The sequence below is a fragment of the Bos grunniens genome, chromosome 9 (assembly GCF_055505025.1).
Source record: "Bos grunniens cultivar Pamir isolate PY7600 chromosome 9, Bosgru_T2T1.0, whole genome shotgun sequence".
Taxonomy (NCBI): domain Eukaryota; kingdom Metazoa; phylum Chordata; class Mammalia; order Artiodactyla; family Bovidae; genus Bos; species Bos grunniens.
In genome coordinates, this window is record NC_141173.1 from 69,125,228 (window position 1) to 69,197,316 (window position 72,089).

A 72,089-nucleotide genomic window follows, 5' to 3' on the forward strand; every position below is an offset into this window, starting at 1 on the left:
AACACTTTCTGTAGTGTGCCTTTCTGTAGTTGAATTTCCTCATTTCTTCTTTTCAGAAGCATTTGCTGCCCTGAATTTAGTACTTTTTATGCCTTATAACTCACATATGTGCTCCCTAACTACATGTATGTGTATGTAATTAGTTTGCATGTTTTTAAATTTCATATGGTATTATCTGCATGTTTTCTTCAGTGATGGTTTTTAATCCTCAACGTTATTTTATAAGAATGCATTCATGATATCTATATAGCTCAAATTCATTCGTCTTAGTGCTCAGTATTCCATTGAATAAACACATCACAATGTATTTATTTTACTGTTGATGTTCATTTAGTTTTTTCTCCAGTTGTTGCTCTTTAAGACAGTGCTGCTATGACCATTCTTGTAAATGTCTCTGCATCTTATAAATGTCTCTGTAATGGAATACTCAGGCCTGGGAGTGGATCTGCCATGGGATTTGGCATCTTCAACTTTACTGCATGTTGCCAAATTGCTTTGGAAGTAATTGCCCCAATTTATACTCCCATCAGCAGGGTAGAAGAGTTCCCATTGTTTTTCATCCTTGCCAGAATGTGGCATTAGGATGTATTAATTTTTTGCCAATATGATGAATTCAAAATGGAATTTCATTGTGGTTTTCATTTGCATTTCCCTGATTACAAATGGGAATAAGCATATTTATGTAAAAGCATTTGTATTTTTCATTTATGTAAATAGCCTTCTTGTGGTCTTAGCTATTAGGTTATTAACTTTACTATTAGGCCATTGTTGTTTTATTTTTCATTGCTTTCTAGGAGGTTTTTTTATGTTATTTTTGGGATATTAACTATTTAGCTATCATTTTTATCACAAATAGTTTTTCTAGATTTTCATTTTTCTTTTGTCCTTATTTAAAGTAACCTTTATTCTAAAGCAAAATACTTGAATGTATACATTTATACATATTTTCACATAAATAAAACTTTATATAAATGCATAAATGTGACCACATGTAGGAATTTTGTGCATAATTTTTTTCCTGTTTTTGTCTTTCTCTCCATTTTCTTCTACTTTCTCCTCACATGAATCTCCTTTCCCTGGAAAAATAGTTCATATTAAAGACTTTCTGTAACATCCATGTTTTTCATTATATTCAGACAATTCTATGTGACATAATTTACAGACATGTACATTTATATACATACCACATGAGGTATTTTAATTTTATCATTATTTGGTTTATAAAAGTAGGATTCAATCCCTGGGTCGGGAAGATCCCTGGAGAAAGGAATAGCAACACGCTCCAGTATTCTTGCCTGGGAAATTCCATGAACAGAGGAGCCTGGGCAAATTACAGTCCATGGAGTCACACAAGAGTCAGACAGAACTGAGCAACTAACACTAAGCTAATATGATTTTTAAATATTTCTATATTTTCACCTGATAATATTTTTTTGAAAATCACTCCAAGTCAGTTTGTATAGTTTTAATTCATTCTTTTAGTGGCTCCTAAATTGCCTTGCATTAGCAAAATCTTTGCTAAGAAAAAGCCAGAGTGTAGAAAACTCCAGAAAGCTAAAGAAGGATAATGATACTTAGTCAAGATTTTAGTAAATATATTTTGGACATGTGTCTATATGCATGAACTTTATAGTGACACTAAGAAGTACATTTTGCCCACAAAATTTTGTCATTGTAGAAATTAATCTACAGGTGAATGCATGTATACGTGGCACAGAACCAAATAATGCAAAGTACATCCTTCTATTCTGTTCCCAACTCTAGTAGATGGCTGTGTGAACTTGGGGGAATAATTTCCCTTTCTGGACTCCAGTTATCTCATTTATAAAATGAAGGACAGAATTAGATTGTAGGCCGTGTTCCTGAGGTAGTCATATTGTGAGAAAGCCGATTCAAGGCGGATTCAGGGTTTGCTGTCTTCACACCAGCGGATGTGGCGCCACCACGTGGTAGCAGTGTGAACACAGTTTAAAATGCATTTGATTCATCAACTTGCAAATTATGATTCCTCATCAGTTTCTAATTTGAGGAATTGGCTTCATTTCAAGTTTTGCACACGAATTGGGACCTCCTTAACATGCTTACTTTTCACTATTTCAAGTTTTTATAAAATGTGGCCACACTTTTTGAAAATTAATTTTTATTGGAGTATAGTTTTTTACAATGTTGTATTGGTTTCTGCTCTACAGCAAAATGAACCAGCCATACGTATACAAATGCCCCCTTCCTTCCAGATTTCCTTCCACACTTGATAGAGCAGTTTTGACCTCCAACGTTCTTTCAACACCACAGTGTAGCAGTTAATCACGTGAGAAAAAGGGAAAAAATATAATAATCAGAGAAAATTATTCATACTATGAGAGTGAATTTTAGATAAAAGTATTCAATAGCTTTAGCAGTTATATGACTAAAAAACATCAAAATGACTGAAGTCCCTTAAATCGGGAAGTAAGGGGAACCAGAAAAATTGGGGGCAGGCTTAGATATAAAGATATAAGTCACTGTATTAGAATTCTGTATTATCACTTAGTTTTCAAAGTATTTGAGACATATGCTAAATTGAAGCACATTACACAATCCAGGAATGACATGGTAAATAAAGGACAATGTCAGTTTTTATTATTTTTCTAACACTTGTGGATCTATTACTGTTTATTGAAAATCATTGTATCAACTCTTTACTGACATTATGTATTTGATTTTTGTTTATTTTAAGGTAAATATTGAATTTTAGAATAGTTTCAGATTCATATAAAAGCTTCAAAGATAAGACAGAGAGTTCCCATGTACCCTGTACTCAGCTTCCTCCTTTAATATCTTGCTTCACTGTGGTACATTTGTCAGAACTTGAAAGTAAATGTTTGTTGTTGTTGTTCAGTCACTCAGTCATGTCTGACTTTTTGTGACCCCATGGACTGTAGCACCCCAGGCTTGTCCATCACCATCTGTCCATCACATCACCCCTGCCCATCACCATCTCCCGGAGCTTGCTCAAACTCATGTCCATTGAGTCTTTGAGGCCATCCAACAATCTCATCCTCTGTTGTCCCTTTCTCCTCCTGCCTTAAATCTTTCCCAGCATCAGGGTCCTTTCTAATGAGTCAGCATCAGGTGGCCAAAGTATTGGAGCTTCAGCTTCAGCATCAGTCCTTCTAATGAATATTCATTTAGTAACTCATTAGAATATTCATTTACTAACTATAGAGCCACCAAGCAGATGACCCACAAACTGCAGAACAATTAAACTGAAGAAAGCAAACCTTGGAACCTTATTATTACCTAAAGTCCCTACTCTGTTCAGATTTCCTTAGTTTTCACCTAATGTCCTTTTGCTGTTGCAGGATCCCACACAGCTTTCCATGTTACACTGAGGCAGAGTGTCCTTTTGTGCTCCTCTTGGCTGTGGCAGTTTCTCAGATTTCCTTTGTTTTTGAAGACGTTGATGGTTTTGAAGAATACTGGTCAGGTGTTTTGTTAACTGTTCCTCAATTGGGGTTTGTCTGATGTTTTTCTCATGATTAAAATGAGGTTATGGTTTTCTTGTGAGGAAGACCACAAAGGGAAAGTACCACCCTCATAACTTCAGAACAAGGGTACATACTGTTCACATGGTTTATCACTGTTGACGTGGATCTGCATCACAAGGCTAGTATTTGCCAGATTCCTGACCAAAGTGGTGTTGGCCAGATTTCTCCACTGTGAAGTTATATTTTCCCCTCTTTCCATACGGTATCCTTTAGAAGGAAGTCACCATGCAAAGCCCACACTTGACAAGGTAAGGAGTTACCCTTAGGCCATTTAAGTAGGAAGTATGCACACAAATTATTTGAAATTCTTCTACATGAGATGTTTGTCTCTTTTCCTCCATTTATTTACTTATTTCATAGGGACTTGTGGCTATTTATTTTGCACTTTGGGTTATAGCCCAGGACTTTGTTATCTATTCTGATGTTCAAGTTGTTCCAGTTTTGGCCATTGCCAGTGCCTTCGCGTTAGCCTCTGTGTCCCTTTGACATGCCCCATCATTTTGTTTTGGGAACACTTCCTTACTTTCTGTCACTGCAGTCTGCTCCAAGCTCATCTTGTGTGTTTCCAGCCCCAATGTTAGAATCAGCCATCTCTCCAAAGAGCTCTGGTTCTTTTTATTGGAGAATGTTATTAGAAACTAAGATCTGGGCACAAGATGTGATTTTTGTTAACTTTGAATCTTTCTTCTGTATGTTTTTGCATATATAGTTCCCTCTCCATGTCTTAATCGTCTTAAAACTGAGATGAATTTCTAAAAGCTTTGAACACTTACGGATGACTTTGGTTAGTAAGATTTGCTTCGCTCTGGCTAACTGTTGTTTTGGATGGTTTCTACTCTTACCACTACTCCATCACTATTTGTAGAGTTTGTCACTCACAGATATGAATTCAGGATAGAAGCTTTCTGGAGAGAAATTATAAATTATGTATGCAGTTTTTCTCGCTACATTACTTTTGACTAAATCAACAGCCGACAAATACGTTTCCGTAGTGAATAAAAAGCACTACGTGTATATACGCATACAGGTGTTTCCCTTTAGGCTTCTTATTGGATCACATTTCGGGAAGAAAAGTGCCGAAATTATTAGCCTGTGATTCGCTTGAAAGTAGCACCTGTGTGTTCTCTCCCTCATCCTTATGTTTCCAGGGCTTAGCTTGTACTCGACACAATCCAGGGGTTTCCTAAACATTGGCTGAATAAATTACAGAGACTCCTAGAACATGGTGAGGCCTCCCATCAATAATTTAGGTGTGTCTAAGGGTTTTTTGTTTTCATTTTTGTTGTTTTTTGAATGGCCTGCTTTGTTTTGTGGGTTTCAGTACCACTAATTAAAAGAATGGTGGTCACTATCTTTTTCAGGGAAACTGTTTTCATCCCTCAGATTATGTTTCATCATGAGCCATGGTAAATTAATCAGTTTTAGGCTTCTTTTCCAGTGATGAAATAAGGCTCAAACTGTTCATTTAAGAGAAAGTGCTTGCCCATAGAAAGCCTATAAACAAGAGTGTGTTTTCCCTTGATTCACAGTAAAACATGAACCCTTTATCTGAGCTCTCTATTACATGGAAAAGCATTTCGATGTATCGTGTTGAATAAGCTCATCTTCTACTGGATGGTACTGAATTTAATTAGAAGAAAATATCTTCATGAAAATAAGGCTTAAATGATATACTGTTTCATTTTAAGACCATAAGTCATCATATCCTCTAAATGGTGGGATAATGACGCTGAAACAAAACCCTATAGCAGAAAAAGTATTCATTTGGTGCTCAGTCTTTCTGGGGAAAACATGTGCATTTTTATTCTTTATCTCCCTTATATTTTTACTTCCAGTTTCCCATTTGAAAGAAAGTTCTCGTGTATGTTTCATTTTAATTCTATTCTAGATTCAGTATAATCTTCATAAAATGAGATTCATTTAAATATACTTGAGGAACTGAGCAGTCTTGGATGAAAGTATTTGAGGCAGCATTTATGTCTTCAATATAAACACTAGCACCACCATCCGTCCGTCTATTCATTCATCCACTTATCAACACTGCTGTGTGTCCATTGCTGCTGTGGTGCTGGGGAAACATGGATGGGAAAGATAGATCGTGCTTTCAGCAGGGGAGGTGTTAAAAGAAACTGAATAACGTAGCAGGATGGTTCTGGTTGAGCAGAGGAAAACACAAAATCTGGGTCTGGCCTATTGTCTTGTGACATAAGGTGGCCTTTAAGGGCCATGTGTTGTGTGTAGCCGCACAATGACTGGGACAGAGAGAACTGGGGTGGCCTGGAGTCTTGTCCCTGGCCATTAGCTTTTTTTTTTTTTTTTCCTTTTTAAATAATAAGTCACATTTACTAAGTCTTAGCCCATGTCTGGACACTGTTCTAGGGACTCTGTGTGGTCTTAATTGGTTCATTTTTCACAAGAGCCCATCCCAACAACTAGCTTACTGAGATGACTCTGTGGTCTGGAATAGGCATTGTAGCTCCTATTTCCATTTTGCAGATGAGGAAACAGAAGCACTGAGAGTTTAATGAAGTTAACTAAGACCATGCAGCTCGCAGTGGCATAGTCAGGAGGTGAGCCCAGGCAGTGTGCTCCAGAGCCAATCTCTCACTGTAATGATTATCTGCACTCTTTCGAAGTCTTAAGGAAAAAGCAACAACAGTCAGAAGCTAAAGAAGTTGTTTTTCTAAAGGGCTCTATGAGTCAAGTAAAAGTAGTGAAGGAAGAAGGAGTGGGGGGCACACAAAGTGCTTCATTTTTTTTTAATTTAAATTCATTTGTTTTAATTGGAGGCTAATTACTTTACAATATTGTATTGGTTTTGCCATGCTGCTGCTAAGTTGCTTCAGTCAGGTCCGACTCTGTGCGACCCCATAGACGGCAGCCCACCAGGCTCCTCCGTCCCTGGGATTCTCCAGGCAAGAACACTGGAGTGGGTTGCCGTTTCCTCCTCCAATGCATGAAAGTGAAAAGTGAAAGTGAAGTCGTTCAGTCATGTCCGACTCTTAGTGACCCCATGGACCGCGGCCCACCAGGCTCCTCCATCGCCATACATCGACATGAATCCACCACGGGTGTACATGTGTTCCCCATCCTGAACCCCTTTTCCACTTCCCTCCCCGTACCATCCCTCTGGGTCATCCCAGTGCACCAGCCCCAAGCATCCTGTATCCTGTATTGAACCTAGACACGGAGGAAACCAGAATTGAAAGAGACACGTGTACCCCAATGTTCATCGCAGCACAGTGCTTCCTTTGAGTGGCCAACAGTGACCTAGAGTCTGGGAGAGGGAACTCAGCACTGCCCCTTGAGACTGATGGAGTCGGGAGACCTGAAAGCTAGCATCCCAACATGGACATCATTGTTCTCACCTGGGACACCAGCCATCCTGAGGTGAAACATCCTCTGTTAACTTCAGAAGCCAAGGACAATGACAGAGGGCAGAGGAGTAGGGCAGCGGGCACAGTGAAGCAAGAGAAGAGCCCAGAATCTTCAAGGGGACTGTTCGTGAAGCTGGATATATTGATACAGCTTAAGTTGCTTTGATGTGGTGCACATTCTGGCTGACCCCATGAGAGCTATGAAATCATGGTTTTGCTGTTTGTTGTTTTTTTTCCCAGGCAGTGTGTATAATATCCCTAAACCTTACTCTGCTTTGAGGCTCACTGAGATTATAAGAGATTTACATTTTCCACTTCATTAAATATAATTTGAATGTTTATGGATTTATATTATTTGTATAAATGAAAAAAAATTTCCCTATAATTTGATAGAGTTGGGTTAACTTCTAAAGAAATTATAGTACAAATTTATTATTCGTAATAAATTTTTATAATAGCAATCATGCTTTATTAGTATTACTGACAGAAATGTCAGAAATTTAATTGAGCATTATTGTGCTATCCAGTGCTAAGAATGAGGATCAACTATGTGGACCAAATAGTCTCCTCCCTGCTGTCTTTAACTTTAAGGGAGAGATGTGAACATTTTATGTAGCTCATTCAAGATGCAAGGGAATTCTCAGAGATGAGCAGATGCAATGCTTAGAATGATTGATGGTCTTTTCCGAGATGAGCGAGTACAGGAAACAAGACTGTGTGACCGTGTTTCTGCCGGGGTTCCAGGTCCATTCTCCTTTCATCTCTGGCCTCCCTCCATCATAGACTACCCCCTGTCGTAGAGGAGAACAATTGGATGAGTTTTCCCAAGGATAGGGTGAAGTGGTTTATTTTTATCATCACCTAGTAATACAAACTGTTAAACAGAAAAAACTGAGATAAGGTTTCATCCAAACATCTCATCAAAATGTCCCTGCTTCGGAACGTGTTGCACCCGAGGGACTCTTTCAAAGACTGAAGTCAAAACAGCTGCATCTGAGTGACTGCCTCCAAATGAAGAACAGCCCCATGGAAAGGTCAGGTACCTAGAGCCCATGGGAGATCCTCTCTTGACACTTCCAGGCATAACGGGACCAAGATTTTATAGTGTGTTCCCCCATGCCCACAGTCCCCTGGGGCTTTGAAATCTCTGTATTAAAAGTATCACATGAAAATAAATAAATAAATAAAAGTATCACATGACCTAAATGTCAGGGAAAAATTAAGCTCAGTGTTTTAGAGGAGGGAACCTTGAAAAGGAGATTTCCTGGAGGATAAAGAAGTGACCTAGGGGACTGGAGAAATGAGGGTAACTGGGAGGAGGGACAAGGGGGAAGGAGAAGGTATTCCAGGCTGAACAAAGACCCAGGCGTAAGAAACCGAGTGGATGATCACCACAACCTATAGGCATTTGAGGTTGCTCACCGTCCATCCTTTACTGAGCACCTACTGTGTGCTTCACTACACTGTCCCCATCATTTTAGAGACGACATGACACGTGGTTGACCTAGCACATGGTTCAGTCTTTTTTCCCTCCTCTCAAAGACAACAACAAAATATACTTGATCCCTAAACCGATTTCAAAAAAACAATTTGATTTTAACCATGTGTGGTTTCCCCTCAGATATGTTCTACTTAATTTTTAAACTACTTTAATATGAATTAAACAATCCAGAAAACTATTTTTTTTCTATTTAGTTTTTAAATCACCTTAATCTGAATTAAATACAGATAAACAATTTGATTTATTTTGAAAAATACAATTACATTAGAAATAAAAATACAAATTGCTGACCAATTAAGTTATTAAGCATCCACTTAGTAAGCCATAACTTATAAAAATATCTTAATTACTCAATCTTAATAATGATAGTTTATATTCTATAGAATAGCAAACTATGCTGAAATATTTTAAATACTATATGTCAATCTTCTTAAAAAATAAATCAACATGTGGATTAAGTTTTCTGTAACATTGCTATTAACCTGAATATTCCCATGGTAACAAGACATATCTAACAGAATACAAAGCAGATAACTTTCAATATTTAATTCAAATTCATAAATAAAACCATATTTGTAGTTGTATGAAAGTTGCACATTAATCCAATCTATCAGGTATACAGAAATTTTTAGAATCATATTTTAGAAAATTTTGTGTTAAGACTTTATAATTAATTTCTGATTACAAAAGTAAGACATACTTTCTGTAGAAAAATGAAAAAATCAAAAGGAGAATTAATCTCAGATTAATATTTGTTTGCAGACTATTTGCAGTCTTTCTTATATGTTGTTTCATTTATAAATGTTTTACAATTCTGTATCAAATTATAAATTTAGTTTTGTATCTTTTATTTTTGACTTCTTCCTATGTTGTGAATTAGCTTTTACATTTTTTTTGATAAGTAACAAATTTGTGACATCCTCCACAATGTAATCATGTACTTCCTGTTTAAGGAAATTTTTTTGAAGTCTTAACCACAATTAATCTAATACTAGCAATTATGAAGCCATACTCTGCCCCTTAAAAAATAATGACTAAATAGTTAATTTCTTTATGTCCTTTTTTACTGATTTTGTCAGGTGATTTCTATAAGCATCCAAAATTGATTAACAGTGTTTCAGACTTACTCATCCTTACCAAACATGTTTTGTGTGTGTCTAAAATAGAGTAATTGAGAGAACTTCTAGGAACTCAATCATAAAACAACTAACTTCTGAAGGAGAACTTAGGGGAGGCATTGCCTTATATTTCAGCATTTCTAGTAATCTCCCAGAAAGGCCATAGTATAAAATTTTAAGTATGGTTTACTACTTTGGTACACAAAGAAAAAATGATAGTCAGAAAATGCCCTCCACTTGGACATTTTCACTTTAAATATATCTGTTTCCATTATTTTAACTTTGAAATAATATCAAACAGCAGATTATATCTATATAGGATAGATACAACATAAGGACCATAAAATCTAACAGATCCAATTTACTGGAATATAAATGATCAGACAGGGAAATGATGACATTGCCTTCCTCTGGTTGCAAAGAGCAGCAAAAGGAGAAATTTACAAGTTAGAGAAGACCTCAACCCAAGAGGAGAAATGCAGTGGAAGACCAGGAACTTTGGAAACCAAGATTGCCAAGATTTGGGAAAACCTAGGAAGTCCTCTTCTTTCCCAGAAGTCTCATTTCAGCATATCTATGCCACTTGATTCGTGCTTCTTTCTCTGCCGAGCAGCCTCCTCTGCTCCTCAGTCACAGATTGAGAAATGATGGATGATACCTGCAGCTCCAAGACTTGCAGGAAGTTACATACAGGTACAGCTACATGGAGAAATGGATTTTCTCTCAGTTCTATCCATTAGGTGCTAGAAACTGGATGTTTGTGTCCCTGAAAAATTTCTAAGTCCAAACTCTAATCCCCAGTGTGATAGTATTTAGAAATGCAGCCTTTGAGAAGTAATTAGGTCATGAGGGTGGAGCCCTCAAATGAGATTAGTGCCCTTATAAGAAGCAGCACCAGGCAGCTCTCCTCTGTCTGCTCTCAGCCTTTAGAGGATACAATGAGGAGATGGCTATCTGCAAACCAAGAAGTGGACTCACACCAGACACAGGATCTGCTGGCATCTGGATCTTGGACTTCTCAGCCTCCAAAATTGAGGGAAAGAAATTATTGTTTAAACTGCCCAGACTATATTGTTTTGTTATAACAGGCAAAGCTGACTAAATCAGCCAGTAGTTGTCTCAGCTTGACTCACATGCCTAATCCTGTGCCCATCAGCTGTGACCAGGGTCCAGAGTCAACTTGGAATAACCTCTGAATCCCCTCTGATTACTGCAGCAGGGGCCAAATGATGCTTATAATTTTGCCCACTGCAGCCAGGTATCTAAGAAATAGTTTCTGAATTTGTACAAAGTATGAGTTTCTTTTTACTATTTTTTCCTTTTTTGAGAATTATGTTAATAGTACACAAATACATTTTCCGTGTATCTGGTCCATAGACTTCCAGACCTTTTCCTTCGGAGAAATCGTACTGTAAATTTTGTTCTACAATTTGTTTTTGTTTTGTCACTTAACAATATGTCTTGGGTGTTAAAGTTATATATTTTAATGAATTAATTTTTGAAGGTATACAAGTAATACTTGAATTCATCTTTATTGTAAAAAAATTCTAGTAATACATATCATATGGATGAAGAAGTCAAAGTTCTGTTTCACACAACTCCTGAATTATTTTTTTTTAATTTTACTACTATCATGGTTATGTACATTGCTTTGCAACTTGAATTAATGCATAAATGTATATTCATTATTTTAAAAATACATTACTTAATGAAACATTATTTTTAAATATAAGTGCACAGTGAAAAAAATAGAATACCTTTTCAACACCTTCCTGCTTCCGCAGTCTACCTTGCTTTCTCAAAATTACCATTAACAATGTCTTTCTTGTTTTTATAAAACATTCATACAAAAGTGGATAGGTTGGGATTTTTTCTTTTAATGTAATTGGGATCAATTATATTGTAAAGTAAAAGTAAAGTAAAAATAACTACTCTTTTCAGTGTACAGATGTATTTTACAGATAGTTCCACATCAGTACATTGTTGTTGTTCGGTCACCCAGTCACGTCTGACTCTTTGTGACCTCATGGACTGCAGCACGCTGGGCCTCCCTGTCCCTCACCGTCAGTATATACAGACTTACTAAGTTCTCTCTAGCATTCCATTTTATGAATGTGCTGAACTATTCCTCTACTGATAAATTTTGTTTTCAATTTTTCTCTGTTAAATATTATGATGAATATATTTGTACATATTTCTCCATACTCGTGTGAGAATATTTTTCTATATTAAATAAACATAAATATTACAAAAGAGTCCTTCAGGAAAAGCTGCAATAATATAACTCCATTCCACATGCAGTGTTCATTTCCATACAACCTTGCCAACCCTGGATATCAACAATCCTTTTTAATTTTTGCCAATGTGAATAGTAAAAAAATTTTCTTTTCTTGTTATAATTTGTGTTTCCTCATTAGTGAGCCTGGGCATCTGTATTTGTTCACTGGTCATTCATATTTCTTTTTTTTTCTCTTGGAGTTTTTACCCTATTTTAAAAATCAATTTGTTGGAACAGTTTATTCGTCTGTCATTTTGTGTTCTGTAAATAACTTCCAGATTTAACTTTATTCCTGGTATCTTTATCATGTGAAGTTTTATTTTTTTTAAGTAGTCAACACCATTAGTCTTTTCCTTTATGGATTCCAGATATTGTGCATTGACTTGGAAGTTCTTTACCACACCAAGACTATAAAAACATTCTCTGGTTTATAAACACATTGATATATTTTTAAAGATTTAACTTTTAAAACAATCTAGAATTATTTGAGTATGTCTGTGTTGTACATTGAGAGCTAACTCTGTTATGAATAAGTGATTGTCTTATTGGTTACGTAATTGACTAATAACCACTCAACTGATTTGAAAATCTACTTTTCCTATAAATTGAATTCTTATACATAATTGTTCTATTTGCAGACCTTGTTTTCTACTCACTCCTTTCTATTATTTTTATAGTGCTATACTGTTTCACTGAACATAATTTTATATTATGCTTTGATATATGATTTTTCTTTTCTCGACTTTTCCTTTTTCAAATTTTCTCTTACAGATAAATACCTTCCAATTAAGTTACATAAAGAGTCTTATTGGATGTTTTCCTAATTTTCTTCCAACCTTCTGTAGGACTTTTTATTGGAATTATGTTAAATGTAGAGACAAATGTGAAGAAAAAAAAAATGCCCACAGGATTGGAAAAACTCACCTGTAAACCCGTCTCAGACTGGTGCCTTTCTAAGACTCGTCTTTGACTCGTTCCAATCTCTTCTATGGTTATTGGTCTTTCCTGGTCTTCTACTTCCTTTCCAGTCAAACATAGTCATTTGTATTTTCTAGAAAACCTTCCCTTTCTCCAAGATTTTCAAATTTACTTATATACAAATCTTCCTCACTCATTCCTTATATTGGTGATTTTGTCTTCTCACTTTTGTCTTCATCAGACATGACAAAGATCTGTTGACTAGTAACTAGGCAGCTGGCTAAGGTCTCTTCTGAACTGTGTTACTTTGTTTCCCCAACTAGCTTCTTCTCCAAGAGTGACACCTGTGTTCTGTGTGAAGTTGGCAGGGCGTTCCAATGGCCATGTTTCATTCTAAGCAGGAAGAAGCTAGGGAGGTTGATGAGCTCCTTTTTCCTATTACCAAAATTAAGAGAGCTTTGATTTGGGGTGGGTCCCATCCTATTACCAAAATTAAGAGAGCTTTGATTTGGGGTGGGTCCCATGAGCGTCATTAGACACGTTTCCTTTTTCTTTCTTACCTTAGTGTGTGTGGTAGAGTTCCCGAGGAGCCCCCGACTCTCTACTCGGCTTCTCCAAGGCAGGCCGTTCTCTGAGGAACGCACGTCCTCCTGTGGCAGATTATCCACCCTCCAGAGAGGGTTTTTCTGATTTTATCCAGGGACAAACACTGCTAATCCCTGCCACTCAGAATAAGTGGGAAGGGAGAGAAAAAGAAGGTGCCCAACTGGCCTAGCTATTTCAAGAATGTGTTGACTCTGAGTATGGAAAAATCACTGAAATTCTTTCAACACTGTAAAATGTTCTCTTCCCCGTGTTTTAGCCTGAGGTTTTCTCTAACCTTGTTTCTTCATCAACCTGATTCCATTTTGTTTCTATTTATCTTCCTAGAAACTTTAATTTTCTGGACATCCTCTCTCAGTTTCCAGTGCTGAAACAGATTTATTCTTGAGAAGCAAGCAAATGAAATCCTTTCTGTCGTTTCCTTCAGGGGCTGGGAGTGGGGAAGAATGTGCGCTCTTCCACCATCTTTCGCCCGGCTCTGTTTTTAAGTTTGTTTACACTGAACTAAAGGGGATAGTCTCATAAGTAAATCACTTAAACAAAATAAGGAATGATCAGGCTCTCGTGTCACTCTGCATTTCCTCTATTGTTTCAGTAGTGAAACCTGTGCTACAGTTTGTCACTGTGAGGAAAATGATGGTGTCCCTCTCTGTGCTGCTCGTTCCTTAGCTCACAGCATTGCCTCCATCACAGTAAATGCTCTGGAATCCAGCTAAATAGAGACCTGAACACATTATTCTACATACAAACCAAAAATACAGAAATTCAAGAACAAGACCTCTGGAGGATTCGATGCAGGTGGATACGGACAAGGCTGAGACTAGGAACCAGGATGGTTTCTCTTGGAATGCGCTCATTTTAGTTGGCAGCGGCAGCAGCTGTCACCCTGCCTCTCATGAGCGTCACTTCTTACGTTACCACTTCAGGGCACCAGCTTGAATAGCTTCATCCTCCTTCCTTTGCTCTCATGTCCCATATTAGAGTAATCAACTGAACCTCAGGTACAATTATCTTGTAAACTGTATTAGCATTTCTGGCCTTTAGTGCTTTTCCAAAGGAAAAAGATGTTGATTAGACTCTGTGTGTGGGTGTGTGGATCGGTGAGTGGGTAGGTGTGGAAGGCTTGTGTGTTTGTTGTTTTAAAGCTTAAGCTCAGAGTTAAGGAGAACTGTGAATTGGTGAGCCACTGGTTTCCTAGAATAAGATTGTTTCTTTCCAGAGAAAGGTAAAATGGCCTTTTTCTGTTTTGTTCCAGCAACATAATAACCATAGGTCTTTGAACCTAATAGCTGAATCCATTTATTCACTGACATCTTTCCATAGGTAAATAGATGTTATTTGTCTTGTCAGGGATAATGCCATTTATATGCCTAATGTGGATGATAATCTGGATTTAGCAAAAATATTTTTGTTCACTTTTGTTGTAATTTATGTTTTATTACTTTTTAATAAAATAAACAGTACATATAAATTTTGTGAGGTAGGGGTATGTGCCTAACTCTTTCTTTTTTGCAGATCCATAATATGTATTGTGTATAATGGAAAGTGATTATTACTGCAGAATGGTAATTAATAGATTACCATATCACATGATATAGACCAGACCTGCTGAGATTGTTCATGAAAAGGTTAATTACCTTACAAATAAAATTTTAGTTGATATATATAGTAATTTCCTTTTAGTATTATGAGAAATCTGGCATGTTTTCAGGTTGCAGGTTCTAACAGAATTGAATATATCTACTTCATATTAAGTAAAAAAGCTGCCAATAACATTTTAAATTATTTTCAGAATTGGCTTTCAGCAGTCTGTGCATAGAATAGTTGTACCTAAAAAAAATGAACAACTATTTTCTTAAAAATAGGATATGTAATTCCAACTTAACTGGAAAATACTACTATAGAAAACAGAACAATCTAACACAATATCTCAGACTTGTCATAGCAATATAACATCATGAAATCATGGGCTGTTTATAGATGAAAGTTACCTTGAAGATATATACATGTATAATATGTATTATGGATTTGCTCTATGACCCTTGAATATATGAAAAAAATAAAATGTCTTAATTTTTACAAGTCCTGTCAAAACTTTCTAGGCCTTCAATCTATAGGATTGTTGAAAATCTATTCTTTATTATTTGGAGTGCTGGCCTCTTCCTTGATTTAGGGCTGACACAGACCAGGAAACACTGGGGGAGGACTTCCAGCTTTCCATCAGTTTCATCCACACATGATGGTTAATTTGTCAGTTTCACTAAGCTATGATGCCCACTTGTTTTATCATGCACCAGTATAAAATGCTGGGCTTCCCTGATGGCTCAGATGGTAAAGAATCTGCCTGCAATACAGGGGACTGGGTTTGAACCCTGGGTTGGGAAGATCCCCCGGAGAAGGGAATGGCAACCCACTCCAGTATTCTTGGCTGGAGAATCCCAGGGACAGGGCATCCTGGTGAGCTACAGTGTGTGGGGTCGCAAAAGAGTTTGACACAACTGAGCTACTCACACACACACAGTATAGATGTTGCTGCAAAGGGTTTTTCTTTTAGATGTGATTAATATACAAAACAGTAGACTTTGAGTAAAGCAAATTACTTTCCAAAATGTTTGTGGCTTCATTCAATCAGGTGAACAAAAACTGAGGTTTCCCAAAGAAGCAGAAATTATGCCTATAAAGACTACAGCGTAGGAATCCTGTCTGTTTCCAATCTGAAGATTCCTGACTCGAGACTGTAGCACCAACTCTTTCCTGAATTTCCAGGTTGTTGGTTTGCTCTACAAATTTCAAACTTTCTAGCCATTATATTCACATGAGTATGTTGTGTGGTGTGTGTTGCTCCTCTGCTCATGGAATTCTCCAGGCAGGAATACTGGAGTGGGTAGCTATTCCCTTCTCTGAGGGATCTTCCCAACCTAGGGATCAAACTCAGGTCTCCTGCTTTGCAGGCAGATTCTTTACCATCTAAGCCATCAGGGAAGCCCTCCGCTCTGGAGAAGTCTGATTAAGAACTGATTAATAATTCTTTAGGTCTTCCCAGGTGGTGCTAGTGGTAAAGAATCAGCCTGCCAATGCAGGACATGCAAGGGACATGGGTTAGATCCCTGGGTCAAAAAGATCCTCTGAAGAAGGGAATTACAACCCACTCCAGTATTCCTGCCTGGAAAATCCCACGTACAGAGGATCTTGGCAGGCTACAGTCTGTAGCATCGTAAAGAGTTGGACACAACTGAGCGACTGAGCACACAATGCAGTAACTCCGTAAGATATTCACTGACAAAGTGCTGTTTCAAAGTCAAACCATTTTACTGCTCTCCACATCCTCCCTTATGATTATACAGTAAAAGTGAGAAATAGATTCAAGGGATTAGATCTGAGAGTGCCTGAAGAACTATGGACAGAGGTTCATGACACTGTACAAGAGGCAGGGATCAAGACCATCCCCAAGAAAAAGAAATGCAAAAAGGCAAAATGGTTGTCTGAGGAGGCTTTACAAATAGCTGTGAAAAGAAGAGAAGTGAAAGGCAAAGGAGAAAAGGAAAGATATACCCACTTGAATGCAGAGTTCCAAAGAATAGCAAGGAGAGATAAGAAAGCCTTCCTCAGTGATCAATCCAAAGACACAGAGGAAAACAATAGAATGGGAAAGACTAGAGATCTCTTCAAGAAAATAGAGATATCAAGGGAACATTTCATGCAAAGATGGGCACAATAAAGGACAGAAATGGTATGGACCTAACAGAAGCAGAAGATATTAAGAAGAGTTGGCAAGAATACACAGAAGAACTATACAAAAAAGATCTTCACGACCCAGATAACCACAATGGTGAGACCACTCATCTAGAGCCAGGCATCCTGGAATGCAAAGTCAAGTGGGCCTTAGAAAGCATCACTATTAACAAAGCTAGTGGAGGTAATGGAATTCCTATTGAGCTTTTTCAAATCCTAAAAGATGATGCTGTGCAAGTGCTGCACTCAATATGCCAGCAAATTTGGAAAACTCAGCAGTGGCCACAGGACTGGAAAAGGTCAGTTTCCATTCCAATCCCAAAGAAAGGCAATGCCAAAGAATGCTCAAACTACCACACAACTGTACTCATCTCACACGCTAGTAAAGTAATGCTCAAAATTCTTCAAACCAGGCTTCAATAGTTCATGAACCAAGAACTTCCAGATATTCAAGCTGGTTTTAGAAAAGGCAGAGGAACCAGAGATCAAATTGCCAACATCCACTGGATCATCGAAAAAGCAAGAGAATTCCAGAAAAACATCTACTTCTGCTTTATTGACTATGCCAAAGCCTTTGACTGTGTGGATCATAACAAACTGTGGAAAATTCCTAAAGAGATGGGAATACCAGACCACCTTAGCTGCCTCTTGAGAAATTGGTATGCAGGTCAGGAAGCAATAGTTAGAACTGGACATAGACTGGCTCCAAATAAGGAAAGAAGTACGTCAAGGCTGTATATTGTCACCCTGGTTATTTAACTTATATGCAGAGTACATCATGAGAAACGCTGGGCTGGAAGAAGCACAAGCTGGAATCAAGATTTCCGGGAGAAATATCAGTACCTCAGATATGCAGATGACACCACCCTTATGGCAGAAAGCGAAGAAGAACTAAAGAGCCTCTTGATCAAAGTGAAAGAGGAGAGTGAAAAAGTTGGCTTAAAACTCAACATTCAGAAAATGAAGATCATCGCATCTGGTTCCATCAGTTCATGGGAAATAGATGGGGAAGCAATGAAAACAGTGACAAATTTTATTTTCTTGGGCTCCAAAATCACTGCAGATGGTGACTGCAGCCATGAAATTAAAAGACGCTTGCTCCTTGGAAGAAAAGCTATGACCAAACTAGACAGTATAGTAAAAAAACAGAGACATTGCTTTGCCAACAAAGGTCTGTCTAGTCAAAGCTGTGGTTTTTCCAGTAGTCATGTATGGATGTGAGAGTTGGACTATAAAGAAAGCTGAGCACTGAAGAATTGATGCTTTTAAACTGTGGTGTTGGAAAAGACTCTTGAGAGTCCCTTGGACTGCAAGGAGATCCAATCAGTCCATCCTAAAGGAAATCAGTCCTGAATATTCACTGGAAGGACTGATGCTGAAGCTGAAACTCCAGTACTTTGGCCACCTGATGCGAAGAACTGACTTATTTGAAAAGACCCTGATTCTGAGAAAGATTGAAGGTGGGAGAAGGGGACGACAAAGGACGATATGATTGGATGGCATCACCAACTCAACGGACATGAGTTTGAGTAAGCTCCAGGAGTTGGTGATGGACATAGAGGCCTGGCGTGCTGCAGTCCATGGGATAGCAAAGAGTCGGACACGACTGAGGAACTGAACTCAACTCAGCACAGCTCAACATCCTCTCTTTCCACACTGCCCCTAACCACTATGATGCTTGCTTTGGTCCTGAAGGCATAGCCCTGAGTGTTCAGTCCTAAGAATCCACATACTGGCCTTGCTACATCCTGGGCTGGGTAGTGACAGGATTCTCATCTTCACCACGTTGAAGTCTCACTACTCCTCTATCTTCTCAACCACTGGGAATTCAACTCTTCCCCAGGGCTGAGTCTTTCCCTCAACCATCCATCACCCTCTTGTCCAAGTGTAGAACCCATCCTTTCCCACCCATCCCAACTCTCATACCTTGGGCAGAACCAACTCCCATACCTTGGGCAGAACCAACTCCCTCTTACCAAAGATCCAAGTGCAGATACATTTAAGAATTCTCAGACACAGAAAAGCTATTTATTTCTCCTTGGGCAACAAACTCAGAATACAAAATGTTGGCATTAAGTGCTCAGAAATTACCCATTTATTCCTTTGAAGTGAGAATAGACATGATTTAATGTCTCATTAAACTATCCTGCTTTGTGGGTAAGGAGTCAAGACCCAGAGAAATTAAGTGGTTTCCTCAAGTTTCCCAGAACATTCTTATACAAAGGAGAAGCTGCTGCTGCTGCTGCTGCTGCTGCGTCACTTCAGTCGTGTCCAACTCTGTGCGGCCCCATAGATGGCAGCCCACCAGGCTTCCCTGTCCCTGGGATTCTCCAGGCAAGAACACTGGAGTGGGTTTCCATTTCCTTCTCAAATGCATGAAAGTGAAAAGTGAAAGTGAAGTTTCTCATTCATGTCCGACTCGTAGCAACCCTGTGGACTGTAGCCTACCAGGCTCCTCCATCCATGGGATTTTCCAGGCAAGAGTACTGGAGTGGGTTGCCATTGCCTTCTCCGGAGCAGCTGCTATCGGATGCCATATCCCTCCCCACTACCTTCATCATATATCTGGCTATAAGCTGCTCCAGACTTGTGCACAAATTTGTGGAAGTCCCAGTGTTGACACTACTTTGCTACTTGATATGAAATGGCAGGTTGGAATTTGATGCTTAAATGTATCACAGTCTTTGTGGGTTTTGGCAACTGTAGCTTCCTCCAGATAATTCAGCCACAGGCTTTGGAGGGAAGAGGGTCTTTACTGAAATATGTGATTTAGTCAAGCTTGAAATTCAGTGGGCACTACCTGGCATCCGTGGTTAGAACGTTCTCTCTGCTTTTTTTTTTTTAAGTTTAGCAGGTCCTGAAAAGACAGTGCAAAATGTGGCTTTGGGCTGCAGTGTTATAATGGGCTCTTCCTATCCATCTCAAAGGCTCATTATATAAGCTTATTTCTTCTACTGATATCGGAGCAAAAATGGCTGAGTTGTGACTTTTTTCCTATTGCATTCAGTTGTCCAAACATACTCAGACATTCAACAGTACATGAGCAGCCAGCCGTTTGGTCTTTCAACCAAAAAGGCTGTGGCTGGAGTTTCTTGAGAAAATAGCTGCTTTTGATCAAAATAAAATTCAAACTTCAAACGAATACAGTTCATTGCCTATAATAAGCCTTTGTACCTTAGGGGTCACAATAAAACTGTTAGCCTTATGTGTCACTCTCTTCTCTCTCTCACTCACTCTTAGTCTCATTATTTAACTACTTCTGTAGCTAAAGGTCTCTGTGTTTCTGATTGTTTTTCTTTAGAGACCTGCTTTCTGTAGAGATGATCAAAGGTGTCCTTGAATTTATGATACATATACGTATGTGTGTATGTATATGGGATTCCCAGGTGACTCAGTGGTAAAGAATCCACTGCCAGCGCAGAAGATGTAAGAGACTTGGGTTCCATTCCTGCGTTGGGAAGATCCCCTGGAGGAGGAAATGGCAACCCACCTGAGCATCCTTGCCTGGAAAATTCCATGGACAGAGGAGCCTGGCAGGCTACTGTCCCTGTGGTCACAAGGAGTTGGACACTGATGCTGGGAAAGATTGAGGGCAGGAGGAGAAGGGGGCGACAGAGGATGAGATGGTTGGGTGGTATCATTGACTCAATGGTCATGAGTTTGAGCAAACTCTGGGAGACAGTGAAGGACAGGGAAGCCTGGCATTCTTCAGTTCATGGGGTCACAAACAGTCAGACATGACTGAGCAACTGAAACAATTCTAAAAGAAAAGAGTGTGGGTGTAGACTGTTAGGCAGTTGGAAGACATAGCATTGTTTGGAATCAGGATATCAGAATATGTCTTCCTGGTGTGATACCACTAAATACATCTGCCAGGTATGGAGAGCTCAAGATTGCTCCAAAGCCTATTTATGCCAGATTAGCACCTGTGGCCACTGCCTTGGGACCACACATTACAATTACTGTAAGAAGCAGGTTGTGCAGATTCTAAAACCAGGCTGCCAAAGTTCAAATCCTAGCTTTACTGCCTGTTATCTCTTTATAAAGCTTGTATAAGTTACTTATTTTCCCTATGCTTCAATTCCCCACCTGTAAATTCGGGATTTCGAAGAAAGGACACACATCACAGAGATACTGTGAGGCTTTGGTGAATCAGTGCATGTAAAGCCCTCAGAATAGTAGTTGGCACATTGTAAGCAGTGATTTAGGGTTAGTGTTATTAACTAGATTTTTGAGACGCTTTTGTACAGTTTTACCAAACACTGGAATAGAAGGTATGTTTTTTATATTTGACTCTATTGCAAACCCTGATCTAGAACACTGTAATATTCCTTCAGTTTTCTGGTTGGAGAACTATATTCCTGTTCTGGAAAATAATTATTTCTTCTGGGTTGGTTTGTTAGTTGGTTCATCTCAAGCAAGTTGCTCTTGAAATCGCTATAGCCGAGAAATTCTTCAGATCATTCAGACCCCCACCCATTTCTTTATGGTTTGGAAAGAAAAATAAGAAGAGATAAGAGCAATGGACTTAGCTTAAGATGGGGGAGGTTTAAATTCTAGGCTTTATTTGGTTGTGTAAAAAAATATCTGTGAGAGTCAATTTCCTCATCTGAAAACTGAGGATGTCCCTACAAAGAAGCTACTTTGGAAATAGTCCTGTTGCAACACTAATTCATAATATAATAAATATTATTTTAAGTTGTACATATAGAAAAGAGTTAAATATAAAAACAAAAGTATTAAAATTGATCAGCACAAAATATAGATGAAAATCTGATCCTGGGGTGAAAAGGATCTTCCTAAGAAACATCTCAAAAAGGAAGAAGTTGAGTTGATCATCAAAATTTTTTAAATAACTTCTACAAATCAAAAACTTAAGGAACTATAAAAGCAAACATCACAGTAGTATTAACCATGTAACAGGGGAATATGTATACTGGATGAGTAATTCTTAAAAATCAGTGAAAAAGATGAAAACATCAATATAAAAATGAATAAAAAATGTGAAACCAATCACAATGTGTGGATTTGATTTTGATTCTGATAAAGAAACTTAACAAAAAAGTATAAGGCAATTGGAAATTGGAATACTTTATATTTTCTGATAAAAATATTATTGTTCATATTTTCAAGTATGACAATAATATGTGTGTGTGCTTTGGAAAGAGTCTTTACCTTTTAAAGATACATTCTGAGACATTTGCAGATGTCTGAAGTTTGCTTCAAAATAATACAGGGGTGAGGTGTGTGACTTGAGGGTATAAATGAAGTAAGATTGGTCATTACTTGATCATTTTTAAAGATGCGTAATGGGTTCCTTATTCTAACAACCTTTATATGATATTTGATTTTTCAATAACAAGAGTATAAAAATTATAATACTGTTTATGAAAATGATAATATTTAAAATATGTTCATGTAGATACATAAATGTATGGTTTGGGGGCATGCATGCACATGTGTGTGTATGTGTTTATGTGTAAACCTTACTTCTGGGTTGGGGGGAGGGGTTGAGAAGGAGAGGAGTGTGATCAAGAGGGGTCCATGGGGACATAATTGTACTGTTAATTTTTCATTTCTTAAACCAGATGAAGCATAAAGTGGTGATTAAGATATTTTAAAAAAATTATGTGCATCTTTATTTTCCCTTATATTTAAATAATTTTTTTAACTGTCGTGGAGAACATTGGAGATGTTGGATACAAGGTTTTTTAAAAATATGAAAAGATGTTTTTTAACAAAAGAAAAAATAAAACAGCAATAACTACAGGGGAAAAGTGTTGAAACTTGTTTTTACTAAAATAAATATAAATTTAGATAAGATAGTTTTTTCCTAGCCCATTGAAAAAAATTAAAAATTATAGCAATCAGTACTGGCTAAAGGATAGTGAATTAGTCTCTCATACACTGCTGGAAATAAAGATTATTTCAAACTTTCTGGAAGAAAACTTTGGTACAGATCAAGACAAAATATTTCCACTTGTTGCTATTTATTGTTTGAAAGTAACCATGGGGAAACACAGAGTTTTTATTGAAGAATGTTCACTGCAATTGTATTTTACAGGAAAATTAGAAACATCTATGTCTTGCAATTGGAATTTAGTTAAATGTATGATGGCGTGTTCATAAAATAGAATTCTGTGTAGGACTGAAACATCATGTTTTTTAATGACATAGAAAACATGGGTGACATAGGATTATGTTTTAAAAAACATGGTAAAGAGTGTGCATATAAACACGATCCCACTTCCATAAGCGACAAGTGAAATCTGAGTGTGGATGTGGTGGGAGAGCCGTCTCTGGGATTGTGTGTCACCTCCTGAGATGTAAGCAAGTCTGGGCAGGCTTAAGGGACTGGTGGGTGGCCTTCTGGGCTTCTTTCAGTTTGCTTAGGGGAATGAAGGAACCTCCTAGAAAATAATTCTAAGGGAAAATTATTCTAAGGGAAAAGGGAGTTGTGAGAAACAAATTTGGCTGTGAGACAAAACCTTAGGGTGAGAGGCTGCAGTAGTTCTGAGCCCAAAGGTGTCGTCTGGCATCTGTCCTGGCTCCATCTCCATGGACTTGGGGCTTGTCTTGGGAAACAGAGGACAGTATGCAAAGTGGGAGGATCTGCTCAAGTAAAGATTTTGCACAGCCTGGGGAGCACCCATGACACTTTCAGTGTGCCCACAACAAATGTAAGATAAATAGGAAGAGAGCTTTCTTTGCTGCTTTTCTGTGGCCTGCACCCAACTTGGAGCTTTGAAGGCTTCATTCAGTGTGTCTTGATAGTCAAAAGCAGTCAAAGCTCTGCGGAAACAGCACTGGGGCCTGGGGCCTGCCATGTGGGTGTTGCCTGGGCTGGCACCTGGGCACCTGTATGCACTCTCTGGAAATCACAGAAACATGCTGGGAGCAGGGCAAGATTTTCCAAGGCACTGAGGTTTGCAGTTCGCAGCAAAACAGTACTGCTGAAGTGACACTACATTTAACTCCCTACTGGGGTGGTTGCATGTGTGTGTGTGCGCATATCCCAAGAACATAAACCCAGATATTATTGGTGCTTATTATTGTAGCTGATCTCAATTTTTTTTCTTTTGTGTGTAGATTGTGATAGTGTCAGTGTCAGATTAAATGTTTCTATCACTGAGGTTTAGATATGACTGAGCATGCCCAAAGAACATTATTTTGAATGCAGTGAAACTTTCGTTTCTAGCTTAGGGAAGGCCTGAGGATCCCTCTAAAGATTTTGACTCTTAAGAAAAAGAGAGGAAAAAAAAAAAAAAGAGAGTATATTTTCTGTGCATTTCTGTTATCAGAAAAATATTGGATATATCTCCATTCTCCTCAAGGTCAAATACTCTACGATTTTACAATTCTGTGAAAACATGTGTAGGCCCATGATTAAATATTTTTACTAAACTAGGAAAATGAAAGTATAATAAATAACTTCTGTTGCACATGTTATGTTTTACTTCTAAAATTCCATTTGTCTCCTGTGGAATTCACAAAAATAGTTATGGAGACCATTAGTTTAATTCTTATGAGAGATCCAACAACTAAAATGTCTAGAGCAATGAAAAATAATGAGAAGTTGCTTAAATTGTGTTTTTATTTACACTTCAGTTCACTAGTCTTCTGAATCCTTTGCATATGTAATAGAGGCTGTGTACTTTAGCTATTAATATACTAAGCTGCTTTGTATTTCTCAATTAAGCTGGGATATGAAAATAATGTTTTTGCATGTGTTAAGGGATAAAGTCTGACTCATATGTGATAACATATGATAAATGCCTAAAGTTCCCAAGGGGCAGAGAAGGTGGACCTTATAAAAAGGAAATTTGAAAAAGGCAATTTAAAGAGGATACAAATTATATATGTTCAAAAGGTATCAAGGTAATACATTTAGAATATATAAACTACACACAGTCTTTGTCTTAGGGAGTACCACATTAAGAATCTTTACTAGTTGAGATTTTTAACTTTTAGAATATCTATTGTTTATGGAGGAACTGAGCCTTCACCCTACCTCAAGGCCAATGTAGGAGACACGGGTTCGATCCCTGGGTCAGGAAGATCCCCTGGAGAAGGAAATGGCAACCCACTCCAGTATTCTTGCCCAAGAAATTCCATGGATAGAGGAGCCTGTTGGGCTACAGTCCATGGGACCGCAAAGAGTTGGACATGACTGAGCAACTAAACAACCACAAATATTAAATATTATTAATACCAAAATGAGTATATTAGTATTAAGATTAAAAAATATTTGTTTTTCAAATGTGAGTTGAAAATCAAAATAGATCCAATGCTTTTTCAAATGGTCATCTTTCCAAATGCTTACAAGGGTTTTTTTTCTGTTCAAGTTTCTATTCTTCTTGGTCAAATGTGGTAAATGTATTAGTCAGAACAGGTTATGCTACACTGCAGTAACCAAACACTAAATTTTTGAAGCTTAACATGGTAAGAATTTATTCTGGCTCAAATCATAATTTGAGATGGGTCAGAGAGCCATCTCTGGCTCTCTGCATAGCTAGTAGCTATGCTATATGGAGTATGTGTCTTCTAAAATCATCAGATGAAAGGACTAGTGGAACGAGCAGGATATTTTTAGGTGCCAGACCCTGAAAATGGCTTATATCACTTGTATTCTCACTCATTTGACGGGATCTCGGTCTCATGGTCTCAACCTAATAGCAGAAAGTCTCAGTGTCCAGGAAGAAAATATAGGAAGCAAAATAGCATCTTTCTACCCTAGTAGTTTTATTTTTCCAGGAAATCATCTAGGTTCTCTTGACTTTCAAGTTCATTACCACAGAATTGCACATAATGTTCTTTTATAATCATTTAAATCATATCCCTATCTCTAATTATATCTGTTTTGTCATTCTTAATTTTGTGCGTTTTATTTTATCCCTTTCATCCTAATTTGTGCTTGTCTGCTATTTGATTGGTCTTTACAAAACACAAGCTTTTACTCTTATTTATCTTTCCATTGATATCACAAATAATTATTGAGTGCTATTCTAAGTAAGTGAACATTTTGTGACAATAGGTAAAAGAAAGTTCCTGCTCAGGAGAACTTGGACTCCTCCTGCTGCTTTCAGGCTATTTTGTTGTCCTCATAGCATAAGTTGCATGCTTTTCTCATTTATCTTTAATCTTTCTTTTTATTTTTAATAAAAGGCAGGAGGAAAAGGGGACGACAGAGGATGAGATGGCTGGATGGCATCACCGACTCGATAGACATGAGTCTGAGTGAACTCCGGGAGTTGGTGATGGACAGGGAGGCCTGGCGTCGCAAAGAGTCGGACATGACTGAGCGACTGAACTGAACTAAGGCTATAAAATTTCTTTTTAGGTTTGGGTATCATGACTTCTCATTTTCCTTTTTAGCTCATTTTCTTTCCTTTGGTTAAGATTTCTATTTTGATTTAGGATTTTTTTTAATAGCACATTTTAATTTCCAAGTAGTTAAGTTTTTTGTTGATGATTTATTTTTTCTCTCTGTGTTGAATTATTATCAGAGAATGTAAGTCTATAAAATCTCTGCTTTATAGAATTATTGTTTTCTTTGTGGCCAAGAACATGATTAATTTTTAGACATGTTCTATGGATTTAAGCAGAGAATATATGTTCTCTGATATAAGACATAGTTTTTTATAGCTTGTTGATTGTATTATTAAAATAATCTATGTCTTTCCTTATTTTTTGTTTACTTGAGCTATCAAATTCCAGAAAAGTGACATTAAATTCTTCCACTATATTTCTTTAAAGACCTAACTATACTTATAAACCTTTTTATGTATTGATGGATATGCTATTTTGTGCATAAATTATGGGACAAAACTTTTCTGAATCTAGGCAAATTGTATCTCTTGCCATTAAATAATGTCTAATGTTTAATGTTTTTGGTCTTGTTGTTTATTGATATTTTCACATTTGCATTCTATTTGTATTTACCTGCTGTATCTTTGTCCATGTCTTCATTTTCAGTGTTTCTTTGCAACTTTGTTTCAGATGAATTTCACATTTAAATTATTTTTAATAATGGCCATGATAAAAAATTTAGTTAGCATTGATATTCTTAATTTTATTCTTTCCATTATGTTGTATGTTTTCTGGATATTTTGCCTCATTGTCATTATTTCCTCTCTTCATTACATAGTCTGTCAATGTCAAATTTTTCTTTATTGCTTTTTAAAATTTGATAATTTAGAATTTCTTCTCATATTTAAATTGTTTGTGATTAAGCCTATCAGTTCAGTTCAGTTCAGTCTCTCAGTCGTGTTGACTCTTTATGACCCCATGAACCACAGCACGCCAGGCCTCCCTGTCCATCACCAACTGCCAGAGTTTACCCAAACTTATGTCCATTGAGTCAGTGATGCCATACAACCATCTCATCCTCTGTCGTCCTCTTCTCCTCCTGCCTTCAATCTTTCCCAGCATCAGGGTCTTTTCAAATGAGTCAGCTCTTCGCATCATGTGGCCAAAATATTGGATTATCAGCTTCACCACTATATAGCTATATTTACCTATTATGAGAATACAAAAGCTCTATTTAATCCTATATATTTTGTTTTTTATTTCTCTTTCTCCCATAGCTGAGTATTAGAATATTTTTGTTTACTCAGTCTCCCACATGTTCTATTCTTATAATTGTTTATTCTCAAATTTCAGGAATTTCAACGTGATAATCGAACTGTATAAATGAGGACATTTGTAGAGTTCATGTCATTTGTTTCCTTTTTTCTCATTGATCATGGTTATTGCATATAATTGTCTGGTTTTCTCATTATTTAATGTGAGAGGGTAAACCTAGTTCCTCTAAATCCAACATGGTTAGAAGTGAAAGTGTGTCTCTCTCTATTATTACAGTAATCTTTCCTAAAATTTGGTAAACCTCGTTAATTCATACTTTCAGTCTCTTGCTACTCAGGGAAATTTCATCTTATAATTTAATTTCCAGTTTGCCTCCTTCTGAGTTCCAGAAGTCCCAGATGTTGAATTAATCCCTTGTTGTGTTTCCTAAATCTGTCTTCATATTTTCCTTTCCCTCATTGATTCCACCTCTTTGTATTTTGTTCTGTGTTCTGATATGTTTTTCCCAGTAGATTCTCTGCACTACCAATTTGCTTCTCAGCAGTAAACATACCCTACAGTAAGTTGTTTCCTGACTGTGGTTTTGGGTTTCCTAAGCACTTCACCTGGGTCAAGCTGTGGGGTCTAAGGAGCAGAAGAAACAACCGAAGGGTATAAGACAGAGCAGAACCTTTCTGTCATTAGAAAGTAGCAAACAACTCCTTTCCACACAATGAGGAAAACAAGGAAATTTGGATGGCTATCATTATGGATGCATTGACTTTTTTCTGAAATCCCATGGTGGACAGTCTTGGGAGAGAAGTAAAGCTTTGGATTTCTTACTCTGGGTAGGCTAAGAAAATATCAAAAGGTTCTGAATAAAGAACGAGTAAGTGTCACGTGGTGATAAGTATTCCAAGTAAGCCCAGAGCTAGCCCAGTCATAGGCAGAGTATTCTTGCATGGAGAATCCCATGGACAGAGGAGCCTGGAGGGTTAACTCCAGTTCAGTTCAGTTGCTTAATTGTTTCCGACTCTCTGGGACCCCATGCATTGCAGCATGCCAGGCCTCCCTGAACATCACCAACTCCAGGAGTTTACTCAAACTCATGTCCTTTGAGTTAGTGATGCCATCCAACCATATCATCCTTTGTCATCCCCTTCTCCTCCCACCTTCAATCTTTCTGAGCATCAGGGTCTTTTCCAATGAGTCAGTTCTTCGCATCAGGTGGCCAAAGTATTCGAGTTTCAGCTTCAGCATTAATCCTTCCAATGAATATTCAGGACTGATTTCCTTTAGGATGGACTGGTTGGATCTCCTTGAAGTACAAGGGACTCTCAAGAGTCTTCTCCAACACCACAGTTCAAAAGCATCAATTCTTTAGTGCTCAGCTGTCTTTATAGTCCAACTCACACATCCATGCATGACTACTAGAAAAACCATAGCTTTGACTATATGGACCTTTGTCAGCAAGGTAATGGCACTGCTTTTTAATATACCATCTAGATTGGTCATTGGAGAAGGCAATGGCACCCCACTCTAGTACTCTTGCCTGGAAAATCCCATGGACAGAGGAGCCTGGTAGGCTGCAGTCCATGGGGTCGCAAAGAGTCGGACAACTGAGCGACTTCACTTTCACTTTTCAGTTTCATGCATTGGAGAAGGAAATGGCAACCCACTCCAGTGTTCTTGCCTGGAGAATCTCAGGGACGGTGGAGCCTGGTGGCTGCTGTCTATGTGGTCGCACAGAGTCGGAAACTACTGAAGCAACTTAGCAGCAGCAGCAGCAGGTTGGTCATAACTTTTCTTCCAAGAAGCAAGCATCTTTTAATTTCATGGCTTCAGTCACCATATGCAGTGATTGTGGAGCCCCCCAAAAATTAAGTCTGTCACTGTTTTCCATGGTTTACCCATCTGTTTGCCATGAAATGATGGGACCAGGTGCCATGATCTTAGTTTTCTGAATGTTGAGCTTTAAGCCAATTTTTTCACTCTCCTCTTTCACTTTGATCAAGAGGCTCTTTTGTTCTTCACTTTCTGCCATAAGGGTGGTGTCATCTGCATATCTGAGGTTATTCATATTTCTCCCGGAAATCTTGATTCCAGCTTGTGTTTCTTCCAGCCCAGCATTTCTCATGATGTACTCTGCATATAAGTTAAATAACCAGGGTGACAATATACAGCCTTGACGTACTCCTTTCCTTATTTGGAACCAGTCTGTCGTTCCATGTCCAGTTCTAACTGTTGCTTCCTGACCTGCATACAGATTTCTCAGAAGGCAGGTAAGGTGGTCTGGTATTCCCATCTCTTTCAGAATTTTCCACAGTTTATTGTGAACCACACAAAGGCTTTGACATAGTCAATAAAGCAGAAATAGATGTTTTGCTGGAACTCTTGCTTTTTCGATGATCCGTGTATGGGAGCAGTTTGATCTCTGGTTCCTCTGCCTTTTCTAAAACCAGCTTGAACATCTGGAAGTTCACAGTCCACTTGCGAAGCCTGGCTTATTGTTGAAGCCTGGCTTGGAGAATTTTGAGCATTACTTTACTAGCGTGTGAGATGAGTACAGTTGTGTGGTAGTGTGAGCATTCTTTGGCACTGCCTTTATTTGGGATTGGAATGAAAACTGACCTTTTTCTGTCCTATGGCCACTGCTGAGTTTTCCAAGTTTGCTGGCATATTGAGTGCAACACTTGCACAGCATCATCTTTTAGGATTTGAAAAAGCTCAACTGGAATCCCATCACCTCTACTAACTTTGTTCATAGTGATGCTTCCTAAGGCTCACTTTACTTTGCATTCCAGGATACCTGGCTCTATGTGAGTGATCATACCTAGGGTGTGATAGTGAAGGTCTTTTTTGTATAGTTCTGCTGTGTATTTTTGACACCTCTTTTTAACATCTTCTGCTTCTGTTAGGTCCATACCATTTCTGTCCTTTATTGTGCCCATCTTTGCATGAAATGTTCCCTTGGTATCTCTAATTTTCTTGAAGAGATCTCTAGTTTTTCCCATTCTATTGTTTCCTCTGTTTCTTTGCCTTGATCACTGAGGAAGGCTTTCTTATCTCTCCTTGCTATTCTTGTGAACTCTGCATTCAAATGGGTTATCTTTCCTTTTCTCCTTTGCCTTTCACTTCTCTTCTTTTCACAGCTATTTGTAAGGCCTCCTCAGACAACCATTTGACCTTTTTGCATTTCTTTTTCTTGGGGATGGTCTTGATCCCTGCCTCCTGTACAGTGTCATGAACCTCCATCCATAGTTCTTCAGGCACTCTGTCTATTAGATCTAATCCCTTGAATCTATTTCTCACTTCCACTGTATAATCGTAAGGGATTTGATTTAGGTCATACCTGAATCCACTCCAGTGTTCTTGCCTGGAGAATCCCAGGGACAGAGAAGCCTGGTAGGCTGCTGTCTATGGGATCACACAGGGTTGGACACGACTGAAGTGACAGCAGCAGCATACCTGAATGGTCTAGTGGTTTTCCCTACTTTCTTCAATTTAAATCTGAATTTTGCAGTAAGGAGTTCATGACCTGAGCCACAGTCAGCTCCCAGTCTTGTTTTTGCTGACTGTATAAAGCTTCTCTATCTTTGGTTGCAAAGAATATAATCAATCTGATTTCAGTATTGACCATCTGGTGATGTCCATGTGTAGAGCCTTCAGGTGGAAATAACCCAAATGTCTACCATCAGATGAATGGATAAATAAAATGTGACACATATAAACAATGGTGTATTATTCAGCCTTAAAAAGGAAATTCTGGCACATGCTACAACACAGATGAATATTGAAAACATTATATTTAGTGAAAAAGCCAGATGCAAAAGAGCAAATATTATGATTCCATTTCCATAAAATACTTAGAGTAGTCAAATTGATAGGACAGAAAGTAAAACAGTGTTTTCCAAAACTGATGGGGAATTCCTGTTTAATGGGCAGAGCTTCAGTTTAGGATGATGACAAATTCTGGAGATGAATGATGGTGATGGTTGCATGACAATGTGAATATACTTAATGCCACTGAACTGTACCTGAAATGCTTAAAATGATAACCTTTGTTATGTACACTTTACCACAATAAAAATAAATACAGTGGTAATATATATGTAACAAAATTATATATATAAAGTATATATTATATATATAAAACAAAGTTATATATGTATAATTCTCAGTTACAGTAACTTTGTTTTTTACTGACCCTAAAACTACTCTTAAAAAATAAAGTCTTTTTTTAAAACATAGTTTATCTACATTTTAGCTTGTGGTGGCAAAGGGTATGCAGATAAGCACTACAAAAAACAGAAATATGTGTAGGAAAAGAACTAAGCCTCGTAAAACAGTTAACTGGGAAAAAGAACAAAGGAAGGTAATTATATGGTTACATTGTCATTCAAGGCTATTTGACATTTTTTCCAGGAGATAATGTCAGATCCCTGGTATGAATGACACGGAGAGCAGGATTAGAATGTGACCTATTAGCCTGCAGAGTTCACACTAAATATGCCTCTTTAAAAAAAAAAAAAAGCTTTATTGAGGTATAATTGATATACAAAACCCTGCACATATTTAATATATACAATTTGGTGTCTTTGGACACACACATATACCACAGTAAAGGTAATAAACATATTCATCATCTGAAAAAGTTTTCTCATCCCTTCCAACCCTTTGTGTGTGTGTGTGTGTGTGGTAAAAACACTTAGCATGAGATCTACCTACTTAGCATTAATTTTTAGTACACAGTCCAGTACTGTTAGCTACAGGCAATACAGGTAAACTCATCTCTAGAATGCATTCATTTTGCATAACTGAAATCTTATACCCATTGAACATCAACTCCCCATTTACCCAACCCACAGCCCCTGGGAACCATCTTTCTACTCTCTGCTTCTATGAATTTGACTGTTTTAGGTACCTCAGAAAACTAAGATCATGGCATCTGGTCCCATCACTTCATGGGAAATAGATGGGGAAACAGTGGAAACAGTGTCAGACTTTATTTTTCTGGGCTCCAAAATCACTGCAGATGGTGACTGCAGCCATGAAATTAAAAGACGCTTACTCCTTGGAAGGAAAGTTATGACCAACCTAGATAGCATATTCAAAAGCAGAGATATTACTTTGCCAACAAAGGTCCGTCTAGTCAAGGCTATGGTTTTTCCTGTGGTCATGTATGGATGTGAGAGTTGGACTGTGAAGAAAGCTGAGCGCCAAAGAATTGATGCTTTTGAACTGTGGTGTTGGAGAAGACTCTTGAGAGTCCCCCGGACTGCAAGGAGATCCAACCAGTCCATTCTGAAGGAGATCAGCCCTGGCTGTTCTTTGGAAGGAATGATGCTAAAGCTGAAACGCCAACACTTTGGCCACTTCATGTGAAGAGTTGATTCATTGGAAAAGACTCTGATGCTAGGAGGGATTGGGGGCAGGAGGAGAAGGGGACGACAGAGGATGAGATGGCTGGATGGCATCACAGACTTGATGGACATGAGTTTGAGTGAACTCTGGGAGTTGGTGATGGACAGGGAGGCCCGGTGTGCTGCAATTCATGGGGTCGCAAAGAGCTGGACATGACTGAGTGACTGAACTGAACTGAACTGAGGTACCTCATACAAAAGGAATCATGCAATATTTGTGATTTTATATAGATAGATAGATATGGCTTATTTCACTTATCAAAATATTAGGATGGCTATTATAAAAATGAAAAATATTGTTGGTGAGAATGTGGGAAAATTAGAACTTTCTTACACTGTTGGTGGAAATGTAAACTGGTACAGCCACTACCACAACAGTATAGAGATTCCTCCTAAAATTAAAAATAGAAGTACTGTACCATATGATTCAACAATCTTATGCCTGGGCATCTATCAAAAGAATTGAAATCAGGATCTCAAAGAGATATCTGCAATTTCATGTTCATTGCAGCACTGTTCACTATAAGCAATTTATGGAAACAACACACTGTCCACTGACAGATGAAAGGATAAAGGAAATGTGATTTATATGATGGAATATTATTTGGCCTCCTTAAAAAAGAGAGTAATTCTTTCATATGCAACAACGTGGATGAACCTGACTAGGGAGCAGTGAGGGGGTTTCTTTCATAAGGGCATTAATTCCACTCATGAACACTCCTCCTTCATGACTGAGCATCTCCCAAATGTCCCACCTTTTAATATCATCCTATTGGGAATAAGGATTTCAATATATAAATTTTGAGGCAGGGGGATACAAACGTGCAAACCATTCCTCTAATGGATAGATTTCCTAGATTTCTTGAAGGCGCTTCTTACGGAAGGCCTCCCACTGTAGTCGCCCACATTTAGGTAATGCCTCTAATCCTGCAGGCTATATAGGCTTCATCCATTAGTCCCAGAGCATCACCAGAACTTCCTTCCAGGAAGTGCTATTGAACCTGATTCAACAAATATCTAAGTTAGGCCCACATAGCCTTACTGTAGTCCCCCAGAGCTACATATGAGTCCGTGTTCACTATTGCTAAAAAAAAAAAAAGCAGGAAATCCTCAGTACATCTCTTTCCCTCTCTTGCTCAGGCTGCTCCACTACAGCTTCTCCACCAGGCTTCATGCTCCTCACCTTCTGGAAGCATAGGTTAACTTCTCTAAGAGATTCGCATACAGGCCCCTCTCCAGCTTGGCTTAAGGTAAAGAGGGAATGACAAGACACCATTTTCCTCTCTGGACAAAGTGTAGTCAGGGAAACCCCAAAGTTTGCAACAACCTTCTCCAAAGAAATTCTCTCTTTCTCTCTTTTTGCATCTTTAACTTCAAAAAGGTGCCTTTAGGTGAATAATGAAATAGGGATTTAAGTAACCAGTTTTAACAGGGGCAGTCTAGTACCTCCTCTTTGGAGAAGGCGATGGCACCCCACTCCAGTACTCTTGCCTGGAAAATCCCATGGATGGAGGAGCCTGGTAGGCTGCAGTCCATGAGGTCGCGGACAGTCGGACACGACTGAGTGACTTCACTTTCCCTTTTCACTTTCATGCATTGGAGAAGGAAATGGCAACCCACTCCAGTGTTCTTGCCTGGAGAATCCCAGGGACGGGGGAGCCTGATGGGCTGCCATCTCTGGGGTCACACAGAGTCGGACACGACTGAAGTGACTTAGCAGCAGCAGCAGTACGTCCCCTTAGAATATCAAAGATTTTAGAAACCACTGTTTTGTTGTCGGTCTTTGTTATCTCAGCCAAAAACTCACATGAATTATCTCCACATGAAATAGAGTGTTTTAGTTTATACTGTTTTTAAAATTATTGGCCCAGGTAATATATTTTAAAACATGTTACTTCCATTGCCTGCCTCTCTTCTCCCCTCTGTTTTGGTGCCTTAGAAATGTCTGAAAATTTAGAAAAGTAACAGGGAAATACTAATTACCTTGTTGTAAAACAAAAACAGAACCTTTTTCCTCTCTAGCTTGACAAATCATTCAAGAACTCTCTCCACTGCATGAGTAAGAACAAATGTTATATTGGTAAATACAAATATAAAACATAATTAAATCTTACTTAACTGGAACATTTTGAATGAACCACTCTGCTAAATTGAATTTCCAGGTTAAGCAGCAACCCCTTTTTGTTTCAACGTTCATCATTAAATATCTTCCTTATATTCCTCAGCTGCCTTAAATTCCTCATGGAATCAGGCGATAGGCAAGTCCCTCCTCATCTGCTGATTTGCTTTCCACGATTTCATTTACCCACGGACAACTGTGATCTGAAAATATTAAATGGAAAGTTGCAGAAAGGAACAATTCATGAGTTTTAAATTGTGTGCCATTCTGAGTAGAGTGATGAAATCTCGCAGGGTCTTTCTATGTCCCACCCAGGAAGTGAGTCACACTTTTAGTTCAGGGTATTCCCTCCCGCCCCACATTAGTCATTTAGTAGCCATCTCCGTTATCAGATCCACTGTCCTAGTATCACAGTGCTTGTGTTCAAGTCACTCTTATTGTATTTAATGCCCTCGAAGCATAAGAGTAGTGATGCTGGCAATTTAGATATGCCTAAGTATTTCCTTTAAGTGAAAGGGTGACAGTTCTAGACTTCACAAGGAGAGATAAACACTCTTTTGCTGAGATTGCTAAATTCTACAGTAAGAATGAATCTTCTGTCTATGAAATAGTGAAGACAGTAAAAGAAATTTGTGCTAGTTTTGCTGTTATACCTCAAACAGCAAAAGAAATGGCCACAGTGAGGGACGACTGCTTATTTTGGATGGAAAAGACATTAAATTTGTACAATAAGATGCTTCCAGACAGAGACCACACAACATTCACATACCTTTCATCACAGTATATTGCTATATTGTTCTATTTTGAGTTATGGTTGTTAATCTCTTACTGTGCATTCATGCTGAGTTGCTTCAGTAGTGGCTGACTCTTTGCAACCCTATGGACTGTAGCCCATCAGGCAACTCTGTCCATGGGCCAGACAAGAATACTGGAGTGGGTTGCCATGCTTTCCTTCAGAGGGTCTTCCTGACCCACGGATCAAACCTGTGTCTCTTATGACTCCCGCATCGGAGTTCTTTATTTCTAGTGCCACCTGGGAAGCCCAGTCTCTTAATGTGACTAATTATAAATTAAATTTTATCATAGGTATGTATGTAAAGGAAAAAAACATAGCCTATATAGAGTTCTCAGCAGGGCATCTACTGGGGGTCCTAGGATACATGCCCTGTGGAAAAGGCGAGGACTATTGTATATGAATGAAATAAAATTAATATACATGTCATTGCCACCTTTATATGGCTTATAGTAACATAATTTAAAGGTTGAGAATTATAGGAAATATCAGATAATCGTCGTACTTCTGGCCTTCCTCTTTTGACATTATCTGGGTCTGGAGGTACCTATACTACACAGGAAAGTAAAGCAGCAGGATAGAACAGGCATCGTTCTGAGCAGCTAGGGCTAAAATCAAGTGCTCAGTCTCAAGTCAGGTGCCGCTTTGTACACGACAATATGGAGAACCCAACTGGAACCTGGGTCCTGTCTTGGGAGACAACCGGATGAGAAGACTGGCAGAATGATATACTGCCAGTCATATATGGTAATAACATAAAGCCAATATACACATGTTCTCCTGTATTCTCTTATATTCTATATTCTCTGGTATTCTCCTGTATTCCATTACACTATTTTATGCCAGTAGCCAGACTTAAATTCCTTGATCAACAATTTTGGGGAAGATACCTGAGGTCAGCATTTTGTGGGTAATGCCCATTGAAGGGCTTTTGCAATGTGGCTATAACGACAATGAGGAAGAATGATTCTAAGAGACTGACAAGAAGAAGAGGAAGTTCTGTAGCCTGGGAATGAGAAAGGGGCCAAGGGTCCCTGGCAGTTTCTCAGGGGTGGTGAAGGTCTAAGGAAGGGTGACGGCTTGGAATACCTCCGCAGGAGGAATCTAGGCATGGGTTTCTAGCTTAGGCAAAGAAGCCTGTCCTTCCACCATGATGACTTGTTGTTATAAAACCTCACAGGTTTCTGAGAGCTGAATTTTCTTTCTTTTTCTAGGTTTCCCAATGGAAGCCATGGTTACTGTAAGCAGAGTTCTAAGGTGGGTAACAACGTCAAAGATGGCCGGCCACATGTGTGAATGACCAGACGGCTTGTCAGAGATCGAGGGAGATCTGCCTACAGCTAGTTGTCTCCCCAGCAGGGGTAGCTTATACTGAATGGTAATTAAGTCAATTGAACTTTTCATCTTGGGGATTTTAAGTGTGAAATACTAGAGTTAATTATTAGTAGTAAAGGCAGAAGTTTATCTATTCATTTATTCAATAGACACTTCTTGAACTTATACTATTTTTCAAAGACACTGCTAGATGATGAGAATATAGTCAGTGAACAAAACAAAACAATTTCCTGCCCTCCCAGTACTCATATTCTAGTGGTAGAGACAAATATTATTATATTTAATTGATTTGGAGACATGCATTTTTTCACATTTTAAATTTCCGGAAAAAAATGGAATGCATTTTAAAGTCATTGGCCTCTTATAACCACAGTTGGACAGGGAGCAGTCAGAGTCATTTTTCTGTGTGAACTTAGTTATCTGTTTGTAACTATAAACACAATTGAATTACATGCATTGTTGGTACTGAATATGTGGACTTTAAATGCTGTTTAAAATATCTTCAAAATGTGGTATTCTGATATAGCTGAAAAAGAAAAGTTATTGGTAAACATCCAGGCTCAGAAATAGAGCAATGAGACATAAATTTGATATTAGAGAAGCAAGTAATATTATTTGAAGAATGACCACAATTCCATATTTCTTGCTTTATGAGTCCTAGAAAAGAAAGCCACTAGCAAGTAGATTAAGCTGTGTTCCATTTTATTAGTGAGATAGTGGGTGGAAAAACAGTGACATTGAGTATGAGATGAAGAATATATCAGAATATTGAATTCCAATTGTAAAGATGTCCTAGATATAATTTAATTGATTTATTTTGCTTATAGTTTTCTTTTTTGTGTGTGAAGGATATATGATTTTTAAAAAAAGTCTAAATAAGCCTAAAAGACCAATTCCAATGAGTATAAAATAAAAATTCTCAGCGATAAGAAAGATGACATGATTTTATTTGTCAGAGTTTCTCTTTCTCGATGGGTATATAAAATAATGGCACATGTTTCAACCGATAATATCTTAGAGTCACTGAAATTCACTAGCTATATAATGTCAGTGCTAAGTGCCACAAGAGAAATAAAGCAGATAAGAGGATAGAGAGTAATGGACAGATTATGCTATTTTGGGATGTGGTGTTCAAGTAAGTTCTTTCTACTAAAGAGACATTTGAGCAGAAATCTGAAAGAAGTGCGAAAATGAGTCATGCAGTTATCTAGGGGAGGGCTTTTCCACACAGAAGGAACTTCAAAAGCAAAGGTTCTGTGGGAAGAGCATGTGTGGAGTGTTTGAGGAATCAGGAAGAGTTTTCTGTGTTTGGAGCATAGTGGGGAAGTGGAAGAGTGAAGTCCGAGAGGTGGTGGAGCATGTACATTACGGGAGTCCTTGGAGACCATGGCAAGGACCTGGAATTTTATATACGTTATGTAAGTCCTTGGAGACCAGAGCAAGGAACTAGGATTTTATTCTGAGTGTGATGACAAGTCATTGAGGATTTTTAACACTCAGAATGCTGCACGGGGAATAGAATAGGGGGCTAGTTAGAAGATTGTTACAGTAAACCATGGAAGACATGATGGCAGCTTGTAATGGAACATTTGTGGAGATGGTGGCTTTTGAATACATTTAGTAGGTAAAATCCATAGGATTTATTGATGATTATTTATGAGGATGTCAGGAAGGAATCAGGGATGGTTCCATGGTTTTGAGTGTGAACACCTTGTTAATGGTGGTGACCTTATGGAAATAGGCAAAATTGTAGGATAATTAGGACCTATAGAGGGTTTCAGGGAGGGAATTAGTAGATTAAGACTTTGTTTTGGACTTGTTAAACTTAAGCATCTAAGAGAAAAAGTAAAGTACACAGTCATATATAAGAATCTCTGTTTGGGGGAGGCTAAGGCAGTAGAAATACATTCAGGAGTCATCAGAGTACGGATGGTATTTAAAGTCACCACGCAGGATGAGATCACGATGGAAGTGAATAAAGAAGACTGAAGAGAGGCACGTAGGCAGTGATACAGGGAGTAAATTAGGAGGATTTGGAAGACAAGTGAAGAAAGTGTTTCAAGAAGATGAGACTAATTAACTGTGTCAAATGTTGATGAGATTCAGATGAGGCTTCAGAATTGACCACTGGATTAAGCAATGGGGTGGTCATCAACAGCTTTGACAAAAACAGTTTTTCAGTGGAGAGGTGGGACTAGAACTTGACTAGGGTAGATTCAAAAATGAGAGGTGGAAGGTGAAGAAAATGAGACTGAGGAAAAATGGTGCATGTGAATTTGTGAGAGAGAAAAAAGAAACAAGTCAGATGTTGGAGGAAGACATGAGGTCAAGAAAGTTTTTTTCTTTCTGCTCCTTTTAAAAATTATGGGAATTACTACAGTGTTTAGTTGTGGTTGATGATATGAATGATCTAGTAGAGAAAAGAAACTGAAAGAGAGATATCAAAGAGTAAGCAAAAGAGATGGGATTCCCTCTATACAAGGAGAGTTTGTATAGGAGCCTTAGACAGAAGAATGACTGTGGTCCAGAACCAAGTAATATTGAGAGACGATTCATGAGTTGCTCATGGTTTTGCACATTTTGAAAACAGAGGCACTGACTCATTTACGTCCAAATATCTTTTCAAGAATGTTGGTGTAATGAACCGTCTTGGAAAACTGTGATTTTGTCTCTCTCTGGAGAAAAAGGTAGGCTAACCTGCTACCTATTATAAAAGATATGGGCCCCTAGTCTGAGGATTCCTTTCCTATAACACAACCGATAGCATGCATAAGCATCCATCTGGGCTCACCTGCGACGGGCATGGGACAAAGGGCGCTGATAGTAAATGTGCTGACGCATGTGTTGTCTGCCATGCTATGAGTGATAAAGTCTTTGTCTCCCTACCCAGGGGTCATGCGTCTCCTGTTGGCATTCACGGCTCTGTGATAAGCTATTAGCTAACAGGTAGGGTAAAATCTCAGACCATCAACTCTCCTTGAAATACAGGTTGGTGAAAGGATAATGAGGACATCCTTGCTTGATAAAATATAAAGCAAAGTCATAGGCTAAGAATGAGAATGGGGAAGATATTTTGGAGTTTAAGAAACAGAAGTGAAGGCATGAAGTAGACATCTTAGGGAGTACAGAGATTAAAGAGATAGAATTAACATTGCAAAATTATATTGGGATAATATTTGAATACTTTGAGATATAATATGAAGTGCCATCAGTCTATATAGGTTTTATCCAAGGTGTGGATGCTGAAGGGAGATTTTTGATGGGCTTGAAGAATTGTTGAAATAGACATACTGCGGGGTGTGATCTGGAAAGGTATCAGGGAGTGGTTTAACAACAGGATACCTGACACTGAAATTTTGGAAGCAGTTACATTATGGGTAATTTGTTCCTGTATGGGTATTGATATAGGAAGATGATGATGACTAAGGTAGTGGTAGAGAGAACGGTAATAACTCAGGGATAAAACTTACAGTGAATGAAAGAAATACTGTAGATAACTACAGTAATGAGATGAAGTGGTCTCTCGGGGTGGCTGCTAGTCCATACAGTGGGTGCCGTCACAGAAATTAGGAAATCACCCTGTTGATATGGGCAGCCTTGCCTAAACCTGGCTTAGGCAGGTCTGTCTCTGTGCAAATTACAAATGGCGCCCTTCCTTGGGCCACGGCCATCATCCTCCCACCTTCTGCAGGTTCTGGCTACACAACACTCTACTATAACCCTGAGTCAGATGGCATAAACGTGAATGTGAAGTCGCTCAGTCGTGTCCAACTCTTTGCGACCCCATGGACTATAGCCTATCTGTCTCCTCCGTCCATAGGATTTTCCAGGCAAGAGTGCTGGAGTGGATTGCCATTTCCTTCTCCAGGGGATCTTCCCGACCCAGGAATCGAACCCTGGTTTCCCACATCGCAGGCAGAGGCTTTACCGTCTGAGCCACCAGGGAAGCCAGATGGCATATGTCTCCTCCAAAATAGACTTTTGGGGGTATTTTTGCATATTTGTTTTAAGAAGTGGGTTTTTTCCCCCCTAGAAATGGCAATGGGAAGCAAGGATATGGACTTTCATTCTACCTCAAGGCCAAGCAGTTTGTGTAATATAGCAAAGGAAGCAATCATCACTTGTCAGGATTTCAGGGTAAGCTGAGTCCTCAAGGGAGAGTCAGGCTATAGTGAGAGAAAGAAGGTTCAGATAAGAGTTTGAAGTCATAGAGTATTTAACTGATGACATATTATGAGTGGCTTCCCTGGTGGCTCAGATGGTAAAGAATCTTCCTGCAGTGCAGGAGACCTGCCTGAGTCAGGAAGATCTAGAGAAGAGCACAGCAACCCACTCCAGTATTCTTGCCTATAGGATACTATGGGTAGAGGAGCCTGGTGGGCTACAGTCCATTGGGTCACAAAGAGTCAGACAAGACTGACTTATTAAAAGTTTCACTTTCTTTCATACTATCAGTATTGAGGGGTAAAATTTCATTTTTTAATTTCACTGAGTGATTGAACTGAACTGAGTCCTTATTTCATTCTTTTTATTTTATAATACACACTTTTTCTATCCAATTCTATTCTCTTACTGAAAATACCTGGACTCCTCTAAGATTCTTCTTTGTTTAGTCACTCAGTTTTGTCCCTTTCTCTGTGACCCCATGAATTGCAGCACGCCAGGCTTCCCTGTCCCTCACCATCTTCCAGAGCTTGCTTAAACTCATGTCCATTGAGTCAGTGGTATGATCCAACCATCTCATCCTCTATAGTCCCCTTCTTTTCCCGCCTTCAATCTTTCCCAGCATCAGGATCTTTTCAAATGAGTCAGTTCTTCGCAACAGATGGCCAAAGTATTGGAACTTCAGCTTCAGCATCAGTCCTTCCAATGAATATTCAGGACTGATTTCCTTTAGGATTGACTGGTTTGATCTCCTTGCAGTCCAAGGGACTGTCAAGAGTCTCTTCCAACACCACAGTTTAAAAGCATCAATTCTTCAGCACTCAGCTTTTTTTATGGTCCAATTCTCACATCCATACATGACTACTGGAAAAACCACAGATGGACCTTTGTTAGCAAAGTAATGTCTCTGCTTTTTAATATGCTGTCTAGGTTGGTCATAGCTGTTCTTCCAAGGAGCAAGCATCTTTTAATTTCACGACTGCAGCTATCATCTACAGTGATTTTGGAGCCCAAGAAAATAAAGTCTCTCACTGTTTCCATTGTTTCCCCATCTACTTCCCATGAAGTGATAGGACCAGATGCCATGATCTTCATTTTTTGAATGTCAAGTTTTAAGCCAGCTTTTTCACCCTCCTCTTTCACTTTCATCAAGAGGCTCTTTAGTTCTTCTTCACTTTCTGCCCTAAGGGTGGTGTCATCTGCATATCTAAGGTTATTGATATTTCTCCCGGCAATCTTGATTCTAGCTTGTGCTTCTTCCAGCCTAGCATTTCTCATGATGTACTATGCATTTAAGTTACATAAGCAGGGTGACAATATTCAGCCTTGATGTACTCCTTTCCCGATTTTGAACCAGTCCTTTGTTTCATGTACGGTTCTAACTGTTGCTTCTTGACCTGAATACAGGTTTCATAGAAAGCAGGTAAGGTGGTATGGTATTCCTATATCTTTAAGAATTTTCCACAGTTTGTTGTGATCTACACAGTCAAAAGCTTTAGCATAATCAATGTAGCAAAAGTAGATGCTTTTCTGGAATTCTCTTGCTTTTTCTATGATTCATCGATGTTGGCAGTTTGATCTCTGGTTCCTCTGCCTTTTCTAAATCCAGCTTGAACATCTGGAAGTTCTTGGTTCATGAACTATTGAAGCCTGGCTTGAAGAATTTTGAGCATTACTTTGCTAGCATATGAAATAAGTGCAATTGTACGGTAGTTTGAACATTCTTTGTCATTGCCCTTCTTTGGGACTGTAATGAAAACTGACCTTTCCCACTCCTGTGGCCACTGCTGAGTTTTCCAAATTTGCTGGCATACTGAGTGCAGCACTTTCACAAAATCAGATTCTTAGGGATGGCCAAGAGTAAGAGATTGTAGAAATTCTGAGTAAGCAGAAACCCAGAGGTAGAGAGGGAGATGGAGTGGCTGAGGCTTAAGCACAATGGCCATCTGCGACAGGTTTTCAATCATCAGAGATTCTGGTCATCACTAGGGTGACCACTGGGACTTTTACTCTAGCAGCTGCCTCCCACAGATCTCCCTGAGGCTAGGTGGACTATTATTTTGCTCTTCCTTCCTTCCTGGGTATTCTTACAATAAACCTCTATTATCTAAGGTAGATTTAACATATTTGTGGCATTTGAAAATAGAAAAGAACCTAATTAACAATGACTACGGTAGTTTTCGGAGAAGGCAATTGCACCCCACTCCAGTACTCTTGCCTGGAAAATCCCATGGATGGAGGAGCCTGGTAGGCTGCAGTCCATGGGGTCACTAAGAGTCGGACATGACTGAGCGACTTCACTTTCACTTTTCACTTTCATGCATTGGAGAAGGAAATGGCAACCCACTCCAGTGCTCTTGCCTGGAGAATCCCAGGGATGGGGGAGCCTGGTGGGCTGCCGTCTATGGGGTCGCACAGAGTCGGACATGACTGAAGTGTGCTAAGTCGGACACGATTTAGCAGCAGCAGTAGCAGCGGTAGTTTTAGTGCTAGTTTTTTAAGATATCTCCATACTGTTCTCTGTAGTGGTTGTATCAATTGACATTCACAACCGTGCAAGAGGGTTCCCTTTTCCCCAGCCGTAGTTGTCTGTAGATTTTTTGGTGATGGCTATTTTAATTGATGTGAAATGATAACTCCTTGTTGTTTTCATTTGCATTTCTCTAATAATGAGCTATGTTGAGCATCTTTTCATGTGTTTATTAGCCATCTGCATGTCTTCTTTGGAGAAATGTTTGCAGAGCAGCAATAGAGACACAGATAAAAAGAACAGACTAGTGGACACAGTGGGGGAAGGAAAGGGTGAGAGAATTGAGAGAGCAGCATTAAAGCACATACATTACCATATGTAAAATAGACAGCCAGTGGGAGTTTGCTGCATGACACAAGGTTCTCAAACCCTGTGCTCTGTGACAACCTAGAGGGATGGGATGGGATTGGGTGGGAGGTGTGAGAGAGGTTTAAGAGAGAGGGTACATATGGATACCTATGGCTGATTCATGTTGATGCATGGCAGAAACCAACACAATACTGTAAAGCAGTTATCCTCCAATTAAATATAAATAAAATTTTTTAAATGACTATGAATCACAATGCCTCAAACATACTGGTTAGTGATAAGCAAGCACAGTAACAAAACAGGTCTTCTTACCCCAGGATCAAATTTATCTTCTCCAAGGCAGTGCTTCTCTAACTTCAGCATGTCTTTGTATCACCCAGGGATCCTGTAAGAGTGTGGATTTCGACTCAGTAGATCTGGAGTGAGGCTTGATAGTATGGATACCAGTTTTCATATCATACTTTGACCAGGGAGACTCTAGAGTAAGGTGTGGAAATTCTATAAACACCCAACTTTGAAATATTTAAGGCCTGGGGGGCCATACAGTGGCCGTTACAGCTACACAACTCTGCCGTTGTAGCATGAGAGCACAAAGCCACACTTAATACTTAAAGAAATGCACCTATGTTCCAATAAAACTTAACAGGTATATCTCAGAGATCTTGCAGGTTTGGTTCCAGACCACCCAGACCACTGCCATAAAGCAAATATTTCAATAAAGTGAGTCACAAAATTTTTGGTCTCCCAGTACATATAAAATTTACGTTTACACTACACTGTAGTCTATTAAGTGAGTGATAGCACTGTGTTTAAAAAAAAATCCTAACACCTTAATTAAAAAATGCTTTATTACTAAAAAGTGTTAACCGTCATCTTATAATGCTGGGTTGCTACAAACCTTTATTAAAAAAATATATAGTATCTGTGAAATGCAATAAAGTAGAACTAAGTAAAATGAAGTATACTTGAACTAATGGACACTAAAATTTGAATGTTTATAATTTTCATATGTCACAAAATACTGTCATTCTTCTGGGGTTTTTTTCAGCCATTTAAAAATATGGAAGCCATTCTTAGCTCACAGACCATACAAAAATATGTGACAAACCAGATATGGCACGTAGGCTATAGTTTGCCAGGCTCTGCTCTAGAAGGGGCTGTTTTCACTACCTGGAATCATCACCCGAATTCCCCCCATAGTCGGGGTAAACTTGCTCTTGGCCCATCTATTCCAATTTTAGTGGCACCATGAATATCATGATATCCTGACCAAAGAGTAGGCACCTGATCTGAGCTAGGTTTTTCTCTCCCAGGAATTTAGCTCTTGGGTGAAGTGATCTAAAGGACTTACCATGCTAGTTTCTCCTACAGTGGGGCTCCAAAGAGACTGTCTTCTAGTTCCTGCTAACGAGACCCAGGAAGCAGATGAGACCATTCCTTGCTGCAGAATTGTTTCCTAACAGTGTGATGTACACATATGAAACGTTTCTAGGTATAGCCTTGTCAGTTCATTGATTATCATGTAACTCCAAATTCATCTTTTTTGGCCAGCTCCATCCAAATAGAACCAGGCTCTTTAAATATTGATAGGAAAGTTATGACCGACCTCAGTTCAGTTCAGTCACTCAGTCGTGTCTGACTTTTGCGACCCCATGAATTGCAGCACACCAGGCCTCCCTGTCCATCATCAACTCCCGGAGTTCACTCAGACTCACGTCCATCTAGTCAGTGATGCCATCCAGCCATCTCATCTTCTGTCGTCCCCTTTTCCTCCTGCCCCCAACCCCTCCCAGTTTCAGAGTCTTTTCCAATGAGTCAACTCTTCACATGAGATGGCCAAAGTACTGGAGTTTCAGCTTTAGCATCATTCCTTCCAAAGAAATCCCAGGGTTGATCTCCTTCAGAATGGACTGGTTGGATATCCTTGCAGTCCAAGGGACTCTCAAGAGTCTTCAACACCACAGTTCAAAAGCATCAATTCTTTGGCACTCAGCTTTCTTCACAGTCCAACTCTCACATCCATACATGACCACTGGAAAAACCATAGCCTTGACTAGACGGACCTTTGTTGGCAAAGTAATGTCTCTGCTTTTGAATATGCTATCTAGGTTGGTCATAACTTTCCTTCCAAGGAGTAAGCGTCTTTTAATTTCATGGCTGCAGTCACCATCTGCAGTGATTTTGGAGCCCAAAAAAATGAAGTCTGACACTGTTTCCACTGTTTCCCCATCTATTTCCCATGAAGTGATGGGACCAGATGCCATGATCTTCGTTTTCTGAATGTTGAGCTTTAAGCCAACTTTTTCACTCTCCTCTTTCACTTTCATCAAGAGGCTTTGTAGTTCCTCTTCACTTTCTGCCATAAGGGTGGTGTCATCTGAATATCTGAGGTTATTGATATTTCTCCCAGCAATCTTGATTCCAGCTTGTGCTTCCTCCAGCCCAGTGTTCTCATGATGTACTCTGCATATAAGTTAAATAAGGGTGACCTAGACAGCATATTAAAAAGGAGAGACATCACTTTGTCAATAAACGTCCATCTAGTCAAGGCTATGGTTTTTCCAGTAGTCATGTATGGATGTGAGATTTGGACTATGAAGAAAGCTGAGTGCCAAAGAGTTGATGCTTTTGAACTGTGGTGTTGGAAAAGACTCTTGTGAGTCCCTTGGACTGAAAGGAGATCCAACCAGTCCATCCTAAAGGATATTGGTCCTGGATGTTCATTGGAAGGACTGATGTTGAAGCTGAAACTCCAATATTTTGGCCACCTGATGCGGAGAACTGACTCATTTGAAAAGACCCTGATGCTGGGAAAGATTGAGGGCAGGAGGAGAAGGGGATGACAGAGGATGAGATGGTTGGATGGCATCACCAACTCAATGGACATGGGTTTGGGTAGACCCCGGCAGTTGGTGATGGACAGGGAGGCCTGGCGTGCTGTGGTTCATGGTGTCACAAAGAGTCGGACACAACTGAGCGACTAAACTGAACTGAACTGAACCTTTCCTATTCCAATTGGTACAGTGTTAAGTTGCACCAGAGGAGGAGGATGGAGAGGCACTGCAGGAGAAAAAGGTTTTGCTTCTTGGTTTTAGTGGACCAGGTTAGCCAGCTGCTACTGTGGGGACCAGTTCCTAAAGCATGGACAACTTCCACAGCACATGCCTTCTGCAGTATCCAGAGCTGCTCAACACCAGACTCTTCCAATACACTGCAGCCAGCAGTACATAGTGGCCAGCAGCTGCCCCTGGAAACCCCCTCAGGTGGTTTTGCTGCAGAGTGCCTCTGGTGAGACACTTTCTTGTGAGCAGCTCTCCTCAGCACACCCAAGGGTGGATTTCTGGCAAATTCCAAAGGGCGAGTTTCCAGCAAGTTCCTCTGGTGTGTGTGCATACTCAGTCACTTCAGTAGCCCGACTCTTTGGGCCCCTATGGACTGTAGCCTACCAGGCTCCTCTGTCCATGGAATTCTCCAGATAAGAATACTGGAGTGGGTTGCTATGCCTTTCTCCAGGGCATCTTCCCCACCCAGAGATCAAACCCACATCTCCTGTGGCTCCTGCATTGCAGGCTGATTCTTTACTGCTGAGCCACCAGGGAAGCCCCTCCACTGGTGTGGCATCACATGAAATCTCTTCCGAGTCAGCCTGCTCTAACACCGTCTAGATCTCAGCTTTGAGGGATGAGAGCTCTTCCTTGGGTATCTGTTTAAGCCCCAAAGATAGTGGCTGCTTCTTACATCTGCTCTGCCCCCGTGTTCTTTAGACTTACTTCTTACTACCAATCCCATTTTCATTCTAACAGGGTTGGAGTAACAATTCTTTATATTAAACTTCCACTGTTCAAATAACTGTGTGCTTTCTGTATCCTGTTTGGACTCTGGATGATATATATGATACAATAACCAATTTAATTTCCAAAATGATCATACCAATTCACCATTTTATGAGTTTTTATTTCCTCAACCCTTTGAATTGGAAGATTTTTAATAATTGTGCATTTGATGAGTTTTGAAATTCTATCTCTTTGAAGATTGAATGTGTTTTTTCCCAATCACAAGCCCCTTCATCAGTCTCTCTAAGTAATTTCTACACCATGTTTTTGTATGCCAGCCAGAGGTGTGCCTCCTCGGGTTCTTCATGATCATCCCCTAGATGGTATGCTAACAAAGTACATTGAAGCAGCAAGGCATTTTATTCATAAACGAAAAATTCAAAGCCTAAATCTGATTGCCATACCAAACCCTCAGATTCCTATGGCTACATTTTAAAAACCTCAGCTTTCCATTGTTAACATTTTCCCACATCTACTTTTGTAGATATGTGTATGAATTATATGAATACACACATATATTGTTTTCACATCATATGAATATACACATATATTATGTTTATTATTATGTTTGAAACCATTTGAGTGTAAGATGAAGATGTCATATCCCTTTATCCCAAAATATTAAAATTTGCGTAATTTATAAACAGGAACAATATCTTCTATGGTCATGGGTACAGTTCATTTATAAAATAGGAAAAATTTAACAGGAATAAATTTGGTGACTGTAATATACAGTCAATATTTAAATAGTCCGATTTTTTCCCTTATCTAGGATCTGATATAGGCTCATGAATGGCATTTAATTATCATGTCTCTTTAGTCTTCAATCTGAAGCAGGCTTTCTGTCTCTTTTATATGTTACAACGTTGATGTTTTTGAATACACAATAGTTATTTTATACGTTGTTCCTCAGTGTGAGTATGTCTGATGTTTCCTTATTATTAGATGAAGTTTAGGCATTCTTGATTGAAATATCACAGAAATGATGTTCTTTCCACTGCTTTATATCACAAGGCACGTGGTATCAGTTTCTCCCAATATTGGTGATGGAGGCTTTAAGTGGTATCTCTCAGTTTCTCCATATAAAGTTATTATTCCTCTACTTTATAATTAATAAGTAATCTATGAGGAAATACTCTGGGCCTATGTACTTATCCTGTTTCTCCCCTTCCCCAATGTAATTTTTTATAGTCCCTCCTCCCACAGTGAGAACCCTAGTGCTCCACTCATTTGCTTTATCTTATAAATACATCCAATGTTGTTTTATAATTACCACACTGATGCCACAAACAGCAAGAAACTAGTTACTGAGTAAGATTCAAAAATTCTTTACACTCCTTTTTTTTGATAGACTATGTCCTATTGAAGATGTATAGAGTAGTACTGAGTTCAAAGTTACTTAAATTATGTTTTTTTTTTGTTTTTTATTATTTTGATTTACATTTAGGTTTATTCATTTTGGTTTACATACTAGTTAGTGATTTACTTTTTTGTCCTTTTAATTTTATGTTTTGAATATTTAAAATATTAGTTTATTTCTATCAACCTCTAAAGAAAACCATTTTTATAAGTTTATGGTTTATTCTTTCAGTGTTTTGCTTCACAAAAATAAACATATATATGTATATGTTTTTATTTCTCTTCTTATACAAAAGGTAATATACTATACAAACTCTTTTTTACTTTGCATTTTTCATTTAACTATGTTTCACAGAAATTTACATAGCTTCATAGGGATCTTCCTCATTCTTTACAGCTTCAACAGTTCTCCCTTATGGGATATATGATAGTTTATTCAACCACTTTTCCTGTGTGATCATTTAGGTCATTTTAATACTTTCCAATTATAGACAATATTGTAAAATGTAATACTGTGCATATAAATTTTCGATTTTTTGAGGTGTAACTTTGGGGTAAGCTCCAAGAAGTGGTATTTCTGCATCAAAGCAGAAATGTGTAAGGGTTTTTTTGTTTTGTACTATTTTGCATTCCCATGAGGAATACATGAGAGTGTCTTAGGCCAACTTTTGAGGCAGATGCTTTTCTATCACCTGAAAAATGTAGTCTATTAGTTAAAGAAGGCCAATAAAGGAAGTTGGGATAGGAAGACACCTTTTCATGGTCTCCACTGGGAATAAAGAGAAATGAATGGAATAGAGAAAAGTCTCAGAAACAGACCAAAGTGTTTGTTGAGTAAAACATAAATGTGACAAGTTTGAAACCTGTGTGGAAAAGATACATTTTCAACAAGTGTTATTGACTAAGTGGTTAATTGTTGGGAGAAAAATTTTTGCCAGATAGCAATTACAGAATGTGCTATTCAGATGAATCTGGATCAACCCCTGATGGAAATAACTAAAGAGCCTGGATAAAATGTAAAAAAAAAAAAAAAATTTCCTAAAAGCACAGAAGACATGATGAGAGAGTAAAAAAATTTCTAGACTCAAACAGAAAGAAAATAAGAACTAAGATTAATCCCATTGACTCAGAAGTACCTTGGCCTTCAGAGCATTTTCTGATTCTTGAAAAGTAGCAGCTTAGTTTTGACAACTCATAGGGTGAGAGAAAGGGAAATTAAAACCTATAACTCATCCAAGAAAGGCATTCTCCCTACAATAAACTGGCACTCCAAAGGGCTACACCATCAAGGTAACGGCGAGCCAGAAATTAAAATAAACAAAACTAAAATAGACTTAAAACTCAAATTCAAATTACTCCAAGTGGTTGAATACAGCCCTAGTCTGCCAGTGCCCCCAAGTGTCTGATAGAAGCAAATGTAAATCCTCTGGAAGAAGGATTTATTACAGGTCTCAGATTATTTCCACAAAGATTTTACAAGTATAATGTCCAACACATAATAAATAATAAAGAGGAAAATAGGGAAATGAAGCTCTGTGACTACGAACCAATAGAAAAAACAAACAACAGAAACAGATGCACAAAGACTTCAGATATTAGAATTATCAGATACAATATAAAATAACAATGTTCACTACACTTAAATAAATTTTGAAAAGGCTTGAAAACATCAATAAAGAAGATAAAGTTATAATAAATGATATTTCAGATTCAAAAAAGAACCTAGAATTTCTATAATTTAAAAATATAAGCAGAATTAAAACTCAATAGGCACCTAAATCACTCCATATATAAAAATTAATTCAAGATGGATTATACAACTCTGAAACCATAATGCTTTCAGAGGAATACATATGACAATCTTTGTGATTTGGTGGAACATAAAAGTTTTCTTAGGTCATAAGAAGAAAAAATATTTAACACCAAAAGAAACTTATATATAAAGGAAAGAAGAAAAATAGAAACTGTAAATATGCCAGTAAATATAAAAGACCTCATTTTCAGTGCTCTTAAATTATAAAGTGAAAGCAAAAATAATAATTTATTATGACATTTCTAATAGGTAAAATTAAATGTATGAAAATAATAGAAGGGAAAATGGAAGTGTACTGTTTTCAGTTTCTTATGTGAAAAGTGAAGTGGTATAGTATTATTTGAAAGAATAATGTAAAAGATAAAGATGCATGTTGTAATTCATAAATAACCACTTCAAAATAAAATGAAGAGGCAGAGATAATAAGCCAAAGGTATGGATAAAACAGAACAGTGAAAATGCAAAAGAAGACAGGAAAAGAGTAAAAAAGGCAAAGAACAGATAAAGCAAAAAAATAAATAATATCATTGTGTTGACAACATTAAATGTAAATGATCTAAGCACTGCAATTAAAAGGCAGAAAATGTCATACTGGATAGAAAGCAAGAGCCAATTACATACTGCCTGTAAAAGAAAACACTTATATGTAAAGATACAGATAAATTAAAAAAAACAAACTTGCAGTCACTAATCATGAGAAGGATGGAGAAGCAGTACTAATATCAGAAAAATACATCACAGAACAAAGAATATTAGCAAAGATAGAGGGACATTTCAAAATGATAAAAGGAACAAGTTATCAAACATATGTTCAGATCTCAGATGTGTATGTACAGAGTAATAAGCTTAAAATATATAATATATTTTTATATATTTTATATTTGTATAAAATACATAAAGCCAAAACTGACAGATATAGAAAGATAAATAGATAAAAACACATGAAAGTTGAAAATGTAATACACCTATCTCAGTAACTGATAGATTAAACAGAGATAAAACCAGTAGGAATATAGTGGAGCTGAACATCACTATCAAACAGCTTGACCTAATTGGTATTTAGAAACACTGTATCAACCAAAGGCAAAATAGACATTCTTTTCCAGTATACAAGAAATGCTCATTAAGATACATGATATGCTAAAAAATTTTAGTGTATTAATGCATAATAGAAGCTTCTATATGTTTAAGTAGACTGAAAACATGCATAGTATGTTAGCTAACACTATAGTGGTAATTGCTTTGCAATATGTTTATCGCGTTAACATGTTGTACACCTTAAGCTTATACAGTGTTATATATCAATTTATACCTCAATAAAAGTTTTTAAAAGCATACACAATATATTCTCTAACAGTAATGAGATTAAATTAGAAACTCGTAACAGAAATGTCTTGAAAATTCCAAATTTTTGGAAATAAACAACACACAAATAACTCATGATCAAAGATAAACCACAAGTGAAATTAAAATATATTTAAACTAAAATTTTAAAATATAAATAAAACAAACAAGATTTAAATGGTGCAGCTAAAGCAGTGCTTAGAAAGAGAGAAGTAACTTTAAAAGCTCATGCCAGAAAAGAAAAAAGTTTTAGTGTTGATCATCTAAGCTTTTATCCTAAGAAATTAGAGTCAATTAAATCAAGAGTAAATTAGTAGGAAAGAAATAGTAATAAGAGCAGATATCAGTGAAGAAATAAAAGGTTCAAACAATAAAATTAATGAAACAAAAGCTAGTATTTTAAAAAGACCAACAAAATTTATAAGCAATTACTTAGACTGAGTGAGAAAATAAGAGAAATCACAAGATAAATTAAAATTACCAAAATCAGAAATAAAAGAAAGACAATCACTACAGATCCTATAGTTTAAAATCATAAGGGAATATTATGAACAATCTTAGGAGAATAAATTTGATAATTAGATACAATTAATGAACTCCATGAAAGATACAAATTACTAAATCTAATTCATTAAGAAATAGAAATTTTAAATAGCTCTATATTTGTTAAAGATATTAAACAATAATTTTATAATTTTCAACAAAAACTCTGGGCCAGATAGCTTCACTGGTAAATTCTGTCAAACATTCACAAAAAAATAATATAATTGTAGACAAATTTATTGAAGAAACAAAAAGGACCACATCCTAAACCTTTCCCTGACACTGAGGCAAAACAACATCTTTAAAGTTCTGAAAGGAAAAAATGTATCAACTCAGAGCTTTATATCTGCCAAAATATTCCTCAGAACTAAGGCAAGATAAGGCAGTCCCTCCACTATCTGGGAGAAGGCAATGGCAACCCACTCCAGTGTTCTTGCCTGGAGAATCCCAGGGATGGGGGAGCCTGGTCGGCTGCCCTCTATGGGGTCACACAGAGTCAGACACGACTGAAGCGACTTAGCGACAGCAAGGGAAAACTAAAATAATTTGTTACCAACAGCCCTGCAATATATATTTAAAAAAATGCTAAAAGAAGTCCTCAAGGCCGAAGCAAATGGTGATAGAAGGAAATTTTTATTTCAGATCAAATATCAAACATCAGAAATGATAAATATCTGAATAAATATGGGTCTATTTTCTCCCTCTGAGTGTTGTAAAACACATATGACTTTTTAAAGCAAAATTATGATGTTCTCCTGCATTACTTTCAATGTATATCAATATAGTCTGTATGTAATAGTCACTCAGTTGTGTCCAACTCTGTGACCCTGTGGATTATAGTCCACCAGGCTCCTCTGTCCATGGAATTCTCCAGGCAAGAATATTGAAGTGGGTTGCTATTCACTTCTCCAGGGGATCTTCCTGACACAGGGATCAAACCTGGGTCTCCTGCATTGGCAGGCAGATTCTTTACTGTCTGAGCCACCAGGGGAACCCATATCAGTATAATGATTATCTATAACATAAGGATGGCAAGAGGAGAGTAAGCAGTCTATATTGTTAAAAGGCTTTAATATTTTGCATGAAATTGTTAGTATAATATTAGTTTTAGATACACTGTGAAAGGTGATAGATATAGAGAGTAATTCCGAGATCAATTTCTTAAAAAAATGAAAAAGATATCTTAAAAACCAGTAGACAAAATGGAATACTGAAAAAAATAGTGAAATAATCCAAAATCAGGCAAGAATGGAGGAAGAGTGAGAGAAAATAACAGGGGAAAAAAAAAACCCAGAAAACAATAAGCTGGCGTACTAAATCCATCTCTATCAATAATGGTATTAAATGTTAATTGGACCCTAAACATTCCCAGTTAAAAGAAAGACATTGTCATATTGGACAAAAAAAATTATATCCTGCCTGTAATAAGTGAACTACTGATTATTGCAATATATATGTATATATACACATATAAAACATATAAAAGCATTTTGCTGAGTGATAAAAGTCAAAAACATATGATTATATGTCATTTATATAAAATTTTATACTAGACAAAACTAAAAAGACAGAAAGCATGTCAGTGGTTGCCTGGGACCAGGAACTAAGAGGTGGTGAAACTTTATGTGTGATAGAAATATATTTTTTTGATTTGGGTGATGACTAAAAGGCATATGCATTTGTCAGGCTCATTCAACCTGTAAACTTAAGATGATGAATTTTATTTTATATAAATTATCTTCAATAAAGTTGAATCAAAACATTAAAACATAAGTTAGAATTTAGTTACAAACCTTTAAGTTTTTTTATATGTATATGTTTATGTATATTTTAATTTCAGAAGAAACACATTAGTTTAATTTTACTCCCCCTTCTGCTTTGTGCTACACAAAATTATTTTGAACTCAGTAGTCTAGTCCTTGGGAAAATAATACTTCACACTGTTTGGAAAACATAGCTCATCAGAGGGGGGAAAACTTATGCCGTGGCTTCAGATTTGGATTTAATTCCCATCTGATATTTATTAGATAAGTCGAGATAAATCCCTTGCTCTTGTGGAGTTACTCTCCCCTGACATGTAAAATGGTCCTGCTGGGCTGCCAGAGTAAACAAGAGAGGGTGTGTAAAGTACCTGGTCCAGATAGGAAACCTGAAAGAAACGGCTGCCCCCTTTTTTAGAAGAACTACAGGTTCTAGATTTTTAAAAACAAGCCTAATTCCAAATGTTTCATTGAATTTATAATCTCATGTATACTCTTCATACTATGCATTCTGGAGTGTTTGTTTAAAAAAATAGATGACTATATTTTTGAAGCAAAAACAGATAGAGTTTACTTCAGTCATCACTAAAAATAAAAGACTTGGTCAACAATCTATTGACTACTGATTATGGGTCAGGCACTTTTCTAGCCTATGGGGTTACTGTTGGAAGGAGTGATGTGTGTGTGTGTGTGTGTGTGTGTGTGCGCGCGCGCTCGCGCGTGTGCGCCCGCACGCTCCATGCTCAGTCATATCTGACTCTTTGCTGCCCCTGTGCCGCAGCGCACCAGGCTCCTCTGTCCATGGAATTTTCCAGGCAAGAATACTGGATCTGGTTGCCATTTCCTTCTCCAGGGGATCTTTCCCACCCAGGGATCAAAGCCGTTGTCTCTTGTGTCTTCTACCCTGGCAGGTGAATTCTTTACCACTAGCGCCACCTGGGAAGCCTATATATATGCACATACACACACACACTTATTGTATGAGTAATACAATACACAGCACACCCAAATGTAATATAGTGAACTTCTACAGATTTTGAAACATCTTGGAGTATCCCACACAGTGATAAGACTGTAAGATCCTGGTTCAGTTCTGTCAAAACTGATGTCATACTGGGCAAGTAAACTACATTAATTTCCTCATCTGTAGAACAAGAGATTTGAACTATGTCTCCTTTCAACTCTAAGACACATGTATAGAAAAATATCTGAAGTTTTTTTTCTGATTTTCAAAATCACTCATTTATATGTTGTTTTTCCCACTCATTCTAGGTGTACATTATTAATCAGTTATAAGTCTATAGATAAAGAAGTTTGGTTTCTGAATTATCTTAAACCAAAACAAAATTTTCGTTCATTTCGTCATTAAGTATCTTCTGAGCACCCTCTATGCATAAACAGCCATGCCAGATTCTAAGTATCAAGTAATGATCAAAATGATCTTGGTCCCTAACCTCATAGGACATAATAGGTGTAAAGGATAAGGAAGAGGTTCTCTGATTTGGGAAGAAGATAAATTCAATTTTGATAGGTTAACTGAGAGGTTAAGTTAGGATGATGTATGTTCCAGTGGAGCTGGCAGGTGAGACAAATTAGGGAGATATTACCAGGGATATAGTGTTTAAAACCACAAGACTGGATGTAATTAACTTGAGACAGTGTGTATACTGAGAAGAAAAGAAATCACAGGTTTACATTTTCAGGAAAGTTAATTTTAGAGATTAGGCATAGGAAGAGTTGCTAACAAAGAAGACTAAGGAGATGGAAGAGTTAGAATGAAAGCCACAGTATAGTATATCCCAAAGAGGGGATTGTTAACTGTATCAAATATAAATTAAGTGAAAGAAAGATCCATTGGATTTGGAAAAACTAATGTTACTGCTATACTTGGCATACATAGTTTCAGTGGGCTGGCTGAAACAAGATTGCAATGTGCTGAGAAGTAACTGAGGGTGCAAAGTCAACCCTGGACAAGATTAAAAGAGGAAAAACTCTAGTAGTTGGAAGGAAATACAGGCATGCCAGTTATTGCTGTTTGCTTGCTCCTTAGTGTGACTGTTTTAATTTTATTTTTTAGAATGAGTAATACCCGGGCTGAAGGGAGGTTGAAGATGCAAGAGACAGAAGAAAACTAATGAATGAGACTCCTTGGATGGTGAAGAGTGATGCGATCCACAGGAGAATGGGAGAGGTAGTCTTCGACAATTTTCAAAGACTGGAAGCAGTGGCAGGATGAAGATGCAGAATGGTTTGTAGAAGGATGAAGGGAAAAGAGGCAGCATGGTGGAACGTTTAGGAGCCAGACTGTGAAGACGGGCTCAAATCCAGCTTCTTCCACTTGCTGAGTTTGATTAAATGCTGCTCTCTGAACTTCAATTTCTTCATCAGTGACATGGAAGCAAAGTGTTACCTATAACATAGATTCGTGAATTTTTAAATGAGTTAACACTTTATAAGAGCACTTAAAAATATCTGGCGCCTACCAAGTGCTGTATGGGAGGTTGTTGTCGTTCAGTTGCTCAGTGTATCCGACTCTGTGACCCCATGGACTAAAGCATGCCAGGCTTCCCTGCCCTTCACCATCTCCCAGAGTTCGCTCAAACTCATGTCCATTGAGTTGGTGATGCTATGTTTATGTTATTGTGAGAGGATAAAGAAGGTCCTGTGTGATGGTTTCTACTTTATCCAAGAACTGGGATGAAGATGAAAAAGCTGTTAACCTTTCCAGAATGCAGAATCATGTAAACAATGAGAGCACCTTTTTGCTGTTAAATTGCTCATGATGTAAAGACTGTAATACCCACTGTGCATGATGGTGGGGTGAATCAGGCCTACACCTACACATCTGGTGAAAGCATAAAGTGTACATCCTCTTCAGGAGGCAATTCACTTCTATGAATCACAAGATTTTATTATGCCAATAACACAGAGGTCCTCGGAGGAGGGGTGTGTGCTGTACAGAGCAGGTGGAAAGCCCTGCCACTGAGAAAGCCAGCTACTTACATTTGACTCCATCCCCAGTCCCCTAACTGGTGAAACTCCGAGTCTTCCCTGTGGCTCCTGTTAATTCCCAGGTTTATGCTCTGCGTGTAATTGGCCTCGGGCTACCGTGTTTGTATGCTGTCTTTGTTTCTCTTTCCAACAATTCGGCTTCTTCACAAGTCTCCGAAAGAAATCCACACAGAAGGAGGGGGTCTTGGAGCCCACCGTCTTATATTTTATTTCTCTCTCATATTCTCTGTCCCCACCCCCAACCACTCCACCAAGTCTCCATCCTGCCATTGCCGCTGGGGATTCAAAATTCTCTATTGTGCAGAGCACTTCAACTCTTCCAAATTTCTAATTCCAAAATTGCACAGTAAGCCCTTCAAAACATCCTGGAGACTATTGTAAGACCAACTGTGTTCCTACAAGGGTCATCAATGACAAAATTTTACTACTGCTTCAGCTAATCCATGTCCAGAGCTGCTGCTGCTGCAGCTAAGTCCCATCAGTCATGTCTGACTCTGTGCGACCCCATAGACGGCAGCCTACCAGGCTCCCCCGTCCCTGGGATTCTCCAGGCAAGAACACTGGAGTGGGTTGCCATTTCCTTCTCCAATGCATGAAAGTGAAAAGTGAAAAGTGAAAGTGAATTTGCTCAGTCGTGTCCGACTCTGTGCGACCCCATGGACTGCAGCCCACCAGGCTCCTCTGTCCATGGGATTTTCCAGGCAAGAGTACTGGAGTGGGGTGGCATTGCCTTCTCCACATCCAGAGCTAAGAATAATCAAATAACCACCAAAGCATAAACAGCTTAAATATTCAACTAAAAGGGTTAAACATCATAATATATATCATGTGATGGAATGTCACTCAACCATTAGAATAGAGTGTGACAAGCACTTAATACGGGGGAAATTTTTGCAATATATTTTTTAACATACACTGAAGTACAAAAAATAAAACAACCAAAAAGGGGTAGGTCCTAACCTCCCTTCTCATCAACACTTTAGTAAGGAATAATGCTTGTATGAGGGTATAACATTTAAACAATGCTGAAGTTCTAAAACGCAAAGCAAAAGCCCTCATTTCCGTCTTTCCCCTACCATCCTCTCCAAGTGAACAATTGCTTATTATACTTCCTAATTTTAAAAAGCATAAATCTACATAAATTCACATCTCTCTTTATTTTAATTTTACACAAAAGAGGGCATACAATTTACATAGTTTTATACCTTTTTAATGTTTATGATACATTTTAGCGATCTTTCAATAGCAGCAAATATGTATATGTATGGATACCCATTAATATAGCTTTAATAATATTTCACATTATTCTACTGTACCAATATACTCTAGCTAGTATCCTATTTGTGAAAACTCTGGTTGCCATACTTTCTTCCAAAAGATTGCTTCAATTTATACAGTTTTCCCATTCATTGTATCTGTACTAAGTATCATTAAAATTTATGATATATATTTAAAAGAAAAAAAAGCCCAGTATAAAAATGTCAGTAAAGTCATTCAGCTACCCATGAATGAGAGCATACTATGTGAATCTGAAAATTATTGCATGGTATTATACAACAATTACAGGGATTAGTAAAATATAGTCCTTAATCTCTGTCCTCAATCTAATAATCTAGGGTGGAGGGGGAGAGAAAGATGTAAGTAAGTAACAACAATACAGATGTTGTTGTTTACATCTTTCTTTACAACAAGTAAGATGTTGTAAGTAACAACAATACAGAAGAGAATAGAAAAGAGAAAGAGCACAAAGAGAGAAATAATTGCCATACTAAAATTAAAACAAAAGGCAGAGCATGGAGGAAGAAATGATTTATTTCCACTGGAATTATAGACACCTTCACAGTACAGGTACATTTTATGTGGTCATTCTTAGAAACCATAACAGCGTCCATTTGCTGATGGTACCAGGCACTATGTTGATTTACCTTAAGTGCACTTTCTAATTTAATCTCTATAACAATATGAGGTAGGTAAGATCTTCACAGGCATTTTACAGGTAACAAATCAGAATCTGAGCAAAATTAATCACAACGTCACTCATCTGTTACCATACACCTTCCCTGTACATCTCATTGCATTTCATCCTCATAATGTTCCTATGAAATAAGAACTATTATTACCCCTGTTACAGGTGATAAAAATAAGGCACAGAGGGCTTAAGCTATTTAAGGTCACAGAAGGTCACAGTGACAGGTAAGTGTCAGAGCAAGGTCACAAACCAAGGCAATCTTAGAGCCCAAGTCCGTCCTTGATTTGTTGTGGGAGGGAATAGGGTGAGGAAGGGGCATGGTAATAGAAGAGAGCTGCATGATTTTTGTGAGGGATGGGTTGGCTCAGCCATACTTTGGAAGCACAGTGACCAGCAAAGAAGCCATTCGCTGGAGACTGGATAAGGCCAATGGGAGTGAGGGAGTTAAGCTCGTGGAAATTAGATACAGAGCAGAGGAAGAACAGAGAAGACTTTGATGACTAATCGGATGCCTCAATCACAGCCCTCTCAGCCTTCACCTCTCTAAACTAAGCGTTGTACTCCTTTTAGTCAATGCTCACAGGCTTGATTATTTTAGAGGCCTGTTTCGAGATGCTTCTGTTAGAACTGAGATCCATCTTGTACAACGTGGGCTTGAGAAAGGATGATGCTAATGAGCTTTGTGATTGGAATAGTACTTCTCCCTCCCTCGCTCAAGAAGGCAGCAATCATGAGGTTAGGATGGTGGTTATTAATCAGGTTGCAAGAGAAAAGACATCCTACCCTCCAGTAGTTGCTAAGATGAATGAAGAGATATGTCCAATTGCCAGTTTCCTCTTATCCTAACATTTATTTCTGTAGCATTGGACACTGTTGATTACCCCCTCCTTGAAGTCCTCTCTGCCATTAACTTCTGCATTATTACTCTTACTGATTTTTCTCCTACCTCTCTGACTTGCCTTCCCATTTCCCTTGAATAGTACTATCTGCTCCTTTGCCTCTTAAAGGACCATGTTCCTCAAGGTTTGCTCAAGGTTTTCTCCTTCTGTTGCTACTTAAAATCTCAAATAAATTTACTTAGAATTTTTCAACTGTCAGTTCATAGAAAGCAAAGGTCTTGGACCTCTTTGTTTCACTGCTTTTATTCAGAGAACCTCATGTTCATAACTAGGACTCTAACTCATTTCTGAGAAGGTCACGTGGGTCAACTTTATATCTCCTATTTTCAGCAGCCTTGATGATTGGTCCTGATTCAGCTCTGACCTGGACTCTGCTCCTTGACTACATTCATGCTACACCTATGACTGCCCTGCTTCCAGCTACTATGTACAAACACTTTACTTGTTATCAGCTGTCTAGTTATCAGTAATCTACATCAGTAGTTCCCAGATTTAAAGCACATCAAATCACCTGGGAATCTTAAAAAATCTTGACACCTGTTTCCTGCCCCAAACATGTTGACTTAATTGGTATGAGGGAGGGATTTTAAAAAGCTCACCACATTGTTCAAATGTGCAGTAAATTTGGAAACTACAGCCTATGTGGTAGTTCTTACATCCAGTTGCTTGTGGGAATCACTTGGGGAGCTTCTTTTAAAAAATACAGATTTGGGGATTCTACCTTAGACCTCAGCCACAGGAACCTAGGAATCTACCTTTTATGTCTCCATTTGAATGGAATGTTGAAATTGATTCCCTGTCATGTGTGGAACTTGAAGTGGGACTTTATGGCCAGATTACCACTGCCTTCATTCCAGTTTTTTTTTTTTTTTTTAATGCCTCCACAATATAACGTCTATCTGTATCTGAAGGGAAGCCAGTCTAGCTTTTTTTCCTGCCCACCTTCTGTGAGTCAGACTTGTGTGTATAAGATCCCAAAGATATTTGGCTGTCATGCCACATGCACTTCAAACTCAACATGGCCAAAACTGAACTCATCAATTTTAATTTTTTGTCTCATCCAGGTGAGCTTCACCCGTACCAGCACCAGTGTACTTGTCCCAAGCCTAGTCACCCTGTTTGTCTCTTAACCATAAATAGCAACCACGTCAGCTACACTATCGGAGAAGGCAGTGGCACCCCACTCCAGTACTCTTGCCTGGAAAATCCCATGGACGGAGGAGCCTGGTGCGCTGCAGTCCATGGGGTCGCTAGGAGTCGGACACGACTGAACGACTTCACTTTCACTTTGCACTTTCATGCACTGGAGAAGGAAATGGCACCCACTCCAGTGTTCTTGCCTGGAGAATCCCAGGGACGGCGGAGGCTGGTGGGCTGCCGTCTATGGGGTCACACAGAGGGTCGCAGCTGCTGCTGCTGCTGCTGAGTCGCTTAAGTCGTGTTCGACTCTTATCGACCCCATGGAGCAGCTACCCTAAATTCTATCCTGTTGGTTCTGTTTTGCAGATGACAGCCTTAGTTCAGATCTGTATTCTCTCTCTACCAGAGTACTTTTTAATAACCTAACTGGTCTTCCTGCCACTAATTTCCGGACTGCTAATCTCAGCTTTCTTCCAGTTCTTTGTGTGTTAGTAGCTCAGTCATGTCCAACTTTTTGCCACCCCATGGACTGTAGCCCACCAGGCCCCTCTGTCCATGGGATTTTCCAGGCAAGAATACTGGAATGGGTTGCCATTTCCTTCTCCAATTTTTTACTGCTACTTGAATGAACTTTTCTAAAGTGCAAATCCGATCTTACCACCACTATGCTTGAAATCTTCTAATGGTTCTAGCTTCCCATTAGGATACAATTCAAACTTTCAAGCTTACAAAGTCTCATGAGTTTTGCCTCTAGTCTCATTCCTTGGGACAAAGTTTCCCTTTTATGTAAGTCACCTGAGCCCCACTCCAGACATACTGAGATTCCTGGGAGGAAGAGACTAGATACCTAATATTTAACAAGCCCTAGGTGATTCTGCTGATCGGGCAAGATTGAAAAGCAGAGCACACACATACACACGTAACACTTCAGAAAGCCAACTTGTGTGAGGCTTCTGGAATGTTCTATACTGTGTCACATCTTTACTGTCATTTGCCTGTGCCCTTCCACCTGGCTCCCTTCTACTTATTCCCTCAAGGTCCCCTCAGGAGTTGGAGTTTCCTGACTTCCTGGACTTCTCTTTGGTGTTTCTGTAACATCCCGTGCCCTTCCTTATTCCACTATTAGTGTGCATGCATGCTAACTCCTTCAGTCGTGTCTGACTCTTTGTGACCCTAGGGGCTGCAGCTTGCTGGGCTTCCCTGTCCATAGGATTCTCCAGGCAAGAATACTGGAGTGGGTTGCCATGCCCTCCTCCAGGGGATCTTCCTCACCCAGGGATTGAACCCATGTCCCTTGTCTCCTGTATTGGCAGGTGGGTTCTTTACCACTAGCACCACCTGGGAAGCCCCATTCTACTGTTTACCACCTCATTATTTTCTTATCTAGCTTCCCCATTAGAATTTGAATTCCTTGATGGTAAACATACTGTCTTGCTTTTCTTTTTTTTTTTAATCCCCAGATTTCAGCACAATGTTGAACATAATGAATGATCGTTGAATGAATTACTAGAAGATGAAAGCGGAGGAGTCCATTGTTAAGTAAACACGGTTGGCAAAAGCCCGGGCAGGATTAGCAATACAGACAAGTATCTGGATTTGAATTTAAGTCTGAAGGTCCTATACCAATAATTTAAAATATAAGTATGTAGAATCATGGTGTAAGTACAGCATACATCAAAATTTTTAATGCAGGTGATAGACACAGACGCAGGCTGATTGGAATAGAGAAGGAATTTATTGAAAGGTTGTTGGAAAGCCCACAGAATTTCCAGGAAGACTAAAATGCCAGGCTTTGAAAACAGACAGGAACAAAGGACGGCTGAGCAGCTAGAATCACGGCCACGGCTAAACAATGGAGGCTGCAGCCCACCCACCTGTCTCCACCAGCGCGGGGCACGCTGCTGCAGTTGGTGCTGCTTCTAGTGAAGTTGCTGTGGCTGCTGTTGCTAAAATGATTTCTCCACTGACTACTTCGTTGCCTTATTCACCCCACTGGAATTGCTATGCTACGCTATGCTCAGATGCTCAGTCATGTCTGTCTCTCTGTGACCCCTTGGACTGTAGCTTGCCAGGCTCCTCTCTCCATGGGATTTTCCAGGCAAGAATACTGGAGTGGGTTGCCATTTCCTTCTCCAAGGGATCTTCCCCACCCAGGGATCAAACCTGGGTCTTCTGCGTTGCAGGTGGATTCTTTACCAACTGAGCAATCAGAGAAGCCCACTGAAATCTCAGACTGGTTCAAATGACTGGACAAGTGTACATCTGGGTGTGTGTGAGATGGAGTTTCTGTGAGAGCAAGCTTCTGAAATTCTCAGCATCCATGTCCCATGGAGCAGATGTCCATAGCTTGGAGAACTTCCCAAATAAAGGCTGGAGTTCAGGTCCTGGATAGCCAATTTAAAATAAAAGTTTCCAATTTTATGTAGTGTTACAAAATGGTAAAATTAATTAAAATCTTAGGGTTCCCTTAATTTCTGAGTAAAATAACATTCACTACATCTTATGCTATCAGACTTGCAGAAATCTTTAGGCAGAAAAAACTGCAGCCTACTTCCTCTAGGATACTTGGAGCATGGATAGGTATCCAGAGGAGAAAGTTAGGTTCCAAATAAGGAGGACAGAGAGGGTAGGGGATGAGCTCAAAATTGGGACTGCAAGGCCAAGAGTTTATAGTTGGCGAGATCAAATTGAAGCAAGAGTGTGAAAACAAACATAAGTTCTGGATGATTGCCTATATAAGGGGAAGTATTCAAGGTTAATGGTTCACTTCAACATGTATTTCTTTTTTATTTAAAGAAAAATGTTCTTTGTAAAAAGATTAGATGCTTTAAAAATTTTCAGCAATATTGAAAAATGCAAAGGAAAATGTTGGAACAATCACTTCATATCCAACCCCCTAGAAATAACCATTAACACTACGGCAACATCATTCCAACCATCATTCCACACTTGGTAGATGTGCAGAAAATATATACACATGTATACAGATAAAAGCATCTGGGCTGCCACACTGCACCACTCAAGTGGTCATCATTCATCCAGAATGTATGTGATAAGGATAGTCGATTGGATGGATGGATGAACTTTTGTTACATGATCTCATTTCAAAAATAAAAGTAGCAGCTTTAATTTTCATTGAGAGAAAAAAATTAAAGGAATTGGTGGACTTCAAATAAATTTTTTTATCACAAAATACATTATTTCCTTTTTATAAAAAGTTAAAAATGAATTTGTTAAAAATAAGAGGTTGAAATTGTTTTTTTTTTGGTGTGTTTCAGTTAAATGCTTTGGTTTTAGACAGTGTCAATTGGCTCACTGCTTGCTATGAAAGATGAGAACTGCAGCCCTCTTAAGCTTGTTGTCTCATACCCTTCACGATTTTGCCATATTTGTGAGTTGTTTTTTTATACTGTCAAGATTTATTACAGTTGTATTCTGTATTTTCCAGTATTTTATTTGGAAATGGATTAATTGCTCACATTTTTTTTTTTTTTTTTTTGGCCACCATTTACCCATTTCCCAGTTTTTACTTTTGATTCATTTCTTAATCAGCTGAGTTTTTGTCATCAGATATATTTTACAAGAAAAGCTCGGTGTGTTATATTCCCTGAGGTCTTTCTTTTTAAAGTATGTTTGTTTTTACTTACATGACACCATGCCTGGGAAAATATTCTTTGGTCCTACTTACTTTACTTCAGAACTCTGTTTCACATTTCCTCATCAGTTCTCTGGCACTGAATACTGCTGTGGAGAAGAGTGTGATGCCAACCTTTCTCTTTTTTTTTCTTTTGTACATGATTTGGTCTTTTGCCTTTGAAAATATTTCAAGCTCAACAAGTGAATTGGAAGTTTCTTGGGGCTGAGACTTCCTTATCTAATTATTCTCATCAGAATTTGAGGTGTGATTATCACTCTCCTGTCTTTGGCAGTCCTGAGAAATAGTCTTCTAGCAAGTCTGTACAGCCAGGGAGTATGAATGCATCAAGAAAAATCCCAGATGGTATCTCTGATTCTCATTTTGTCTTCTAGATCCATTGCCTTTGGTTTTTGTTCCTTTTAGTGTTCAAGCGAGTCCTGTAGATTTTCTTGGGTAGCTTGGAGTGATTTCAGAAACTCAGTAGTTGCTGGAAAGGTAGTAAGGTAAAGAAGTAATAGAGGTAGAAATTATTGAGGGTGTTCTTGGTGGAGAGTTGTAATGAATTCTGAATATAGGAAGTGTGGTAGGTAGACCAGATATACTGTTAGGAAGATGAATTTTGTAAGATTCCTTCTGCCTGGCCAATGGTCTATGATTGGCTGTAGATAGATAGATACAAATGGATGGAAGGCTCTGAATAGAATTCTGTTTCTGGAATAGGTAGATGAAGTAGTTGACAGTCCACCAAGCTAAAATATTTCTGTACTGTCCTCTCATACAAAGATAATGCATGTCATTTTGGTGAGGACGTGTACTTCCACCAAGATAATTTCGTACCTTAGTAAGGAAAAGAGGAGCAGCCAATGATAAAACACAGGATAATATTATCCCAGAGGTGCCTGGGCAGGGAAGGGTCAGAGGACTTGAAACATTATTCTGGACCATTAAATCTATCCTGCCTATATGTATGTGACATAGTTGTTTGTATTTTAGATGTCAATATGCCAAAGACCAGGCTTCCTTGGTGGCTCAGACAGTAAAGAATCTGCCTGCAATGCTGGAGACCTGGGTTTGATCCCTGGGTTATGAAGATCCCCTGGAGGACAGCATGGCAACCCACTCTAGTATTCTTGCTTGAAGAATCCCGTGGACAGAGGAGCCTGGCGGGCTACAGTGCATGGCGTCACAAAGAATCGGACATGACTGAACGACTAAGCACAGCACAGCATGTGCCAAAGACAGAGTTATCAGAAATTGCAGAGATTACTTTTAAATGTTTTTAGTGGGTCTCACTGACCCCAGATGTAGAAGCACAGAAATTGTGGTTATGCATTTCATGCCAAGACATATATCTAATTGGTTTGGTTAAGAAGTCTATCTCCTATCACTGAACCACACTACTGGGAACTCTGCATATTGACCAAGCGCTGGGCCTCTAGGCATTGGTTGGCTTCTCTTGGATTGCTTTCCTTAACTGTGAGTGAGGCTGAACGATCAGAGAGTTTTTTATACAGGAATATTCCTTGTGATGGGCTAGTATGGTGCCTATAGAGCCGTGTGTACATGTGGTTGAGCTCCTGTCTCTTGTTAGTGATGTGTATGTACATGTGTGTTCAGTCGCATCCAACTCTTTGTGATCCCGTGGACTGTAGCCCTCCAGGCTCCTCTGCCCATGGGACTTCCCAGGCAAGAATACTGGAGTAGGTTGCCATTCCCTCCTCTAGTAAATCTTTCCAACCCAGGAACTGAACCCACTTCTCTTGCATCTCCTGCTTTGGCAGGTGGATTCTTTACCTCTGCAGCACCTGGGAAGCCCCTTGTTAGTGATACAGATAGCAAAATGTAGCTCCCCTTCTCTGATACAAGTAGAGTTCTCAAGATCACTGTGCTACTCACAGCCACCAAGTGAGATGTGAACATATCAGGGTGTTTTAATTTAGTGTACTGCCAAACTGTCTTTGTCAGTAGATTTTTGCTCGCCCCCTCCCCCCACCCACCCCCACACTGGGGAGTTACCCTTGGCTAGAATGGGCTGCCCTGAAGAAGAGAAACGGGTCAGCTGCAATGGAATTCTCTTTGGGCCCCAAATGGCATTCACAAAGATATTAGAAAGTTAATTTAGATCAGAGATATCAAGCTATAAACCTATATTATGAAATCAGCCCACAGGCACTTTTTCTTTGGCCAAGACGCTCTTTGCCTGCACAGTCATTAAAGGATTTTTCTTTCAATTAGTTGCCAATTTTCAAAACTTAGAAAATGTCCCATTTAAAAAAATCCAGATTTCTCTCTCTTCTTGTAAAATGAGAGATATTATAATCACACCGAGAGCACATGTCTGCTGGCAACACCAGATCCAAAGCCTCCAAGAAGAGCTGAGGGGTGGGCATCCTCCTGACATTAGCCTGTGCTCACCACCTCCCCAAGGTCCCACCAGTTATTATCCTCCCGACAGCAAGTCCAGCTGTCAGTTCCCATTTATTGTTACACCTGAACTTTTGTTTTTCTTGTGGTAGAATCAAGAGGAACATCACAAATATCCTACCGCAAGTGGAACTACATAAGACAGAGGGAAATAGATTTCTTCTTCTTGGCCTGCTTTACTCATTACCTGCTGGTAACCTCTGAGCATCTGAGTGTATGACTGTTGCTTTAGATGATAGAAGGGTAAGGTGGTTCAGGTAGGCCAAGATTAGGATATACGCAAACATGATTTATAGAACAGGGCAGCCCATTCCATGTGACCAGCACTTAGCTTTGTCATGGAGACTTATTGCTTAGCAGTAGGAAAGGGACTGCTGGGGAAACAAAAGTCAATGGTGGGACTTCCCTGGCAGTCCAGTGATTAAGACCACCTTCCAATGCAGGTGTGCTGGTTCAATCCCTGGTCAGGAAGCTAAGATCCCAGGTGCCTTGCAACCAAAAAGCCAAATAAAAGAGAAGCAATATCGTAACAAATTTAATAAAGACTTAAAAAACAAAGAAAGAAAAATCATTGGTAATCAGGGATGATTTAATATCCTCAATTGTTTGTAGTAACATATAGCTTTCCAACTTTTCTCCCTGAGTGTTACTATAGAATTATAATGTAATTTATTGCAAGTCCACTGTTTACTCTCCATGCGTGAACTACTGGGCCAATTAGTGGTTTGTGTGTGAACCTAACCAATGAATCTCAGCTAAGCCTCCTTGTGAGCCATCTGAGTTTTATACCAGCCAGACACTTTGCAACTATGCAGCCATGCAGAATATTATCTTTGTATAAATACAAGCTGTCACCTTACTTTCCTTTGTCCAGCTATCAAGTTTCTTATGCTCTTTAAAATCATTTTTACATTTATCTTGGAATGACTAATACATTCCCATGGTATAAATTCAGAAAGCAAAAAGGGTTTACCGTGAAACATCTTCTACCCACACCTGTCCCCCAATTATCCAGTGCTCCTCATTGAGGGACAATAATGTTACCAATTTCTAATTTATTACTCCATAAATTGTTTATGCTAATATTTTTTCAAACTGTGATCCACGGGACACCTGTGTGTTTCCAAGCTGCATTGAGGAGGTCTGTGAGGGCAGAACTATTTTTTTATGATAATAAGACATGTTTGCCATGTTTGCTGTTGACATTTTCCCTGGTGATGCAAAAGCAGTGGTGGATAAAACCACTAGTACCTTGACATGAGTCGAGACAGTGGCACTAAACTATCCTAGGAGGCATCGTTGTATTTTTGCCTACCACATGTTCACAGTGAAAAACATTCAAATGTCACTTAAGAATGTCCTTGATGAAGCAGGAAAAGCTAATAATTTTGTTAAATCTTGACTCTAGTGTGTCTTCTTAATATTCTATCTGATGCAAAATGAAGTACGCATGAAGCACTTTTGCTGTATACCAAAGTACCAGGTTATCTCAAGGGAGTGTTCTTGCATGCTTGTCTGAGTTGCAAACCCAACTAGCTGCCTTTTTCATGGAACACTATTTTTATTTGAGAAAATGATAGACAAACTACGGTTATTCATACAAGGGTTTGGGAAACATTTTCTTAAAAATGAACGAAACGTGCCTGTTGATTCAAGAAAAACAAATGACGGTATGAGCTGCAAATTATAAAATTTGAACTTTCAAGTAAAAATTCGAATTTTGGAAAAACTGTCCACCAGTGTGAGCTCAATATCTTCACAGTATCTAAGAACTTTTCTGATGAAATTGGTGGTGATACAGCAAATGCAGTTTTTTATGTTGTGAAATGAGATGTGTTAACCTTTAGAAGATATGTGTAACTCAGTGGACCAATATTTCCCAAATGACCAACACATGATCCTAAAAATCATGCATGGGTAAAAGAACTACTCAAAGAGCAAAGCAGACCAGTGGATTTTAATGTAACTGGGTATGAATAGTTCTTTGATAGTTTCAGCTACTACATTAACCTTTAAGAAACTATTAGTTGTCGAGTTTTGGTGTAATAGCAAAGAAGAATAGCTAGAAGTCATATGAAAAGTATTTTAAAATACTTCTCTGTTTTCCAACCTCTTATCCAAATGAAATCAAGTTTCTTTCCTTATAATTCAATCAGAACAATGTATAACAATAGATTGAATATGGTAGCAGATATGAGAATCCAGATGTCTTCTATCAAGCCAGATATTTAAGAGATTTGCTAATATATGCCACTCAATTTTTATTTTGAAAAACCCAGCTAATATTAATAAAATATGTTATTTATGGTAACATGTAATCGGTTCATTATTTCTGTATTTTCACATAGTGGAAGGGGCAAGGGAGCTCCCTAGAGTATCATTTATAAGGGCACTCATCACTTCCTTAAGAGCCCATCTCCTAATGCCATCAAACTGGGGACTTGATATCAATATATATATATATTTAGAGGGACAAAAACACACTGTTGATAGCAACATATATTAAATATAAATACATATGTACATATATGTTCTTTATGTGTTCTTTTCTTATACAAAACATCCTACGCTCACTGATCCTGCACCTTGCTTTCCAAATTTAACATGTCCTCAAGAGTTATTCCATTATCAGGACACATAGATATTCTTTTTATGGCTACATGTTATCTCCTTGTAAGAATTTGTATACTTTAAAAACTAGTCTTTTATTGATGAATTTTTAGTTATTTTTGTTCTTAGAGACATGCCACAACGAATCACCTGATACCTGTCTCATGTCACACACGAGTGAGGTGTGTAGGAAATAAGTAGAAATGCTGACCAAGTATTCAAGTGCATACGTAATTTTGATATATGTTCCAAAACATAGAAGCTCATACTTAAAAAAAAAAAAAACAAGTAATCAAATTACCACTTTATGAAAACTGCTGTTGTTCAGTCACTAAGTCGTGTTTGACTCTTTGTGGCCCCATGGACTGCAGCATGCCAGGCTCCTCTGTCCTTCACTGTCTCCCAGAGTTCGCTCAAATTCATGTCCATTGAGTCGGTGATGCTATCTAACCATTTCACACTCTGTTGCCCCCTTCTCCTGTTGCCTTCAGTGTTTCCCAGCATCAGTGTCTCAGCCTTTCCCATCATTGAAGTCTTAGTCTCTCCCAGCATCAGGGTCTTTTCCAATGAGTCAGACTTTTGCATCAGGTGGCCAAAATATTGGAGCTTCAGATTCAGCATCAGCCCACCCAATGAATATTCAGGTTGATTTCCTTTAGGACTGACTGGTTTGATCTTGCAGTCCAAGGGACTCTCGGGAGTCTTCTCCAGCACCAGAATTTGAAAGCATCAATTCTTCGGTGCTCAGGCTTCTTTATGGTCCAACTCTCACATGCATACAAGACTACTGGAAAAACCATATGGAGCTTTGACTAAACAGACCTTTGTCAGCAAAATGATGTCTCTGCTTTTTAATATGCTGTCTAGGTTTGTCATAGCTTTCCTCCCTTCAAAGGACCAAGAGTTTTTTTAATTTCATGGTTGCAGTCACTGTCCACAGTGATTTGGAGCCCAAGAAAATATAATCTGTCACTGACTCCACTTTTTCCCCATCTATTCGGCATGAAGTGATGGGACTGGATGCCATGATCTTAGTTTTAATGTTGAGTTTCAAGCTGTTGCTTCTTGACCCCCACACAGGATTCTCAGGACACAGGTAAGGTGGTCTGGTATTCCTATCTCTAAGAATTTTCCACAGTTTGTTGTGATCCACACAAAGGCTTTCACATAGTCAATGAAGCAGAAATTCTGGAATTTCCTTGCTTTCTCTATGATTCAACGAATGTTGGCAATTTGATCTCTGGTTCCTCTGACTTTCCTAAATCCAGCTTGTACATCAGGAAGTTCTCAGTTCATGTACTGCTGAAGCCTAGCTTGAAGGATTTTGAGCATAATCTTGCTAGCATGTGAAATGAGCACAAAAGTACAGTAGTTTGAACATTCTTTGGCATTGTCCTTCTTTGGGATTAGAGTGAAAACTGACCTTTTCCAGTCCTGTGGCCACTACTGAGTTTCC

At 38.5% G+C, this 72,089-nt stretch overlaps 1 long non-coding RNA gene across 2 annotated transcripts; it reads left to right on the plus strand.

Moving 5' to 3' along the window:
- Positions 1–3,617: 3,617 nt before the first annotated feature.
- On the plus strand, positions 3,618–57,819 carry LOC147366094 (uncharacterized). Of its 2 annotated transcripts, none has more exons than XR_015132381.1 (3): positions 3,618–3,775; positions 37,167–37,330; positions 57,020–57,819. It is a non-coding gene; the product is annotated as an uncharacterized LOC147366094 (long non-coding RNA). The 2 variants fall into 2 exon arrangements; XR_015132382.1 differs by having other exon boundaries at positions 37,167–37,209.
- The last annotated feature ends 14,270 nt before the right edge of the window (positions 57,820–72,089 follow it).